This window comes from Bidens hawaiensis, unplaced genomic scaffold, assembly GCF_021521415.1.
Source record: "Bidens hawaiensis isolate Kalapana, Puna unplaced genomic scaffold, B.hawaiensis_p1.1 tig00000369_1, whole genome shotgun sequence".
NCBI lineage: Eukaryota > Viridiplantae > Streptophyta > Magnoliopsida > Asterales > Asteraceae > Bidens > Bidens hawaiensis.
Window position 1 is genome coordinate 2,796,903 of NW_027491028.1, and position 72,089 is coordinate 2,868,991.

The 72,089-nt window shown below is 35.0% G+C and overlaps 2 protein-coding genes, 1 non-coding gene and 1 pseudogene across 4 annotated transcripts; all 4 read right to left on the reverse strand.

Moving 5' to 3' along the window:
- Positions 1-11,332: 11,332 nt before the first annotated feature.
- On the reverse strand, positions 11,333-12,042 carry LOC143622832 (putative mitochondrial protein AtMg00820). The gene is made up of 2 exons (XM_077093875.1): positions 11,802-12,042; positions 11,333-11,514 (listed from the first exon to the last, which is right to left on the reverse strand). The coding sequence occupies exons 1-2, from the start codon at positions 12,040-12,042 to the stop codon at positions 11,333-11,335; spliced, it is 423 nt and encodes a 140-aa protein (XP_076949990.1).
- Positions 12,043-21,897: 9,855 nt separating this feature from the next.
- On the reverse strand, positions 21,898-25,639 carry LOC143623728 (plant UBX domain-containing protein 10-like). The gene is made up of 4 exons (XM_077094569.1): positions 24,869-25,639; positions 23,522-23,692; positions 23,232-23,435; positions 21,898-22,282 (listed from the first exon to the last, which is right to left on the reverse strand). Exons 1-4 carry the CDS (start codon positions 25,628-25,630, stop codon positions 22,052-22,054), a joined length of 1,368 nt encoding a protein of 455 aa, XP_076950684.1. The 5' UTR covers positions 25,631-25,639; the 3' UTR covers positions 21,898-22,051.
- A 2,540-nt stretch (positions 25,640-28,179) lies between these two features.
- TRNAV-AAC (transfer RNA valine (anticodon AAC)) lies at positions 28,180-28,253 on the reverse strand. The gene has a single exon. It is a non-coding gene; the product is annotated as a tRNA-Val (tRNA).
- A 2,494-nt stretch (positions 28,254-30,747) lies between these two features.
- On the reverse strand, positions 30,748-35,563 carry LOC143622842 (protein HLB1-like; annotated as a pseudogene). Its single transcript, XR_013151790.1, has 14 exons — positions 35,280-35,563; positions 34,603-34,725; positions 34,384-34,453; positions 34,153-34,266; positions 33,508-33,591; positions 32,930-32,980; positions 32,790-32,819; positions 32,613-32,675; positions 32,442-32,507; positions 32,235-32,363; positions 32,084-32,119; positions 31,861-31,980; positions 31,572-31,730; positions 30,748-31,234 (listed from the first exon to the last, which is right to left on the reverse strand). The product of XR_013151790.1 is annotated as a protein HLB1-like (transcript).
- Between the last annotated feature and the right edge of the window lie 36,526 nt (positions 35,564-72,089).

Sequence of the window (72,089 nt, forward strand, 5' to 3'; positions counted from 1 at the left end):
TAATGTAGGATATGAAGGTAAGTAACTATGAAAGAAAGTATGAAAGTATGAATGTGTTGTAAGTTGTATGATTAACTAGAACTCACTCGGCGTAGCTGACTTTTAGTATGCACGCATGTGAGTAGGATGAGGCAGCTCGCTTGAGGGGAATACTTGGCATTGAATAAGAGGCTGGCATCGGGAGACTCAAGACGTTTTATGTTTAACTACTTAGTTTTGAAAGACAATTTGTTGTTTAAGACAAGTTTTGAATCGTTATGAAATGTTTTATGAAAGTTTTTATATTCCGCGTATGTTTTTATTAACTCTGATGAATAGAGATATGTTAATGAGTAAATCCAACGTCCAAATGTGAGGCACCGGTAACAGGGCCTTACATTACACACATGGACCGCATATTTCTTCCATTCGGTCTTTGAAAGCTTGAAATCGAGGCATTACATCCTCTTCTTTTACTTTATCAAGAGTTTCTCTTTCGCCCACACAAATTAAAGCATCGTTAGAATACTCATCACCCATTCGATTGCGCAAATCCATCTTGATAAGCTTCATTTTAGAAAAATATCTTTCAACGATTGTGGTTGCAACTTGTAAAACCAACGCTAGCTTCAATATACGATAAATCAAAGGAAAAATGGCTTGTTTTCTGGTTTCCACTGTTACACTAGCAAGGTCACACATTCCACCGAATTTTGTAAATTTATCATCTTCATTTAAAGTGTGATAAAAGATCGTAAGATCATCCGAAATACACTCTCTTTCTTCATTACTAAAGTCCTTCGGATACATATTAAAAAGTCACTATCTTCGATATATCAAACTTAGAAAACGAACCATAAGGATTTAAACCGGACATATTTTCTATCAAACTAGTTGAGACATCACTAAATTTACTTTCAAGTTCTTGAATTTGCATATCCAAAACGGTATTAAAAACTTCAATCATAAAAGTTGTCAATTAGTAATGATATTCTTTCGGTTTCGTTGATTACAATAACTTTCCGTCATATCTAACATCTTAATCTTGTTTTTTTCATAAAAAATTGTCACTCTAGCCAACATATTGTCAAACATGTTTTGTCTTAGATGATTCAATGCCCGGTTTGTCCCGCTTATCAGTTTAGACGCTTCTAACAAGTCTTATTATTATTATTAGACAAAATGGAAAAACTCGTCCTTTACGTTTTTACATTTTTTCAGTGGTCGTCCTTTAACAAACTTAATGATAGAAAACATCCTTTATGTTCAAAAAAACTTTGCACGGTTCGTCCTTTTCACTAACGAGGGTTAGTTTTTCTTGTTAAATCCAGTCATGTGCACCTCATGTGAGGGCAATTTAGTCTTTTTACCCCTTCAGGGGTTATTTGTGTAATTAACTTAAATTGTAGTCTTTAAATAAATAAAAGTTTTTCTCTTTTTAACACATCTTCTTCCCCAAATATTCATAACCCACCATCAACACCACAACCAAACACCAACCAGTGCACCACCCACCACCCATCATCACCATCTCAAAAACCCTAGGATCTACCACACTCAAACTACTACTGTTTGTGGTCGCAATTCTAAACCTGCTAATCAGCTCAAAACCGTCGGAAAATCGCCACTAGTTGCCAAAAAACCAAAACCCATTATCAAGTCTTCATCTTCAACTACTATACGCAACTTCTGCATCGACCACATCTGTCTTTTCTCCTCAAACGACTCACCGGCGTTTAGAAAATCACCGTTTCTTGATTTTCCGGAACCGGAGTCGAAAATTAATTATACGACGTCGTTTTCGAAACCCGGGTGCAAATCGAAGCAAATTGGGTTTGGGTTATTTGGGTCTTTGCTCCAGCGGTTGATCCTCAGCCTCCACTTTCCGCCTCCTCAAATGGCGGACAAGAGAAAACGCCGGCGAGCCGATTCCGACTCCGACGACGACTCCGTCCACCTCTCGTTCAAAAACTGCTTGAACCAGACTCCGCCATCCTCTCCACACTCAGATCCTTAACCGAAACCACCAGATCCTCAGCCTCCACTTCCAAAACCCTAACCTAGCCGACCTCTCACTCGCATCCACCTACCGTGAAGTCTCCGATCTCCCCTTATTCTCCGTGCAAAACAAAATCCTAACCATAGCCATTTTGGTTCGAACCCTTCGAGCCCGTTTCGATTCTCGTTGAGATGATGATGATGGTGGGTGGTGGGTGGGGCATTGGTTGGTGTTTGGTTGTGGTGTTGATGGTGGGTTATGAATATTTGGGGAAGATGGGTTAAAAAGAGAAAAACTTTTATTTATTTAAAGACCAAAATTTAAGTCAATTACACAAATAACCCCTGAAGGGGTAAAAAGACTAAATTGCCCACACATGAGGTACACATGACTGGATTTAACGAGAAAAACTAACCCTCGTTAGTGAAAAGGACGAACCGTGCAAGGTCTTTTGAACATAAAGGATGTTTTCTATCATTAAGTTTGCTAAAGGACGACCACTGAAAAAACGTAAAAACGTAAAGGACGAGTTTTGCCATTTTGTCTTATTATTATTTTTTTGTAGATATTTTGATAGAGCATTTGTGATACCTAAAATATCGTCCAACAAGTGTATATATATTATTTTAAGTGTAACATATATTATTTTAAGGGTTAATGAGTTTTATTGGTTTGGGCTTTACACATTTTTTTGAGCTTTAGTTGGTTGAATTTTTAAACTTGTTGGATTTAAAATGCATAGAAGTAACTTTATTTTTTTCATGGGTAACGAAACACAAAATCCGGCCTATAATTATTTTCTTTTACACTACCGACGAGAAGTTGAGGGGTAGCGGAGGCTACCCCTAATAACACACTACATCCGCCACTGCTTTCAACGTCATTTTGAAAGCCTTTTTTAATTAATTTGTATGAATTTAGGTTATATAGCTCCGTTGCTGGTGTATTTGTTTTCTAATGGAATCAAAGTCGTTTTCTATTAACCGTTTATGAATAATTACAATAAAATGAGTACATATTAAATAAGAAGAGCAATGGCTATAGTAAGAAAATACAATAATGAACATGGGCGTACCTACATTTTGAGTAGGGGGTCAGCCGACCCCTATGAGAAAAAAAGTTTTAGTGGTATATATGCGCTAAAATCACGACCGACCCATATAAAATTTTGATACTGACCCACGTGGACTTTCGAGAACGACATAAAGACCCTATGAAAATTCGAGAACGACCTCATGAAATTCGAGACCGACCATACAAAAATAATTTACAAACTTACATGTATAATTATATAAATGTATATAAATAACTAAATTTGACTTTAATTGAAACAAATTTAATGCAAATTTAAGCCACAAATATTCAATCAATCTATTCCTAAGTTTTAAGTCAAAGCTCAAAACTCTCAACTCAATATACATTTAACTTGTTAAAAAATGTTACAGTGACGTGAATTTGTTAGGTGAATTCAACGGATTATAACAGCTTTAATCTTCAAAGAAAATGTTTCGACTTTCTACATATGTTGGCTTGCTCACCAACTTTATTTGTATTTGGCTTATCGTTTATTGAGGCTAGCTTTCGTATTACCCGTCGCAACCGCAAATGTTGAAAATACTTTTACGTGAAGTCTGATTTGCCTAATCAAATGGGTTTTGAGAATTTAAACGGAGTTGGATTTGTTTTATTAAGAAAGGCATGCGTACTATATGATGTTTTTGTTAAGCTTCAAAAAATGATAACCCGTAAAAAACAATTTTAAACATATGACATTTTATTTATGCATTTTCTAATGAATTTTCACGTATTTTTTTTGTTTGATTATCTATTCTCTATATTACTCGAGCCGTCCCGATTCTAGGCGATCGGAGGGGCCCAACCGGACCAAAAAATTATATACCGATTACTTGACACGAACGGCTGAATCGGATCGAAAAATAATTATGTAGCGATGGTCAACTGAATACCGACTAAAAAGTTTTCCGACCCCTGTGAGAAAATTTCCTGCTACATTACACGGGCACCTAACTAGTTATAATAAATGACAAAATGGCAAAACAGGTCCTTTATGTTTTCATGGTTTTTCAATAGCCGTCCTTTAGCAAATTTAATAGCACAAAACATCCTTTATGCTTAAAAACTCTATCACGTCATGTCCTTTCGCAATAACCCAGTTAATATTTTCCGTTAAATCCAGTCATGTGCAAGACACGTGAGGGTATTTTTGTAACTTTACATATTTATTAAATAAATGAAAACGTTATATATAAAAACAAATAAAGTCTTTATTTCTTTTCTCTCTCTCTCTCTCTCTCTCTCTCTCTCACACACACACACACACACATTTTCCCAAATCTCCGGTTGTTGCTCAAATCCGGCCACCGTCAATCACCACCACAACTTCATGGTGACGGTGGTGTTTCAAAACAACCACTAAACATAACCCCCTTTTCATTGACGTTCGTCACCATCGCAACTCTAACTTCTCACTGATCGTCGCCACCGCCATCACGGCCGCCACCGCCAAGACACGATCTTCTCTCCTCTACATATCCAACAAATCTTAGCTCATCATCATAGTCTAGGTAAGATAACGAGTGTTTGTACAGGCTTAATTGAAGTTTCATCCACGGAATTAAACTATATCTGAGTTCTATCAGATTTCAAGATCTAGGGTTCATTACCTTAGATCTGATTGTTTTTATTCATGATATTCAGGTTCTTGAAGGTTGATTGAGGATGCATGCGGAGAAACAGATCACAAACATAAGATCCGGTGGTGTTTGGTCAAACGATTGATAGCTGTCACGGTTGTGGTTGTTATGTGGAATCGATTTTGGGGGGGGGGGGTTTACGGTGAAGACACGATCCATAGTGGTGTGGACAATGGTTATCCTCGTCGGTGGCAAGAAAATTGTCACCGGTGGTGGTGATTTTAGGCTGATGGGAACAAACAAGAGTGGAATGAGGGAAGGGATGAGAGAGAGAGAGAGTATGCATAATATATATACTCGTGGAGGTGGCGTTGGTTGTTGGTCTGGTGTGGTGACGAAGGTTGTGGAGGTGGCTTTGGTTGTTTGGTTGGTGGTGGTTTTGTGGTGTAAAGAGAGAAAGAATAGAGGGCGGACAGTGGTGGTTTGGAAATCAGCAGTTGTAGAGTCCGGCGGCGAGTTTGAGCAGGTGGTCAGGTGGTAGCGGTCCGAAGATATGGTGGTGGTGGCGGTCCGACGATGAATTTCAGATCTGGGTATGTTTAGAGGAGAGGGAGAGAAAGGGAGTAGAGAGAGAAAGAAGAGAGAGAGGGTGTGTCTTGTATATAATTTTTATTTTATTAGTTTTAATAATTAAATAAACTATAAAATTACAATATCACCCTCATGTGCCCAGCACATGACTAGGTTTAACAAGAAAAATTAACTGGGTTAGTACCAAAGGACGTAACATGAAGAGAATTTGAAACATGAAATACGTCCTTGTGTCATTAAGTTTGCTAAAGGACGACTATTGAAAGACCATGAAAACATAAAGGACCTGTTTGCCATTTTGTCTATTATAAAAGGGAAACTAAGAGAATTTTTATAGCAAACAAAAATGAATATGTTAATGTGAAAAAAAAAATCCAACGGAAGCTTAAGGTTTAAATCGGATATTTTGAGAAGGTGCTAGATAAGTAATGCGACACCAGATGTTTAGTTATCTCTACTATACTTTGAACAACAGTGAAGATCCATATATAACATTTAGAGCGTTCACAATCCATAAACAAAATGGATGAGTCTTCTTCTCTCTCCCCTCTCTTCGTCTTTTCTCTCCTCTCTCCTAATCATCTATCACAATCTTTGTTCACCTATATTTAAAAAAACTATGTCATACTTTATCTATCATCTATTTATCTGTTCTCTTTTATTCACATAAGCTTCACCTAGATCTAAATATGAAGTGAACATGTGTATTGGAGATGCTCTTAACTTTGAATGGAAAATGTGGACCCCATTCTCCATTCAATCCTTGCGCTCTCTTCCGGTCTAAGCGATATTAGTGACTTAGCTTTGTGATTAGTCTAATCACCTCTCTTTTCCCTAAATTCCAACTCTTTCGGGTTTGTTGATTTCATTGATGTAATTTGAAATTGACTGTGTTGAACGGAGCTTTTCTGATGTAGTGGGTCCTAATTGCAACAGGAAGAGTAGCATGATTGACGTAATGTTGTTCGTATTCGGTAAATGAGCAAAGCGGGTAACAATTTATCATGTTTTTGTGCAATTCGAGTTGTTGATTATAGAATTTCATATATGTAATTTAGTGTTTGGTTTTGTGCTCATTTAATGTGGTGTTTCAAGACAAAAGAGGAAAAAAACGAAAAGAAGAAATCGGAGGTTATGGAATGTGTTCAAGCTTAACCATGCGGATTGGAAAAGGAACCATGCGATTTGCTATGATTTGTGAGGTTTAGTTTATAGTGTTAACCCTGATTGTACATATGTGGTTTTATCTTTACACTATCAACGTCATTTTGAAAACCTTATTAATTAATTTGTACGAATTTAGGTTATATAGCTCCGTTGGTGGTGTATTTGTTTTCTAATGAAATAAAAGTCGTTTTCTATTAACTATTTATGAATAATTACAATAAAATGAGTACATAACAAATAAATAAGAAATGCAATGGCTATGATAAGGAAATACAATAATGAACATGGGCGTACCTACTCTTTCAGTAGGGGGTCGGCCGACCCCTGTGAGAAAAAAAAATTTAATGGTATATATATGTTAAAATCCCGACCAACCTCTATGAAATTTTGATACCGACCCATGGTGGACTTTCGAGAACGACAAAAAGACCCTATGAAAATTCGAGAACGACCTCATGAAATTTGAGACCGGCCATATAAAAAATAAATTTACAAGCTTGCATTTATAATTATATAAATGTATATAAATAACTAAATTTGACTTTGATTGAAACAAATTTAATGCAAATTTAAGCCCACTTGTCCAAACAATCTATTCCTAAGTTTTAAGTCCAAGCCCAAAACTCTCAACCCAATATACATTTAACTTATTAAAAAATGTTACAATAGCGTAAGTAATTTGTTTGGTGAATTCAACGGATTATAAGAGCTTTAATTTTCAAAGAAAATGTTTCGACTTTCTACATACGTTGGGTTGCTCAACAACTTCATTGATATTTGGTTTATCGTTTACTGAAGCTAGCTTTCGTATTACCCGCCGCAACCGCAAACGTTGAAAATACTTTTACGTGAAGTCTGATTTGCGCAATCAAATGGGTGATGAAAATTTAAACGGAGTTGGATTTGTTTTATTAAAAAAGGCATGCGTACTATATGATGTTTTTGTTAAGCTTCAAAAAATGAAAACTCGTAAAAAACAATTTTAAACATATGACAATTTATTTATGCATTTCTAATGAATTTTCACGTATTTTTTTTGTTTGATTATCTATTCTCTATATTACTCGAGCCGACCCGATTCTAGCTGATCGGAGGGCCCAACGGGACCAAAAAATTATATACCGATTACTTGACACGACAGGCTGAACCGGATCGGAAAATAATTATGTAGTGATGGTCAACTGAATACCGATTAAAAGGTTTTCCGGCCCCTGTGAGAAATTTCCTGGATCCTCCACTGATAATGAAAAGATATTGGATCCCTTGATTATGAGTTGCAACGGTAACTTAGTGACCGGCATGAGTTGTGATATATTCAATATAAAGAAATGATGCAACAGTATTGATTCTTGTTAATCTTTTATTTTTATTTTTATAACAATATTGCAGTGCTCCCAAGATAGAGCGCAGGAAACAACCGTGGTGGATGAATTCTAAAGCTAGATCAAGTTGATTCAGTTCCTTAACACGAAGTCTTGTGCTTTGTGTTAATCTGTGTTTTTGATGTGTTATTTCTTTTTTTTTTTTCCTATTGGCATGCTTTTTATCAATAATTAACAAAATGTTTTTTTTATTAATTTGTTGATGTGTTAATTTGTTTTTTTTTATTCTTTACACAAGCAATACGGTTACACAAACTTGGCTCTACCCGATTCATCATTGACAAAAAAACTCTCCACGGATGCGCTTGAAACAAGCAAAACCAATGCCATCTTTTATATTCGATAGACCGAATGATAAGATAGATATTTCCTCGTCTTCACCATCACTCTGACAAGGCCGACGACACTATTCAAGTTATCAAAATTTATTTCCTTTAGAACACTATAAATCTATAATAATACAAGGCAAAGTTGATGCTCAAACATATTAGCGTAATTGAAGTCATGAGTTGCACTTTCGGTAAATCTTTTAGTAAAAAATATTTTTTTCTTGCCAAGATAAGAATAAGAAAATATACCAACCTTTTTTCCACTTTTGTGTCAGCTGAATTATTATTCAGTAGAACTATAGATCGTGAAAGGAAGAAGCATTGTTCCGATCTTACCCATACAAAAGGCCGGCAGACAGGGAAGGCGATCAACTCAGGCCGGTCTTCCAAGTAGTGACGGAACCAGAACTCTTCAACTGGGGGGTCGTAGTGTAATTTCTTTTTTCATCACCGTAGCTTTGGAATGTAGTAAAGAAAGCAATAGATCTCAAATCAAATAAAATCTAAAAGGTATATAATGCATTACAATTTTGTCATTATTTACATCAAAATAGAAGGCAAACGGCAAACAATCTGCGCACTTGCCCTTTTATATGGCAAAACTAAGTCTTTTATAAACTACATTGATTGATATTGAAATCATGACATTTTGCGTAACCCGTTGGACTCGGTTAAGTAAATATTTTTTAATCTAAATAAATAACCTAAGATAAATTACATAAAAAAATTTAGCTATTACATTACATTAATAATGTGAGATAGTTGAATTAAACATATTAACAATGAAAAATAAACATTCGAACATAGTTCTGTTCATAATTGTTAATTACAAAATATAACTAACTAATAAAACAAAACTAAAACTAAAACCTAAAACCAATAAATGAAACAAAAAACAATGGTGATCGTATGTATAGTTAATTGTAACTAACTTCCCACTAATGATTTTCCAACGACCGTAACTTTTTCTTCGTTAATATATTTTTTTAAAAATTGCTCCATAAAAATGAGCATTTTATTGTCTTTAATTTGGGTATAGTATTGCTATAGGTTTTTTCAATTAAAAAAATTAACATGTTACGTATGGGCGTTCACAATTTGGTTTTAACGGTTTCTAAGTTAAACTGTGAGCCAAACCGTTTGTTTGATTTTTTGTTATTGAAAACCAAAACTGAACCGTCGAAAATTTAAAAATGAATCATTACTTGTGGTTTGTTTTCACGCATTGAGCTTCAATAATAAGTTTACAGTCTGGTCCGGTTTTATATGGTTTATTTTTTGTATAAACCGTAAATCAAATTGTTTGATATGGTTTGAACATTCAAAAACCAGCTAATCAACGTTTTGAAGGTTCCAAACGAACCTTGAACATCCGTAATTGTTACATGATTACTAGAATTATTGTTTTCCTCCGTATTGCGCGGGCACTCGTCTAGTATTAAATATAAATATTTACATTTTTGACTTTTCTTCTTCTTTTTAGTTCTCTCATTTACAGTCCCGAACTATCCCCGGCCGGAAAAACTTAGAGCTTCCTTTTTTTTATTTTAACTTTGCTGCTTTAAAGAAGACAATCAAGATGTTCAACTACACAAAATGAGCTCTTAATACTTTTGGCTGAGTACTCCAGTATACTAAAAATTTGGCCAGCCGGAGGGTTAGCTGACCCCTCTGACCCTACCATAGATCCGCCCCTGCTTCCATGTAACATCATGAAAATAATAGGTCAAAAATACCAAGTTCAAAAGATAAAGGACCAAAATGACAAGTTTTAAACTTAAAAATCAAAAAAAGAAAAATCTGTCACCATGCCTGATCGCGATACGCGACGGTCATAGACCAAACGTCATCATGTATCGCGATGACGTGGTCTGACAGAGTGACACGCGTCCTGCCACGTGACACCATGTGGCATAAAGCCATGACAAGGTGACACGTGTCCTGCCACGTGTCACCACGTGGCACAAAGACCACCTCGTGGCACCGCATCCGCCACGTGACGCCACGTGGCAGACCTACTTGGTGATTCACCAACCTACGTCGCGATACGCGATGGGTTCTTTCAGGCCATCGCGTATCGCGATGGCATGGCGACTCAGCCTATAAATAGGGCTAATGAGCTCTCATTTCTCACACACCAACTTTCACATCTCTCTCTCTCTCTAGAATATACTTTCTCACTCTAAAAATCACCTCAATAAACGTGCCACCGACCTTCTCGTTTTCCATACCAAAAACCCGACATTATACCTCGTAAACCGTGTCGACCCGACGACCTGCCTCGAAGTACGTCCCGACCCGAGACGACCCGACGACCTGCCTCGAAGTACGTGCGTGCCTCGATTTACGAGTTGAAGACCGGCGTGCCTCGATTTACGAGTTGAAGACCCGACGACCCCTCAAGCTAAGCCCGGGAAACGAGTTGCAGCTTCTCCCGTAAGAGCATGAATCGTTCCGAGGATAATGGCTTTGTAAAAATATATGCTATCTAACCATGCGTAGAGATAAATTGAACTGACAGCTTCCCTTGAGCAACTCTTTCTTGTACAATATGGAAATCGAACTCGACATGCTTTGTGTGAGCACGAAAGACTGGATTTGTTAAAAAATATGTGGCCACAAGATTATCACACCATAAGACTGGAACGGACATCACTGGTACACTAAGTTCACAGAGGAGTGCTTCAAGCCAAGTTAACTCGGCCACTGTGTCGCTAAGGCCTTGTATTCAGATTCAGCTGAGGATCAAGATACGGTTCATTGTTTCCGATCTGACCAAGAGACAAGATTGGAACCAAGATAAATGGCCAAACCCCCAATTGGAACCAAGATCGGGACAACCAGCCAGTTTGCATCTGAGTAGGCTGTTAAAGGTCGATCATGTTGATGATGAGCATATGTGTAAGCATGTAATGTAGAACCAGAGGAGCGTTGGATAAATAAACCATGATCTAAACTACCCTGAAGATATCTGAGAATACGTTTGACAGTAGACCAATGATTTTGTGTAGGGGAATGCATAAACTGACAAACTTTGTTGACTACAAAAGCTATATCAGGTCGTGTAAGGGTGAGATATTGTAAGGCGCCAACAATCTGACGATATATAACCGGGTTGTCAAACGGCTGGCTGTCACCAAGAGCCAAGTTAGCCAAAGTTAAGCACGGAGATGAAAGAGACTTAGATGTGGAAAGACCTTCTTTGTTTAAGACTTCCAAGATGTATTTCTTCTAAGAAAGCAATATATTTGGCCCTTTGGAGTTAACTTCAATCCCCAAGAAATAACTGAGAGCACCCATATCTTGTAAGGCAAAAGTAGTACTCAAATGTTGAACAATTCTATCAATGGCAGTTGGACTGTTGGCGGTCAAAATAATATCATCCACATACACAAGCATGTATAACAGAGTACCTGCATGACAGTATATAAAAGTGACGAATCAGTGTTTGATCCCTTAAATCCCAAATTCTGTAAAGCCCTAGATAATCGTTTAAACCATGCGCGCGGGGGGGGGGGGGGGGCTGCTTCAGACCATATAGTGATTTGTGCAACAAGCAAAGATGATTTAGATGTTTAGATCAGTAAAGCCAGGAGATTGTTGTAAGTAAATAGTCTCACGCAAATCACCATTTAAAAATGCGTTCTGAACATCCAACTGTCAAAGAGACCATCCGCGAGTAACCGCTAAAGAAAAGAACCACGCGGCGTTGTGGCTTTAACAACGGGACTAAATGTTTCATTGTAGTCAATACCAGCCTGTTTGTTGAAACCTTTAGCAACGAGACGAGCCTTGTATCTTGTAATGGCCCCATGTTGATCACGTTTGATTCTATAAACCCATTTGCAATCAACAACATTAGCATTCTTAACTGATGGAACTAAAGTCCAAGTACCATCTTTCATTAGTGCATTGTATTCGGCAGCATGGCATCCCTTCATTGAGGATATTTATGTGCAACGGTGAAGGTGGAGAGTTCATGTTGAATGGGATTAGTGGTGGTGGTATAGGCAGATGGTTGATAATGATTAGTTTTAGGAGGATTTTGTTTGAAATTTGCAGGTCGTGAACGGTTTATAGGGGCGGTGGTAGTGGTGGACGGTTGATTGGGTTTTAAGGTAAGGATACCTTGGATATACTATGAAAGTGTGTATATGTGAACATTTAGGATATTGGTGAATTTTAAATAAGTTTATAAATAACATGAGATATGAACAATTAAAATAGAGTAAACACGTATAAGCACACGTATAGGACCCTAAGCATAACAATACTAGGTCGTTACGTCTAACCACCTATCTTATTGCCATGGCTCTGATACCAATCTGTCACACCCCAACCAAAGGCGGCAGAACATTCCGAGGTGTAACGATTTCCCATAAACACATGACACTATTTAAAGCGACAATATTTAATAAACTCATTTCATTTCACAACATCGAAAATGTCACATAGCGAATATTCATAAGACAAATACAACAAAACATAGCAAATCATATATTGTTCATTTTGCTAATATCCTAAAGGTATTTGTGACGTTTTCTCCACAAGCTCCATAATCAACCTAAATGCAAACCTGTAACATTTCATAAAATAAAGTTTATCAACACAAAGGTTGGTGAGCAATTCATAAGTTTTTGAGCATATATGTATATAATAAGAAAAGCCACAATCTTGTATACGAAACAACAAATAAATAGTAATAATTTGGATAATATGATGTCGCTAATAAGAATACATTAGCGACACCATCTAAAAGAGAATACCAAATAGATTCGGATTTCATGAAGTCGTTAATAAGAATACATTAACGGCACCGTGCTATAAGAGAATACCAGATAGTTCACGGATGTATGATTCAACTCTCCAAAAGCGATAAACACATAAGCACATAACCATGTAAACATAGAACACCAAATCGAGCATTTATTTAAGTAAAGTATACAATAACGTTTGCGGTTTAAGACTCAAGTATAAAGCATTAAATTTGAATAAGTATGAAATATCACCCCCGAAACAAAAGATAGAAATCGAGGTATGAAAGTACTCACGTTCAAGTAATAAACTTGAAAGATGATAATTTGGAGATTTGCCGGAATGACGGGTTTAACGAACAAAGCCTAAAATGAAAGAAGTTTCGGATTTAGAAAGGTTGTCTTGAAAGTCTTTAAGTAAAATAAAATGTTGAGAAATGTAAATAGTTAAAGTTTTAAGGTTTAAAATATAACTATTTGCAATTTATAATAATAACCCTTTAAAAATGTAAATTTGCTCGAAACCGGGTTAAAGTATCTAACCTTAATATTTACTCAACCTATGTTAAGTAATAAGGTGGGTAAAATGCAAGAATGCAAGTCCCTTGGGAATAAAGATACTAAAACGGGTTTTAAAGAGTGTTCGGGTTGTTGGTTCGGGTCTTGATAATTGGTCAAACCCAAAGTCAACTTTCCAAAATATTAAATGTTATGAGATAACTCACAAAAATTAAGTAAGACTTAACCAAGTATGTAGATCTATTGTTTTAGAACTAACAACGTACGTTAAGCGGGTGTTCGGTTTTATCGGTCCAAAATTTGTTATGAGATCAAGTTGGATCCAACATTTCCATGTACTTAAGAAAATAATTAAAATCAGTTTGTAAACTATTTTTAAAGAAATATACAAGTCTTAATAGCTAAAAACACACTTGTGTGTCTTAAGCGAGTAAAAATCGGATTGGTTCGATTTCCATCTCACAATAAGCTCATAGATGGTTTCCACATGCCCAAATATCCAAGAACTTGTATAATAATGTACAAATGAAAATACATATGTTTTACAACCCAAAAGTTAACAATAAAGTCTTTAAACAAAAGTTCGGTTTACGGTTTCGGATCTAGTTTTGGGTTAAGACCGAGTTTAGAATCTACCAACCCATAACCATGGAACTCATAAAAATGGTTTTATAAACTGAGATCTAACATTAAACATGTTTTAAACAAGTATTTAACAAAAACTAGTAAGCAAAGTTCGGTTTACAGCTTAGAGCTATTTACGTTTAAACCGAAGCATAGACCCTCAAACTCATAACCATGGAACTTGTAAATAAACTAAAATGAGCAGAAGTTAAGCATGGTTAGTATGCAATAATAAAGTTAGATTGTTAGATGCGGAAAATATATAACAAGGACCACGTAAGTCCTCCACGAAGCCTTGATTTACAAGGTCCGAAACATCACCGACCAGAGCCGGAGAAGCAACTACCAAAGGTAACAGGGGTGTATATTATATATATGTTGTGCCACCATAAACAAGTATTAGTAAGGTTAGATGAACAAATTAGAAAGAAAGATTAAACTCAGTTTGACTTTTGGAAGTCAAACACTCAAGAACACTTAAGAAAATAACCTTGAATCTTTGATGATTGAGAGAAAATTTGGAGTTGTAGCAGGGAATAATGGATGGAAATGGTGGTGTATATATAGGGTAAGTTGAAATGGTCAAGTATAAAGTGTTTTGCATGAAAAAGGGATGGTTTAATCACATGTTTGCATAAAAATAAGCCAACAACGAGTTGCTGCGGGTGTGAGGATCACGCCACGCGAAGATGGAAAGGGTGTCCCCCATCGTGTACCGCGATGGGGTGATGACCAGAAATTCCCAAAGTTTCAAAAATGGTAATTTTAGCCCCCGTGGTTCGTTTTAAGTGATTTTTACGCGTTTTAAAGACCGAAAAGGATGTTTTCAAGACCCAACAAATGTAAAACAATATTGTAACATAAAATCCATCATTTTGATTATATCATAAGCTTCGGTTTACAAAGCGGGTCGGTTTACAAAATAAAAGTTTACAAAACGAATACGAGTCGAGACCCGAAATTGACGAATGTCACTATGTGGGTGGTGGATCAGGTGATGTGTTAGGAGAAATAGGAACATTTGGAGGTATAGGTTAGGAGGAGATATAGGGATCAAGTTGTGGAGAAGATTGTGTGAGAGGATTTGGTTGTGAAAATGGAAAAAGAGATTCATTGAAACGCACATGTCGAGCAATGTAAAGGCGATTAGTTGTGGTATCGATACAACGATAACCATGATGGGAGGAGCTATAACCAAAGAAGACACATGGCAATGAGCGAAAATCCATTTTATGTTTGTTGTGAGGTCGTATATGAGGATAACATTGGCAGCCAAAAACACGTAAAAAGGAGAGGCCCGGTGTTCGTTTGAATATGTGTTCAAATGGAGAAACTTTGGAAGCAGTACGAGATGGCATACGATTGATGAGGAACACTGTCGTGTCAAAGGAAAAATGCCAGAAACGTTGAGGGACACTCTACTGAGCGAGAAGGGTGAGTCTGGTTTCAACCACATGTCTATGTCTGCGTTCAACAAACCCATTCTGCTCATTGGTGTGAGGACAAGATAAACGATGAACGATGCCAAGTGAGGTAAAATAGAGAAAAAGATCGAAATTCGTCACCCCAATTAGTTTGGACCGATTTTAATTTAGTGTTAAATTGTCATTCAATCATATCATGAAACTGCTCAAAAAAGCGTGCAAACATCGGATTTTTGTATTAACGGATAGGACCACATATAACGAGTAGAATGATCAACACAGAGTAAATCACCATTGGGGGATTTAGCGGGTGCTGGCCCCAACAATCACAAAAAATTAAATCCAAACATTATTACTCTAAAAACTGGAAGATAACAAATGCAGTTTTGAGGATTTTCCCATGTGGCACGAATTACGAGATTGTCTCAAACTTTTATTACTGGCAGGAAGTGAAAAATTAAAAAACATGGACTTCAAATTCAAAAGATCTGGATGTGGATGCCCAAGTCTTTTATGCCATGTATCAGCAGAAGCACGAACGATAGTAAAAAGCAACTTTAGGTAGACAACGAAGCACCGAAACTTGAATGGAGTAGAGCATGTTGTCACTTGGATCCATGAGGAGGGTGTTCTGTGTAAACATATCCTTCACATCAAAAAAAGATGCATGAAATTCAAAGAAAGCGTTGTTATCAAGAAAATTTTTTAACAGAAAGAAGATTGCGTTTAATTTGTGGAACGTGAAGAATATCATATATCGAAATGTTTTTGTAGGTGAATGAAATATAGTTGAACCAATATGTAAGATAGGTAAACCCTCACTGTTGCCAACATGAAGAGAATCTGCACTGTAATAGGGGCGGGGTTATCAAAACTGTGAAGATCATATGCAACATGACTGTTGGAACTAGTGTCGGGAAGCCGTGCAGTTGATGCCTGTGAGCGGAAGTCAGCATAGTTGGTTGTTGGTTGTTGTGACCTCAGAGTGTTAGGATCACGGTAGGAGCAGTGAGATGGTATACGTCCGATGCCACATCTATGCAAGTGCCATGAATTGTATTTTGAGTTGTGGACCAACTGAATTGACCCAAGTCGCCGCCACGATTGTTGTTATTATTGGAGTAACGATAATTACCACGTCCACCATGGTTTTTGTTTGAATACCCACGCCCGCGGCCACGAGAAACATACATGGCCGCGCGGCTAGGTGGATGATTGTTGGACCGTAAGACCAAGTTGAGACATAAGTTGTTGAAGGGCGGTTAACGTGTCTATTGGGATGGCAGGAGGTGGTGACGGTGTGGTGGTGGTGGCAGTAAAAGCCTGAGCAGTGACTGGTTCAGGTTTCTTAACCATGTAATCATGGTCTGAGATAAGGCCATTCAAGTCAGAAAAAGTGGTCGGAGATTGACGACCCAATATGGTAGACTTCAAAGTATTATTCTCGTCATGAAGTCCTGTTAACACATGCATAACCAGATCCTTTTCTTTGATCGGTTCTCCTATATTTGCCAAAGCATCAGAGTACTTCTGAGCACGAGTGAGATAGGCAATAACCTAAGAGTAAAATGATGAACCATGGATTGAATAGTTTTAGAGACACAATCGAACGCGCGATGCAGCGGTTAGCCGATTACGTTAAAAACAATAAAACACGATAAATATTTAATTGCCTATCTTTCGAGTAATGATAATACAGTCCGAATGGAGTTGATTTCTTTTAAAAACAATGAACACATACAACTAGATGATTTTAAGTTATTAGGGAAAGCAGCTCGTACCTACGGCACACCCTTATAAAGATCAGCTCCATTCGGACTGTTTATGATCTCGCCTGGTCTCGGATTAAGCGGGTGATTAGCTATGTCATCGTACATGAAAATCACGATGTTCTCGTACAAATAAATTTACATGGTTTGGAAGTTTATAGTAAATAAAAAAACATAAGGGAAAAAAGTTTGGTGTAGAAATAGTTTTCTAGGAAGAGTAAGAATAGATCTAAGTCATTGGATTTAAGGATCGAGTGGTTGAGATTGTTAGTTTTCAAATGTCCAATAGTTTCATAGGATCTAGGATTTAGGCTACATAGTTTCCAAACTTTAAATTTTATGTCATTCTTACCATTCTTATAAAACTATTTTTTTTTATTTTAACCATTTTCTATATATATATATATATATATATATATATATATATGTTTATATAGGATCAGGATCATGAGAGAACCTTTTTAAAATTGAGAACTATGAGAACCATTTTGGACCATAAAAAACTCAAAAATAAAAAAAAATCATAAAATAAAAAAAACATAAAAATCAAAAAAGAAAAAACCAAAATTCTTATTTTATCATCCCGGTTTCACAAAAACAAAAAAAAAAAAAAAACCTCGGTTTAGCTAAATATATACACATATGTATAATATATACATATATGTACATTTACATGATTTTTATACACATGTGTATAATTTAAAATAAATGACACTGTACATATGTGTATATTACGTAACTAAAGATTAAATAAAATTATACATATGTGTATAATACGACGTTTTTTTTATTTTTTTTAATGAAACCGGAATGAAATATAAGAATTTTGGCTTTTTACTTTTTAAAGATTTTTGTTATTTTTTGTTTTTTGATGTTTTTTAAATATTTTTTTCAAATGTGTTTTTAGTGGTCCAAAATGGTTCTCAATTTGCAAAGGGTTCTCTTAGGATCTTTACCCTGTATATATATATATATATATATATATATATATATATATATATATATATATATATATGTAAACTGTCTAATACGTGGTAATGACGTGACACGATAACTAGTTACTCGTTATTCGACAACACGTAGCCTTAACGTCATCATCTGTTTAAAGTATTTAAAGAGTGCTTACTTCTTTTTATGCATCGGAAACGATCATGGTATCTCGATTTATTGGGACGTAAAAACGAAGTAATTATCCTGGTGTATGTGTATCAAAGCAGGGAGGTTTAGATACCTAAACAACATAATAACGTTGGTGATAGATGTTAGTGATATAAAATCAATCGGTAACGAACGAACACGTAAGAAGTAGAAATTGTGATATTTAAGGACGATAGGAAACAACGGCTAGGTTGAGATATAGAGACACCACCAAATAAAGTTGAGCAATCTGAATCCAAGAATCAAGATAAGTCGCACCACACTTCATTGAATATACATAATTCTGAACTACCCCACGTTTAAAGTTTATACACTATACTACCTAATAAACAGAAAGCACAACTAAACGGTGTGGAAACCATTTCGCCGATGAAGGAGTGACGTGGCTGGCGGTGCCAACGGCAAACACCACTCCGATGTCGTTGGGGCCGCCCATCGGCAAAAATGTCGTGGAAAATTCACCGATAAAAACACCGCCCAACTTCACCATTTTTCAAAAAAGAAAATCCATTTTTTCAACATATATATAACTGTTACCCAATGATTGAATTGATGTGTAGTATTCATGCTCTGTTAACTAGGATCAGAATTCAACATCTGTTAATCGGAATTGATGCTGACTTTGAACGATTAATCCGCAGTTGAGTGAACATGTTAATCTATGAATGTTGTGAGGTTTTGATTTTGTGAGTGTTAAGCAATGGAGGGAGGACCGGATGTGACGGACAATGGTGTGATTGTGGTGGGTGAACTGACGGTGAGGTTGCGTTTGTTTTTGGTGAAAATGGTGACTAGGTAGGGGACTTGTGGTGGGCATTCTATACATATGATTAAAATAATAAAAAAACTAGCTTACACATCGGATTAATTATGTTTTTATATAATATTTTAAATGTAGTATAATGTTTTAAAATTTGTTAAATATTATGTTCCTTTTTCTAATTTTAATTATATTCATAACTTTAATAAAAAAAAACTATTACTTTATTTGAAAATAAAGGAAAGTGGTGAATTTGTATATTGTGGTCCATTTTTTTGATATTGTGAAAAAAAGTTGAGTGGATTATAGTATAATGTGACATTAATGTGTCAATGTAAAGTGAGAAGTAAAATGGTGTCCATATCTGATAGCCTAAGATAAACTAAAAAAGACATGATTGAATAAGTTAAAAGCAAGGTGGTGGATGTGGGTTTCCCCTGATTTGCATGAACTTCTCACCTAACATCATGGGCTCCAAATAGCACACTCGTAACCCGTGGATATACCGAGCCACCCGTTCAAGTGACCCGCATATTACTAACCCATTGCTATCAGTTAGTTTCTTGTGAATTAAATATTTGTCTAAACTCATTTGGTTTAACATTTGGCTAGCTTAGACTTCGATTCTCCCTACTTCCTAAACCTTTTTAATTTCATATAACAGTTTTTATTAAATGAAAATCTTTTCAATAGCATTTTAAGAGAGTAATAGTAAGGCTATTAAACAAGTCGTGTTTGCAGGTTGATGGATGGAACATGACACAAACTTGACCTGACTGACCGCAGCATAAACCTTTAAATTGTGTTACACATAACCTGAAACACATCATATTTTGTCGCAGACTAACACGAAAACATTGGCCTATTATTTTAATTTTTTAAGCAATTATCTTTATACCAATCAAATTTCTTCTTAATATACAGATTTTTTTACAAAAAGAATACCCAGATAGTTTTAAGCAAACATATTTTAAAAAACTAAATATTTAAACAAATGACTTGAACAAGTTAACCAGCAAACCATTTAGGTTGACAAGAACACAACTGCTTTAGCTAAACATGTTTGCTGATTCACAAACCCATTTGGACTAAACCCAAACCCTGAATTTCGTATTAGTTCCGTCGTGTTTCTATGTCACATCAGAAGTTCACACCACTAAGTAATAGTGCTTGGTTCTATCAACATTAACGAGTTGTATATGAAGTATGTGTCCCGTTCATTTTAAAAACCGGATTGTTTTAAGTTATGGCTTCAGGTAGCAGCCAAGTCATACTAAATTTTTAATCGGACTTCCTCACATATTCCGTATTATGAAAACCTTTTTAACCGGGTTATATTGGTTTTTTTCTTAACAAGGTTATTTAAACTTGCATGCATGATAAAACTGCGGAGGATTCGATGTTACTTAACGGATAACAAAAGAAGATAATTTCGTGTCTTAATGTGTTTAGCAGGTTTGAGACGACACGATTAACACAAGTATCAAACATGAAAATGACTCGTTTAACAATTGACTTTGATGGTTTAAGCATGACAGTTATACGTTTTATGTACCAAGAAAGAGAATTGGTGTACTCTAGTATCTTAAATTTAATTATTTTTAAAAAAATACAAAATTGCATAACGCACTTTTTTGTTAAACAAGTCTTATCGTGTCTGCATAGGTGCCCATTATGACGACCCTATGTGGAACTTGTGTCTTTAGATGTTTGCGTTTACAATATATATTATGTTTTGTTGATATTTTTATATTGAAACCAAGTAGTCGATGCATGTCTGCATCAACTTTGCTATAAGTTATAAATCATCGAAATAATGAAATCAAATGTTAAGGGACAAAACAATGAGCTTTGGAACAAACGTTATTAATACAGAATGCTGAGACAGATTCCCATTATTTACATGATATTAAATCATGAATTAAAACCAAATATGCCACATCATCTCCTACCACGAGAATATATGATATTCCTCATAAATCATAATGTTCCAGATTTTCGTGATTTGCTAACAAAACAACCATCAAACTTAGACGGTAACTGAACCAAACATTCAGTTGATCATTTGTGAACCATTAGTTGGAAAGTTCATTTTTGATCGTTTATTTAATTAACAAACAAACATGAACAAAAATTCCTTGATGAAGAAAAATTTCTATATTGGGATTTAGCTAATCATCTTATATGGTTAAAGGTTACATGTTAAAATTTTAGTTTATGATCTTAGACTACTCGTTAAGAATTTCATAATCCAAAACCCAATCTCAAACTCAGTCCGATAATCTGACTTAAAATATCAAAACCTCCAAAAGTACAAAACTCAAAAATTTTAATAACTTCAAGTTCTAAAAAAACTCATATTATTATTTGTTAGAATTATATAAATATAATATATTAATTTTATGAGAATTTCATATATGTCCTTACAAACTTCTGAACTATTATATGTACCCCAACCCAAATAAAAAATATCACATACGTCCTTAATATCCGTTCAAATATCAAATTTACTGATTTCATTACAACAATTAAAAGCATGACCATTTTACACTTATTTTTCTTAAAATTTCAGTATTCTAATTTACCCATTTTTAACCTCGATTTTATAATTATCCATTAATAATATTTGTCTAAAAATTATGACACTTATTCATTACTAATGCAAGTAAACGGGTGAAATGGGTTTCAGGAAACCGGTTTCGTATGAGATTTTTTTATCCCAAATGATTAGGAGGAACACACATGGTCCCACATAGAGAAGCTCTTGCAGATATATTGAAACTGCAGATAATATGTAAAAGTTTATAAAAAGGTTCCAAACAAGTCACCTAACCATAAAACTGTCAAAAGAATGCCAGCAAACTTTCAATTTGGTGTCAATCATAATTAGACATATGAATGAAACAGAAATGGTCTTGCAGTAGAAAGGATTATTCAACGTTTCATGAATTCAATTCAACAAAAAGACTGACCTGAGGGTGTAGCCCGGTCTCTTTAAGAGTTAAAGATAGTTTGTCGGGACCGTATAAAACACGAGGGAAGTTGGTGGCAAGAGTGTAATTTCCAATTTCTAAGGAACTTGAAGAATCAACAAAGTCATATAGAGACTGTATTGTAGCAGTGCAATTAAACCTCCGACCCTTGCGATCCCCATTTGGTAATCTCACCAATACCTGAGTTCATCCCATAACAAAGTTACCTTATATACATCAAGTCATTCTATAAAATCTTAATCATGTAAAATAAAAAACCTTTTTAAAAAATGAGTTAATTTTTACACGCTTGAAGACAAACGGGTCATTTTTTTGTTTTCAATAATGGGTTAGTCACTACACGACATAAACCTAAAACGATTTTATGGGTTTGGCTTTGGCTTTGGGTTTGGGATAGAAAGGTTCGGGTCATTTTCAAGTCAAACCCGCGAACCCATTTAGCTAAACGGGTCACATTCATGTCAGCCCGTTTGGTTCGTGGGTTGACCAGTTTAACTCATTTATGAAATGGGTTTTATGTAATAAATTAAATTGGTTGGGTACTTTATGCCAAAAGTTCAAAAGAAAATTGGCATAAGATGTTACAACTAAAACGTATTTGTTTTATAAACACTTGATTTTTTGTTGTAAAATGATAATTTTAAAGTATAAATATGTGAATAAATAAAAGTAAAAAATAAAAGTATAAATATTCGGGTTAAATGGGTTGAATTCATGTCAACTCGCGAGCATTTATGTCGCGTCCAGATTCATACATCTGACACGATTTTCGGGTTTGTTTCGTGTTCGATTCTGGTCCGATTCTCAGATTCGGGGTTGAACCTGTTATATATTAATAGGCGAAAAAAATAGGCATATTCGAGTTAAACGAATTGATTTCATATCAACTCGCGAGTGTTAATGTTGTGTTTAGTTTCATATGTCTGACACGACTTTTGTTGTCTTTATCTGTTCGGGTTCTTGTCATACTTTCGGGTTCATGTCAGGTTGAACCCACCAACCCGAGCACCCCTTATAGAATTCTGCCTTGGAGTTCACAAATCTTAAGATATCAAACATTTGTCATTAAGCCTTTTGAAAATAACCCACTTTTAAAAACAAGAAAAATAGACGAGGGAAAATGGAATACCTGTGTAACATCAGGCCCTTTATCAGGTTCTGGGCCCAAAGACAAACCTTTCTCCTCACGTAATTTAGCTAATGCAGCTTCTCTCTCAGCAGCTTCACGGGCTGCTTTAACACGGGCCTCTTCTTCTTCTTTCTGCTTCCTCTCAGCTTCAGCAGCTTCTCTTGCTAATCTTTCTTCTTCTTCCTTCCTCTCTCGTTCCCGAGCCTGATGTGTCATTGTTAAAAGTAATAATAATGTTAAAAACATAATACAAATGACTGCATTAATTAAATGATTGGATTAAAATATACTTGATCAGCTTCAAGTGCAGCTTGATATGCAGCATCTTGTTCTTCTCTCAAACGGATGTTGTTTAATCGTTCTTCGGCTTCAAGTCTTGCAGCAACAAGGACTGTGGAGCTTTCTTCTAGAACTCTCTGTAATAACGTTAGCATTTCTTCAGGCGATTTGGGCTCCTCAACCTACGATAAAGTATAGATCAATGATATATCTATAAAACAAACAAAAAGATAAGATAGACTTTTATGATGGATACGAAAAATAAATCCAAGACACCAAATATTTGGGCTATAGTTGAGGGCAGCCACTGTTCCTCAACTTGACATGCGGTTATTTAATGACAGACCTTCAAAGAACTGTATAAGCATTTATTATGAAGGGGATTCCTAATATATATTGGATACACACTTCAAAGTGATTACACTTTTCAAGTAAAAGTTATGGTTTCCTAATGATTAGTAAGAGGTTGTACTTAAAAGGTTTAACTAACCTATCATATAGTGTTAAGCTGTACTAAGTTGATTTGTAAATAATCACAATTTAAACTTGAAGAAATACAATACATAGTCACATTGATACACATAGCAAAGTTCATTCTATCACCTCTCTATGAGGAAATGAGCATACCAATTCTTGAAGTTCTTAAGATATACAAAGTACAACATCTTAGATAATTGGTGGATAAAAACACACACGTATTTGGTTTCTGGCTATAAAGTACATCAATAATTAGGCGTGAGCTCCTTAAAATGCAATAATTGTCACTATGAGTCTGAAAAGCCTAAACTACAGTGTTGCACACTTAAACAAGATATGTTATACTCCATTAGTCCATCAACAACCAGTCTAAGAAAGATTAATAGTTCAACAATTAACATAAGCTCAACCACAGCATACTGCATGAGTAAACCTCCCTTCTGACTCGGAGCATATATAATATGCCCAAGGGCCAAGACATGTATACAATAAATTTTATTAAAAAACTCAAGGTCCCAAGCTTAATACTGTGACATCTAACCCTCAATCCTCATGTTTGTTCGATAAACAGGGTACTTTTCATTCATAATCAACTAATAAGTAATTAGTCCATTCGCTAAGTTGCAATATACAGATACCATTTGTCAACTTTACCATGCATATTTCAAACTTACCTGAGAAGCATATAACCAAATTGACAACCATACATTTTAGTAATACCATGAATAGGTTAAATCCACTATCTGATCCAAATGCGCCTTGAAACTTAATTAGTTGTATTTTGTGCTTGATTTTAGCATAGGCATATAATTAGCATGGTAACAATGTAGCTTAACCTTAAACCTTCAAATATACTGAAATCACAAAGTTTGACTGCAAACCTGCTGTAGCAAAGCAATCCTCTGATTAGTAGCTGCCATAACCACCGCACAGAAAGGAAACCTAGAAGCTTTCAAACTATTACTCATCTTAAACCCTTCAGTAGTCCTGATACTCCCACCCCAAGCAACAAAATTCTCATTAATAAAACCCGACAAAACCTCCGAACACAAACTCTCTCCACAGAACAACGGTGTATCCGGATGATCCGGCGAGTGCAAGTACACAAACATCAGCTTAAACTCGCGCCTCGACCGCTGCAACGCGTCCATAAAACTCTCGGGAACAAAATTCGGATGCCTATCCCCATACTCCCTCTCAAACATCGATATAAACTTCACCGCTTCGGACGCAGCAGCCGACGAGGATTCGCCAGTACGTCCCGGACCACCAAACCCTAAGACACCTAGCGAATAGGATAAGACACCACCGGCTATCCAAAAACCTAGGCCGATTGCACTGGAAACTAACCCTAGGCTACCTGAAATGATCGTAATCGGAAGAGTAATGATCTTCCATATTAAACCTGGCTCAACGTTGTTGACTGTTTCCGATCGGCCAACTCTCTCGATTGCATCGTTACTTGTTTCGGTAACGGTGGTGGCCGGAGTATTATTATTGATTGGGTTTGATGATGAAGTGAAGGTTCGGATGGCTAATTCGAGGTCCCAGCCATGGGCGGAGAGGATCTCAGTGCACAAATCGACGTCTTCTACGCCTGTGATTGCTTGGAAGTAGGATAATTTGTCTTCCACGTCACTCATTTTGGTTCGATCAGTGGGTGAAATTAGGGTTTGGGAATGGTGTGTGTGATGAAGAAGAAGAAGATGGATGAACTTGTTCGTGTTTTGAGATTATTAGGCTTATCGAAAGAGCAGGTGAATGTGAATGTGAATCATTGCGAGTAGTGAATAAGGGTGTTATGGTAATTTAATGGCTTTGTTTTGCTAGTAAAATGACGGAAGTGCCCTTTTTGAGTTTTTGATATTATGGTATAAAAAGACAAAATATCAAAATGGCAAAAGATGTATGTCCTTTATGTTTGCACAGTTTTTTAATGAACGTCTTTTTGGCAAACTTAATGACAGAAGATATCATTTACGCTTAAAAACCTTATCATGTTACGTACTTTGACACTAACCCTGTTAATTTTTCTGGTTAAATTTGGTCATGTGTCTTGCAGTGGTGGGTTAAAGATTGGATCTTGATGCGATTTTTTTGATGGGTTGAGGGTGTGGTGGTCTAGTGGGTTGTGTGGTGTAGAGAGGGAAAGGAGTAGAGAGAGAGATTGATACTTATCTTTCTTATATTATAGATAATAAAATTACAAAAGTACCCTCATGTATAAGGTACATGATCGGATTTAACCATAAAAATTAACAGGGTTAGTGTCAAAGGACGTAACGTGATAAGGTTTTTAAGCATAAATGATGTTTTATGTCATTAAGTTTGTCAAATGACGTCCTTTGAAAAACCGTGCAAACATAAAGGACGTCTTTTGTCATTTTGTCTTTTTATTATAAGCTCGATTGTTTAAAAGCTGGTGGTGACTGGCGGCGGTATGGGGTAAAATGGTATGTTAGACATGGGGCAAGGGAATGGATGTGAGAAAGGAATAAACGAAATAAAAGAATGAACAAAAAAGTGAAACGCATCATTTTTTATTATTATTATGTTTTGTTATAATGTGAAAATGAAATAATTATTACTTCACATTATTTGAAAGGCGGAAAAGGACAAATGAATAAAATAAAACTGGTTGTGAGAGGAGGTGGCAATGGTGGGTGAGGTAGTGGTGGGTCGTGGGTGTTGGTGACGATAGTGGTGGATGATGGTGGTGGGTGGGCGGCGCAGTCAGTGATGGTGGTTGGTGGTGGCATGTTGTGTGGCGGGTGGTGGTGGTTGACAGTAAGGGCATGGGTGTTGGCGATGGTGGGAAGTGTTGGTTGGCGATGCTGGTGGTGGTGGTGGTGGTCAGTGGAGGCGGCGTTGGTGGTTATGGTAATGGTGGGTGGCGGGGCGGTGATGATTGGTGGTGGTTGTGGTGGTGGCGGGGGTGGTGATGGTCGTTGGTGGTGGTTGGAGGGTGATATAGGTGATGTTGAGTGAAAAAGTGGATAAAAATTAAAAAAATATAAATTTGATCGTCAAGGGATGATTTTTAAAATTACCACCGATTATGTGTTTTAATTTGAATAATACAACATAAATATAGTGTAACAACATTCATTCATGTCACAACGCGTTTTAAAATACCAGCGATTATGTGTTTTAATTTGAATAATACAACATAAATCTAGTGTAACAACATTCATGTTAATGCCACAAGGTGGTCTAATAATAATAGTCGGCTATACAATAAAACACCGATGCAGTTTTGACTACACCCACGAGGCTCTAAACGAAGCTTTTAGGCAATGTTTTCAAACCTGGCCCGGACGTCGACCCGGACGCCTTACCAGGTCAAAGGTCGGATGGTTGCTAAGCATGAGGCAGCGTGTTTGGAGAATCAGCACGTGTTCATGCCATTTGCCTTCGACACATTTGGATCCCTAGCTCCCGAGGCGGTTCGCTTTTTGGAGTGGGTGCAGACGGTTGTCCACAGTGACTTGCAGAGTCCGAGGAACCAAGGATTGATGTTTAGTATAATAGGCTTTGCGATTCAAAAGGGGATAGCGTGGCAGCTTGTTGCTCGCTTACACATTATCTAGATGTAGTTTGGTTTGTGCTAAATGTTAATAAAAAAAATTGTTGCTACAACCATTTTATACATTGTTTTTTAAGTATATATAACTTATGTTTGATCAATTGAGACATTAACGAAGCTTGTTTGGTTAGCTCATTGGGTAATTGTTAAAGCTTATATCTTCAGAATGAACCAAATTCGAATCTCGGCATGCACATTTCATTACCAGTTTACCCGCCGGATCAACCGGTCCGGGCCGACCGCCACCCGCAAAACCCGGTCAGTATTAAGTTTTAAGAAACGGCCCAAGTAAACTGACCCGACCCGGTATAGAGACCTGGTCCCGGTCAAACCTGTCCGGGTTTAAAAACATTGCTTTTAGCTTTTTAGCCGTTAATACATCGGGGGTCGAAAGTCAAAACATGCATCCTTGTTGCTGCATCGTAGTTGATCGAGGGCACTTCTTAGGCAACACAAAGATTATTATAGTTTAAATGGTGTAATCAGCTGAGAAAACCAGCCATAAGCACTTTTAAGAAGCAATCCCAAACATGCTCTAAGTAATTAAACCAAAAGAAGCTGTCCAAGTTACCAATTTGGTTAGAAAAAAGGTTTGAAAAAACGCATTGGCTTCGCCGGGGTTCGAACCGGAGACCTTCAATGTGTTAAACTGACGTGATAACCAACTACACCACGAAACCATTTGTGTCTAAAACTTTACGAATATCATAAAATTCGTTACAAATTGTTTTGCTGTTATTAACAGCTATAGTTTTCTTAGAAGATGTCATTCTTCTATTTGAAACTCAAATTCTAAACTGGAAAGGTTGGGAAATGGTTGTTACGCTTTTACGTACCAATAGCTTAGGATTCGACATTGATTGTGAAGAATATGTTTGTATTGAAGACTATGATTTCCTTTTCAATACATTGTAACATGCGGTCCTTTAAATTCAAATTCAATCTTAATGTTTGTAATTAAGAGGTTTGAGAAAGATAATGTCAGATATTTGGATTTTGTTGTTAATTATGCACATGTACAGCTCTTTGTTTTTCTCTAAGAGAAACGCGTGATTACTTTTTGAATCCGATAACCATGCAGAAAGATCACGGCTAAAGTTAGGAGTTATGTGGCACAATTCTAACGTGTCAAATGTAACTCATGCTTCACACGTCATTAATGAAACTCCTAATTAATTTTGGAAAATTGGATTACAATAATCCAAACTATCAACTATTGGCTGATATTAATCCTAACTAACAATGTAACTATTGACAATCCCAACTTTTAACTTTGTTACCACTAGCAATCCCGCACTAACGAAATGTTAACTCCATTTGTTTTTAATTACATTAGGGTCCTTGTAGTTTACACACATTACAAATTTGATAAAATAGACCATTGAACATTGAACCTATAACGAGACTACTCAATCCTTATGTATTTCCGGTGACCACAACCACCGGTCGCCGCCACCATCGGTCAACAACCGTCTGAATCACTGTACACCACCATCTTCCTTTTCTAACTTCTTTCTCTTTTTAACCAATGTGTACCACCGCCATTGATTCCTAGCTTCTAGTAACCATAATTCACCATGGTATCACAACACAGTCACAAAAATAACATAAGAATGTGATTAACAGAACAAATTCAATCAATCAATCAATCATACCCAGTGAAGTCCCACCAATAGTATAGCTATGAGTAGGGTCTGGGGAGGGTGAGATGTACGCACACCGTACCTCTATCCACATGGATAGAGAGGTGGCCTCCAGAGAGACCCTCAGCTCTAAAATACATATGTATGAAGCAATATAAAGGAGATCAGAGTTCAACAGTAGTAGTAGTAATAATAATAATAATAATAATAATGATGATGATGATGATGATGATGACAATAATAATAATATTAATACTATTTATGTAGAGAGAATATTATTATGGTGTGTGCTTAAAATAAGGTAAATAGAGGCCCTAGGGTATTCTTTTCTTCATAAAAATCCTTAACTTTAATTCTACTTCTCCAAGAATTCCTATCCTCAACCATGTCTTCGGAGAGGTTTAGGTATATCAAATCCTGCTTAATCCTTTCATCCCAAGTCAATTTAGGTCGTCCTCTACCCCCTTCTCCCCCGATTAACAGAACAAATTACATAGATTAATCATTATATAATCCATAAAAAAAGCTTATCAGAATTAACGGAAACGAAAAAAACTTGATAGTTAACAAGACATTTCTCCCCGGCGTGCGCCGCTTTCGTTGCCGCCTCCAATAGTTGCTTTGGTTCCGTCTCCATGGGGAAGTAATGATTCCCGTTACGTATTATAAAACCAATGATTTCGGCCATCCTTTTCATCTTCATCGGGATTAGTGTTTCACATATATGAATCGCCATTTTACAGATCTGAAAATCGTCTCCTTTGCCTGAAAAGTCGTTTCACCGGTGGTTGATTTCATCGATTGGGGGTGGTGCACGGTGTTTCAGGCAAAATAAAGAAAACAAATATGGCGGCGGCATCCGGTTATGGTTGCAGCCGTTGCTGTGGTCTCCGGTAATACAGAGTAAGCAATTGAGTACGGTTTAAGCGGTTTTTGACTTTTTGTATCAAATTTGTAAAGTGTGTAAAGTAGATGGACCATTTGTGTAATTAAAAGTAAACGGAGTTAACATTCTGTTAGTGTGGGATTGTTATCGGTAACAAAAATGAAAGTTGGGATTGCCACTGGTTACATAGTTTGGATTATTAAAATCCAATTTTCCATTAATTTTTAACCTATGTGTAACACCTCTCGCATATCACCTTTTCATATCAACAAACAAAACATTTTGAATCGCGAGACGGCAAAAATCGGCCGATGAGGCTGTAACCATTTAGAGGGGGAAAGTGATAACTCCAACTTCTCCAAACTAAGATGTCACCACGAGCTTCACAAAGTAGAAACCATACGCAAATAAGCTCCGCTCATGTTCCGTTACTTTCTCCTATCTAGTTACTACTTAAAGCATGTAAGTTAGACAAATCTGAATACTAATTTTCTTGCAATTTAAACATGTAATACCAAAAGAAATCTTCATCATGGTCTTTTCCTTTATTTACAACGGCCATCCAAAGTGATTTTTCGTGATCTGTCATTAGATGGCATTACCAGCCTATCAAAAGAAGAGGGTAGCGTGACTTGTCGTGACACCTGAGAAAATGGCGGTATCTACATGACCAGTATGGCTCCAATTCATTATTTTCACATAAACCCTTCCTCGATTCGGTGAGTCTTATCAGTCTAACTCACCCATATATGTTAAATGTTGTAGTGGGATCCTTTAGTGTGTAAATTCGTTGTTACTCCTCCAATTAACCCATATATGCTTTGTTGCCAAATGAATGTTGTGCAAATACTTTATTTTGTAAATATTATCATTAGTAACAATACATTTTAGAAAAAGCAAAAACTACTCTAAACATGAAAAAGAGAAATCAGAAATATACAAGAATCTTACACCACCTAGCAAGTCATTTCCACACTCAAAAAATTTTCGGCTCTCAATAAAACAAATTATAACACAAAAACTATCCGGTAATTACGCCTGCTAAAACATCCGTCTTACCCCTTGCAAAAATTGTGTAAACCAGCCGAATAGCATCAAGCCATGTATCTAGATATTCCCACGAGTCTGCAATCTGTGAAATATATATATAAAAAATAAAAAATAAAAAACACAAAAATGATCACTTTCAGAGTATAATTATATAAGGTATCATAGTAACCTAGAAATATACAAATTTAACCTACTTTCGAATAGTTGGTAGAAGAAAAACAGACTCCACAATGTAAATTTCATGTATAAGGTAAATAGGTCGTAAGTTTTGTACATTTCAAAGCATTTATGATATAGAAATAAAGACTAGTGAACACTCAAGTATAAATAAAACAAAATGATTAATTGATTATTCTTATGAATCTCATAAATGAATCAAAATGACACATTATGAAAAATGGGTAGAAGATGTAAAATACCAAGAAAGTGGGCCCAAGTATCGTGTCGATGCATATAGAAGGACCGGGAGGCAAAGTCAAATCTGCACATGCTGATACCGACACAATATCCGGAATATCAATCTTAATTACCGGTCTGCCATTACTTGTTTTATCGTGGCGTTGCTCACCATTGTGTAACTGTAACATATTATTATTAAATCCAAGTACATGAAGCATGACTTAGGACAACCAAATCACACACACACACACGTACATACATTAATAATAAAAAACAAAAAGAAACAAGATTTAAGAAAACCGAACATACCTGTTGAAGCCCTTCATGGTTCAAAACAAACTCGGACCGCTTCCATTCACCATGTGGAGCAATTGGATTTCCCACTGGCGGAGCAGTAAGATATCCAACCTTTAAATAAGGCAGCGGAAGCTAAAATATATATATAAATAAAAGAATTTAGAAAAGATACTCAGAATACAATAATACAAAAGTGCAATTATAAATTTCTATATATATTGTAAAATATACTGACCATGGATCACACAAGCTTCAAGGCACTTGTGTAAACCTGTAAATATAAGTACTCAAGTTACATTCATAGGATGCACTGATTAATATGTTTATAGTTACCCAACAGAAATACAAACGTGCATAAAAATAATTAAGAATAAAAAGATAATTACCGAGTAATTTGGCTTTAACGCATGAGCAGCAGCAATGTAGATAGCAGATTGACTGTATAACTCGTTTAGGGAAACATCATGTCCACCCATTGTGCCACCTGTTCTTGATGTATCTTCTGCTAATCCATACTACATAAAATATGCCAGATTAATATTATCCCAATTAGAAAAAAAGATATATAAATAAATAAAATGTGGGTAACTAACCAAAACAGTGCCAAGATTGTAGATGGCCCTATGAAAATCAAATTGCAACTGTATCGCCGCACGAAACTGAGTTGAAGAAAATATATGTTATTAGGAAACAAATACATATCATTAAGAATACACATAAATCTATCTGTGAGCCATGTGGTTAAAATTGTTGATGTATTGTACCTTACTTATTGCACTTTTGACTATTGTCTGTTTTTCACGTGCAGGAACGATTGCACTCAGTTCCTGCAATACCAAATGACGATATATTGATATTAAATATCAATCTACAATTATCTATATAGAAATAAGATCACTGTGTATTTTCAAGTTAATGCAACTAGAAAGTTTTAGAAGAACCTGTAAAGCAAGACCCCAGTTGTTAAGAGCCTGAAATAATCATGTCAAGAAGTCTAAAACTCATAATCGACGAACAAAAAAGGCACTACTTTTACATAAAAAAAATAAAATAGATAATGAATAAGGGTATTCAAAGTTACCTGAGGACTGTTCCAATTTAGTTTAACAGCTTTTTCATAATTATTTGTTGCCTGCAATATCAAAAAGACAAAATTTAAAATGCATGCATTTCACAATCTTCATAAATTGTTAGCACGGGGAAAAACAATTTATGTGTGTCAAATAGTCAATCATGCCAGGTTGGTGGGTTGACGGGTTACAGGTTGGCGGGTTGAATACTTCAACCAAAATATGACCCATTTTGTATGAGTGTCAAAAACATCAACCCTAAGCCACACACACTTAAAAGTTAAAATCATGTAGTTTAACCCATTATTTATAACCATGTCAAACAGGTTGGCATGCTAGTCGTAAACATGTTAACTAGGTTGGTGGGTTATTAAGAAAAGGCAACCAGTTAAACTAAACGCGTTAAACCTGTCAACCATAACACAACCCATTTAATCAAAAAAACAAAAATTGATTAAAGTTACCCAGAACACGACCCGTTTCTCAAACAGGTTAGATACGCCAACCCAAAACTTTATTATTTCCGTGTCGTTTACGAGTTGTGTCAAGAATTGCCACCCCTAAAAATATCATAATTTAAAGGCCTAACCTGCTTCCATAACTCTTCAGCTTCCTTCGTACGCCCCCGCATTTTGGCGCGATCAGATATAGCAATAGCCCAGTTATAAAAAGCCTGCAATTAGAGAACATGAATATAGTGACATGTGGAATATTTTAAATTCAATTACCTTATCAGAGTACAAACATCATCATCATCATCATCGTACTCAGTATATCCCACCAATAGCAATGCTATGGTAGGGTCTGAGGAGGGTAAGATGTAGACAGCCTTACCTCTATCCCATAGGGATAGAGAGGCTGCTTCCGGTGAGACCCCCGGCTCGATAGTAGTTTTGCATCAAGCCTTGGACATAAGGCACATAGCACTCAATCATCGGGACACCGGCTGATCGGTGCATGTGCCCTTGTCTTTCGGCTATCAACGCCACCACATGATGCCTGATTAACCTTCCGCCACTTTTAACGTTATTTTCACGAGATTAGTAAAATAACGTCAAAATTAGTGCAATTTTACTTTTGCCCACCCGAGGGTTCACACATATATACATTATATGCGCGCACCGCAAGCAGGGCGTGTATCAGAGTACAAACATCATGTAACTAAATTAAGATGTCATATTTTATGATGAGTCTTATACTCTTTAGTTTATACTACAGAGATTTAGCTACATACATCGTGAAGTGTAGGGTTTAAACTCGTAGCTTCATCATACTTTTTGCAAGCTTCTTCAAGCAAAGCATCTTTGGAGGGTGAACTTGTATCAGAGTTAACATTATCTGCACTTTCCTGAAATGCATCAAAAGTTATACATACTTTTGTCAGAAGTATTACATGAATACAGGCAACGGCACATCTATCCATATATCTATTAATATAACTTGGTTGCATTGGTACACCAATTACCTGAAGAACCAGTGCCCAGTTATAAAGTGCATCATAATCATCTGGATTTCTCTCTATTGCACTTGCATACCTAAAACCAAAAACAAACCACATAAGATCCAAAAGTAATAAACCTAATTATGATTGGTTCAAGATTGAATATAACTATGTCTAGGGAATGTATATAGTACTAAGAAATAATATTATTATATAAGCATATATTATGAAAAATAAGGCTACCTTCTAGCCGCATATGTAAGAATCCGTTTCCTTGACCGACCATCCTCATCAGATCCCGTGACACTATTAATCAACTCCATTGCATCACTATTTTTTTCTGTGTGCTGTTGTGTGCTTTCTTGACTACATAAGTTCAAACACATGACCAACCACCAGCAAATGTATCAATATATGGTAAAATCCTCAAAATGACCAACTTTAGGAGAGAGAGTCCAAAAATGCCCGTCGCTTTTGCTAACTTCACGAATAACCCGTCCCAACTTCATCGCCACGCTTAAATTCCGAAGTCAACGATTAGTTTCTAAGCAATAAAAAAACTGACACGTAGGCATCCAAACTCATCTTCATGACGAGTTTTGAGCTCAAACTCTTTGTCGATGAGTTTGGACGCCACGTGTCATCCCGTCATTGGCAGATGAATCGTCCGACACACAAATCGCATCGCCACGATTGGATTGGGACGAGCTATTTCTGGAATTAAGCAAAACAACGGTTCAATATGACGGCGGGTCATTTTGAGAAAATTCCGTCAATATTTTTACTAAAACAGAACCAACTAATAATCAGTAAAAAAAATCATGTATTTTCCTGATCAATTGCTCTAATAATATCTAATTACAGCCTCAACTTAATCACAAGTATCAATAATAATATCCAAATTACGGCAAAAGGCTAACCTATGACGATCAGCAGATTCAGAGTGTTGATCATCAGCGTCTCCATTCTTCAATTCATTCAGCAACTCTCTCATAGTGAACGCTCGATTGCCTTGGTCTTTCTGGACCGGTGCATTGTCGTTTGCAGGTTTCGGATCTGCATCTTCCACAGCAATATTATTATTATTATTATTATTATTATTATCTGATTGGATCGGTGGCTGGGTATTGGAAGAATGACCGTTGGATGTATCAGGTGGCTGGATCGCGAGATCGGAATGTTCGGCATCGCCGTTGGTAGACATGGTTGAATTGAATTCATGTGTAGATCTAGTGGACTCAGTCTCCCTGAAATCTAGATAGATAGACGGCAACTTCTCAAACTCAGGGGGTGTTTGGCCTGGCTTTTATTTTTTTAGCTTATGTTTATATTTTTAACGGAGCTTATGGTTTATTTTCTATTATTTGATAAGCTTTTTTTAAGTGTTTGAATTAGCTTATATTTTACAAGTTGATTATACTTCTTAATAAGTTGTTAAATTCAATATTCTTTAATTTGTTTTAGTAATAAATTGCTTCAATATTATTAATCCATCATCATTTGAAGACAAATGAGTAATTTACCCCCTTAAACAAATAAGCTTCTTCAAATAAGCTAAAAAACCATCTTCAAATAAGCTTATTCAAATTAGCTTATATAAGCTAAAAAAGCTCAACCAAACACCAAGTTAAACTTATTTTATAAAGAAAAGCTATAAGTTTTGCTAAAAAAGCTAGGCCAAACACCCCCTCAAATGCTTCTTTAGGACATGACTTTCAAGATAAAATTGAATCCAGGGTAACTTAATAATAATAAAAAGGCAACTTCATATGTATGTAATCGTACGTAACTTTTATTGGACCAAGCTCGTCACCTCTTGTTCTGAGAAAAACCCACCGTTCGAAAGCCCACTACAATTAAATCCGACTGGGATTAAATTCGAATTTAAGACCTTACGGTGCTTCATTTTATTTTTCCATTGAGGCCAAACCTAAACATGTGCTCAAGAGATAGTTTTACCTAGTTTTACATAACAGAATCGAATAATTGGATTGTCGATCTTCAGTCCAAATCTTCACTATAAAACTCATTCGCAAGATAAAATTGTGTACTAACACTTTACTTTTTAAATTTTTAGCTTCAATAACAAAAAAAGAAACTAATCAATAAATGTTACTCACTTTGATATCATATAAATGATTTATAGATTCTTACGTTTAAAGGATAATTCAATTTAGTAATTGTAAGCTATATTTACGTCGACTTTTTTCTTTTTGAGAAATAAGCACCCAGTTAGGACATCCAAAATTTTTAGGACTCGTATTTTCCCGAGCTCTACTTGGCTTAGATACTCCAATTAAAGTTCTATTGTTCCATGATGGCAAAATCTAGATTTCTGGACACAAGAAGTGAGTATCTGATTAACAGTCATGTGTTCTAGAAAGGATGAATTTAATCAACTTCCATAACATGTTCCCAGATTTCGTTTATTTGGTATCTAGATTCTAGGGTTGTTGCTCGACGACCCCGTTGTAGATTCACAATTGAGAGTTGAGCGGAGCTGAAATTTGTTGTGTTGTATGTACTTGATATGGAAAAAATTGCCAACACAAAATATGTCAACTACATGACTTTGCATAGATTAAGAAGCGAGTTGCTACTTTAATTGCCTTCACAATATGGTTGTGAATTGGTTGGTACAATGTATTTCATGGTAATAAAGTGTTTCTTGCCTTTTAAATTATTTGTATGGTTGGTATGAGTGATTCATCTACATACAATCTATAAGGGTGTGCTTTAGGGCCGGTTTTAGAGGGTGGCAGGGTAGTCGACGGTCATAGGCCCGACACCCCGCTAAGCCCGAATATTTTTCTTTTAAATTATATGTATTTTTATGAAGAAAAAAAAATATGTATAATTAATGTTTCAACACAATTACATAACCACTAGTTTGGTTTAGTGACAGAGGGGTAGGCATCTAACCAAAAGGTTGTGAGTTCTAGTTTTATTTGAGACATTTTTAAGCTTATTGTTATACAAAAGTTTTTTACATAACTCAAATTATAATCAAGTAATGGGTCGTGGTAGCCTCTTAATAGTTAAGAGGTAGCCTCTTAATTATTCAGACTTAAGGTTACCCCTTAATCATTAAAAGGTTATGAACCATCAGGGCTGGCCCAAGTGTGTTGTTGGGCCAAACAAGGGGTTAAGCACCCACAAATATAAAGGCCTCTAATTTTTATATAAAATAAGTTTAATATATTAGGTTTTTCAATCAGCTATGTTGGGCCATTTTGAAAGGGCGGGGGGAGCGAAATTTAAGTGGACTCAGTTACTGATTCAACTGTATCGACCTTTGAGTTGGTAATAACTAATATTATGCTATTTGCCAATTTTAACATCAAAACTTGCCCTAATTAGGAATTACTAGATCAAATTATAATATGTTATTTTGTTATTTGTTTCTTAAAATCTTAGTTGTACACATCTTAGTTGAATACTTAAATATTATTACAAACGGTTAAATGCCAAATCGAAAAAAAATATAAATTTTGTGTAAACATCATTCACACACACAAGATATAATTTTTTTTAAAACTAGGCCTTTTTTGAAACTTTTGATCTTATGGGCGGTTTAGTTTTCTTTTTTATCACAAGAGGGGTTGTTGACATTAGTAGTCGGTAATTGCCCCAAGAGGAGTTGCCATCGTCCTTACACACCTACATGCTAACTTAATCGTCACTACTAATGGCGATAACCCCTCTTTTGATTAGAAGAAAACTAAACCCCACATGTGATCAAAAGTTTCAAAAAGGCCCTAGTTTTGTAAAATCAAAAAACCACATTTGTCAACTATAACGTGTTAGGTAGTCTTACTGTAAGATTAAGATACTTTGAAGATTTCTACTTTAGTTCACTGTTAGTCTGAGGTAGTGTTCTACATCGCATGTTCACATTAGGTAGTCTTACTGTAAGACTCTTACATGTAGATTTCTTGGCAATTAAGCATCTTCACTTCTTGTTAAGTTGTTTGGATCATAGCACTTTGGGAGCCCCCCAATACAACTTTGTTTAAAATTTACTAGCTTTAGACCCGTGTAATACACGGGATTTATCAATATTAAAATTAATATAAAGAATAACTTGAAAAAAATTAAAGATAAAAAATAAGAACACATGCAAATATATATACTCAAATATATATTGAGATATTTTACTCTCTTTGAGATGTATATTTGCATGAAAACCAAATAAATGATTAATTTTTAAATATTATTTCTGGTTTTCCTTTTTTAAATATAGAAAGTTGGTTCTTTTTTCCTCAATCAATGGGTTATCATAATAACTAATAATAAATAAAATCCTAGAATCAAGTTTAATGGGTCATAACAACTAAACCAATGACCCATGGATACCATGGATTAATGAGAATGAATATTAAAAATAAAAATGAATATGATTATGATACATCATCTCTAATATTTTTGTTTATTAGTTAAGTAAGATATGCTATTGTTAGTTCAAATATACTCGTATAAACTTTGTTATAGGAAAAAGTTATATGTTGGAAAGAGAAGTAGATTACTTACTCATGAATATTTCCAAGTTATCCACCAAGTTTGAACTTTAATATCATTACTATTTTTGTCACTTATAGTACTGACAGTTGTCACACCTCGATTAAAGGCGGCGGAACATGTCGGGGTGTGACCAATTGCCAAAATACACAAGACACTATTTAAAGTGACAATATTTAATCAACTCATTTTATTTCATAAATCAATAAACAACACATCTCGTTCATACAAACAAATTTGAAAACAAGTAGCAATTATATTGTTCGTTTTACTAATACCTTAATAGTCTTGGTAACGTTTTTCGTCAAGTCCTCGAGTTAACAAAAGTCAAACCTGTAACATTTCAAAAAATAAAGTTTGTCAACACAAAGGTTGGTGAGCAATTCATAAGTTTGAGCATATAAGTACATAGTAATAAAAAGCCACAAAACTTGTATACGAAACAATAAATAAAAGCTATAAACTTAGATAAATAGTTATCGCTAAACAAGTTAGCGACACCTAGCTATAAGGGCATGCCAAATAGTCTAGGATTTTATAGTTATCGTTAATTGCATTACGTTAACGACACCTTGCCATAAGGGGTTGCCAAATGGTCTAGGTTTTATAGTTCCACCATCCAAAAGCGATAAACCCATAGACATTTAAGCATAGAACACCAAATCAAGCAATTATTCAAGTAAAGTATACAATCACGTTTGTGGGTTTAAGATTCAAGTAAATAAAACATTTAGTTTGATAAGTATGAAATGTCACCCCAAAACGAAAGATGGAAAAAGGGGTATGAAAGTACTCACCCCGATTGACGAATTGAGAAACTAATAAGTGATCGACATATAGAAAGCTTGTAAACGAAACGAACGAATCCGACTTGAAAGCAAATTGAAAACGAATAAATAAAATATATTAATGAACTTGAACTTTAGTTGAAATTACATTTGAAACATTGAACGAGAATATTCGATTTTTACTCGGGTTACCGGTTAATTTGTTAACGGTTAGGGACTCACACTTAATTGGTAATTTAAAGTAAAATAATATTATTTTATTGGACTTTTAAATAACTAAACCAATATTAAATAGAAACAAGACGGGTTTTAAATCAAGGGTTCGGTTTTTATAAAAAATAAATTGATAATAAAGCTTATAATAATATTATCAAAGATAAAGATAGTAAGGATAATAATGACTTTAAAAAATATGTTATATATATATATATATGGATATATAAGATAATAATAATAAGAATACCTATTTCTAATAATACTAATATAGTATAGTAATTATAACAATAATTATTATTAATAATACTAATAATAATAGTTGAAGAATAACGATCTTAGTATTAACTAAAATGTTGTTGATAAAAATAATAATAATAGTAAATAATATTGATAGTAAATAATGATACCATACTCGAGTGACAATGACGTTAAATGGTAACTAGGCCCGACATGGGTTTCAGTTTAATAAAACAAGTAGATAATATTTGTATAATAGAATTTATAGTATCACTTAATAATCATACTAATAATGATAATAATATTCGTAGTAATAATAATCTATAAATTATGAAAATAATGATAATAATAATAATAATTTGTTTTGTTAAAGAAAATAATAACAATAATAATACTAATAATAATAATAATCATAGTAATAATAAGTTTTATAATAAGTTATGAGATAGATAAAAAAAATGATACCAAAACAGTCTCCAAAGTCGGTTTAAGGGGGAACCGGACTCGTGACTCGATTACCGGTTATGAGTTATATATAAAGACGATTAAAACTCTAAATCCCTTACCATATGATGTTTAACTGAGAGCATTTGTCGAAGCCGAGCAGGGTCGTCGGAGATATAGGCTGCCGGAGAAACAAAGGTTGCCGGAGGCGCGCCGGAAAAACGCATCAGAGAGAGAGAGGGACGAAGAGAGAGATAGAGAGAGAGACGGAGAGAGATAGAGAGGTAGGGAGAGCCGAGAGAGAGAGAGACGGAGAGAGATAGAGAGAGCCGAGAGTTAGAGAGATAGAGAGAGCCGAGAGTGAGAGAAAGGGAGAGGGTACGGCGGTACACTGGTGGCCGGTTTTCCGGTCACCGGATAAAAACGAGTAGAGAGGGAAAAGGGGCTACGGGCTGCCGGAAAGCCGAGAGGGAAATTAGGGGGTTCGGCTGGAGGTGATGGACTTACCGGAGAAGGAGAGTGGTGGTGTCGGAGGTGTTCGCCGGAGGTGTCGCCGGTCACCGGAAAACGAAGCTGGATAAAGAGAGGAAGAAGATGGGGGGGGGGGGGCTAGTATGTTTAAGTTAGGGTTAAGGTTTTATTTATTATATATATATCTATATTACATATTTACATAAAGGATCCTTAAAGTTCTAATTATTATACTAAAGGGTATTAAACTTAGGAAAAGTTAATATAGGTTTGAAAAATGGCAAGAATTACCCTTTACAATATATAACTAATTTTTTATGTTAAATGAACAACTATTAGTACACGCCTACATGACGGGTTGTGATGAACTAAGTACGTGGAAAATTCAAGGATCGACTTAAATGATTAATAAAATTACGAGGCCGGGTTTACAATACAATACGGGTATGAAGTATAATTTATATAAAATAAAACGCGAAAGAAAATCCAAAACCCGAATTGGACGAATGTCACAGTATCCTCAACTTTTTGGAAATTCGTCCCAAAATTAAAATAAATTTAAAGAAAAAGTGATTGTTAACGAATATCGTTTTTAGTAAGATAATTGTATGAACAGATTTTTTTTGCAAAAGAATAACGTCAAATCCTGGCATGACTCGAGAAAACGCTAAAAATGAGAAACATAGTAAAGGCACTTATATATAGGATGTACCGGTGGCGTATCCACCTTGCCCTTATCATGATTCGCATTTCTATCGTTTTTCTACCATCATTCTCGGGTCTAAGTTATCGCACACAACCACACTTACTATGTATTTCATACGGAGATTTCGATAATTAAGTGTTCACCCATAATCATTTAGATCGTCGTATGGTCCACATGATTAGTCCCATTGTGTGGTTTAAAAGACATATTTATTTTTGAAATCTTAAACTTTGGAAACGTGCACAAATCTGTTGAATTTTACACATATTGATAAAATGATGCCCTCGGTTGGAAATTTTGGGGTTGACCTTTTAAATAAATAGGAAAATGGTATCAATAATTGAAAAAATTAGAATCTTATAATATAGCCAAGGTGAAAATAACTATTTTGGTTTAAATAAGTAAAGACGATCGAATAAATACAAAAAAATCAGAGTAAACAATTACGAAATAGGATTTAAAGTCAAATGTCATCAATGTGAAAAGAATAAACAAATCCTTAAACTCCATGGTTGTACGCCGGGACACTAATTTTTAGTATAAAATTCGATGAGTGAAGAATGAGAAAAATCCAATAAGTGAGTACATGAGGTCGGAATAAACAAAGATACAATTATTAATCGCATCGTACGATGAGTTTCACACGTGAACAAACTTGAGGTTATAAGTATTTGAGGATATGATTACATGAAATGTAACAACATGAGAAATGAGGTGAGTTTCTTTGGGGTGACGCATACGTGTATCAACATAAATAACATAGTATTTGATTAACAACCAACAATCAATGAAATGTGATAAAACGTGTATACGGCCACTATTGTGAAACCATTTATATAATCGTCATTATAATAACGGTTTCTAATAGCGCCAAAAATTGTAGACAGCCACGCATGGGCCGTTAATAGATTAGATGAAATGATATAGAGTAATGTATAGGATCGTGCTTACAGAAATGCTCAAATATAAATAACATGGTTATGAAAATATCGTTTAAAATATAAATGAGATTGTTATTGAATAGTTTGGATTTGGTCATGAATAAACAAGACACAAATGAAAATCTCATGTGCATAATATTGTCATCGAAACATCTAATTAAATGAAAAGAAAATCGCAATAATTGTGAGACTCGAATTAATGTTGAAATATGTAAATCGCGTAGCGTATAATAGAATAAAATTGCAAATGAGGTCTTAAGTAAGGCCGTTTTATTGCTTCTAAGAAATCTACATAATAACAAAGCATCGCGGTAACGCATTGCTAGGGAAAATATTTAAATCATTATTGAATGTAAATCTTGTAATACAAATTGTTAAAGGAGTTTGTATACATAAAGTTATCGTAATGAAAATAAATTATATAAAGTGATGATGCTTGTGATAATAAGAGGTAATAGTCGCGTAGATCGTTATTGAACAAAATTCAGGTCACAATATGAAGCATAAAGTATTTATAAATGCGTCCCAAAAAATTTCGTAAAGCCAAGGTCATTGAGTTTATGCAAAATGATGAAAGTTGTAATTTGTTAATGAATAAAACTTACATTCAACATTCAAAATGAAACCTCGAATTTATGAAGTTTTTATGAGATTTATCACCTTAAGTGACAATATTTATGATTTTCTGAAATCACCCATATAATCGTTTAATAATCTTTGAAAGCAAATACTCATAATCAATTTTTTTTTATTTTTTTTTATTTATTTATTTATTTATTTATTTTTGTTGTTGTTGTCATGACAATACCCCCCCCCCCCCACATATATATATATATATATATAGTTTATAATTTAGAAGTGATTATTTGAACACATGAGGTTGTTATAAACACACTAGTTGTATATATATAATAAGAAAAAATTTAGGGGAAAAACGAAGCTTGCATGTGTAGGGAGGGGTTTTAGGCTTCGTACGGTGAATGGTTTGGAAATTTAGTGGTAAGTGAGAGTGTTTAGGTCGGCTTGGGTAGTTGAGTTTTCTTGAGGTTTGTAGTGGTTGGGCTAATAAGTGAGGTTTGGCTTATTTGAGCTCGGGTTAAGTTGATGAGTTGGATAATTTAATCTTGACTAGTTTGGGTTGAGATTCGATTTATACATGTATTTAGTAAGGAGTGTTTGGGTTGCTATTTTGATATCAAACTCTATGGTTGGATGTGAACGGTGTGGCGATATGGTTTGTGATTTGACATTGCAAGGATCGAACGATCGAGTCATAGTTGGGTAAACTTTGGTTTGTATATGTCCAAGGCATTTGTGAGTGTGTTTGTCGGTGTCTTTGAAGTATTAGGATGGTGAGTTTGATAGGTTTTTGTGGCGTAGGAGTGTCGGCAGTTAGGGCCTTTTTGTTGAGTTGATTTTTGTATAACTTGGACTTGCATGGGGTTTGAGTAGGTGAGGATATAACTTGATGTGTTAGGTTTCGTTCATATTGAGGAAAGATGTGAGTGCTCGGGAAACTTTAAAAGTTGAAGGGTGGTTTGATTTAAGGCGGTAGTTTGAGATGGGATACGGGTGTTTGGGAACTTGTGGTTGTGTTTAGGGAGATTGTTTTTTTTACTAATAACAAGTATTAAATTGAAAATATCATAATTTATAAATAATGTTTGAAGCATACATGAAAATTTTGATAATAAAAATTACAAGTTAATATATATATAGATATATATATTATATAAACAAAATTTTTTTTAAGGTCCGAGCGTGTGAATCACACAATTTTTTTTATAAAGATTATAATAGATTTTTTTGCTTATGAGGAAATTTAAAATACGTAAACTGAATGTTAAAATTTGTTACGAGGTCTCAATATTGAATGATGAATGTCGTTTTGGAAATACAAAGATGCGCAATGAAAGTTTATTTATTTATTTATTTATTTTTACCAAGTTCGGTATTTAATATCGTATAACGAAGATATCGTGGTAAGTTAAAATGACTGGCATTGTAAATCGAGATATCACGAGCAAACGATTTTGTCTTTAAAGTAAAATTTCTATGAAGTTTTGCATGAGGGTTTCAAGAAGATTACAAGCTATAAGTTTGTGACTTTCTTGAGAAATCATGGCAAAACTATCATAAGAATTTTAAAAGGCGGAAAATCGTATGATGTAAATTTTTTTTATTTGCGAAAATTTATAACAAACCAAAGATTGCATGATGAAAGTTGTTATAAAAATAAATTTGGGTAGCGAAAATTTTTTTTTTACCACGTGTATTATATAATGTAGTATAATTAAAAATGTCGTGAGAAGTTTAAATAATTAAAATTTGAAGTGATCGTCCAATATAAACGGAATAGTTACAAAAATAATTTTTTTTAAAGATTTTTTTGTACAAGGACTTTAAAAACAATTTAAATTTACATAATAGGAATTTTACTTGAAAAGTTGAGGTGAAATTTATCATAAAACCTTCTTAATATGATAAAAGTTATATAATAAGATTGTTGTTTGTAAATCGTCTTAATGAAAATAAATGGCATATTAAAAATCATTATGAATAGATCAAACTATATATATACATATATTTATTTGTTTTTTTATTATTTTTTTATTTTTTATTTTTTATAACGAAGAGATTTTAATGAACGATATTTGCAATAAAAATCCTTGTGAAATCAAAATGAGGAAACTGGTGTAAAACTTTACCTTACAAAATCGAGATATAAAAGAATTATTAACAATATAAAAAAATATAACATTTATAAATGAAATCTAGTGATAAGAATTTATAACAAAATAAAGGGAAAATGATTTAAATTCTTGAAATGTAATAATAATGTTTTAAGATTTTAAGGCGGAAAATCGTGCATGAACTACCATGACTTGATATTCCGACACTAAAAACCTTTATTACAAAAATACCATGTTGGAGTCTAAACGTGTGCACATCCCACCGCGTATTTTTCATGTCTTCGACTCAAATAACGATTGTAACAAAATAATAAATCAGATTACAACGTCATGTCAAAACGCTAGTCCACGTACCACCGCAGTTCTATTGTTTTAACACCGAAAATTAGGATGACGTGCGGAACGCTCGCATTCGACTACTTCAAGTGGTCATCTCATATGAGACAATCTTTAAGGAGATTTGAAAAAACGGGACCCAAGTTAAGCTCGTGATCCATAACACACAATAAAAACTAATGTTTTTGCGTTTTAAGGAAAAGATACCTTGGAGTACTATGAAAGTGTGTGTATGTGTATATTTATGATTTGATAAAATAAATAAGTATATAAATAAACATGTGTATTGAACAATCAAGTAGGGTAAACACGTATAGGCAACACGTATAAGGACTCTAAAGTAAAGACTATACTAGGTCGTTACGTCTAACCACATACCCTATAGTCTTGTGGCTCTGATACCAATCTGTCACACCCCGACCAAAGGCGGTGGAACATGCCGGGGTGCGACCGATTGCCCAAATACACAAGACACTATTTAAAGTGACAATATTTAATCAACTCATTTTATTTCATAAATCAATAAACAACACATCTCATTCATACAAACAAATTTAAAAACAAGTAGCAATTATATTGTTCGTTGTAAGGCCCCGTTACAGGTGCCCTACTTTGGACGTTGGATTTACTCATAAATGCGGTTCAAATATCAGAGTTTATAAAAACTTTCGCGGAATAATATAAAAGTCGACCATTCATTACAAACATCCATAACTTGTCTTTCAAAAACATAACATAAAACATAGTATTTCAAACATCACGACAAATCTCCAGATGCCAGCCTCTTCGGATCCTGCCATGTGTCTTCCTCAAGCCAACTGTCTCAGTCGATTAGCCTGCGTGCCTACTAAAAGTCAGCTACGCTGAGTGAGTTCTAGTTAATCATACACTATTCAATACAATCATAACTACGTACTTCATACTTTCATAATTCGTTCATAATATACATATTTACCTTCATACTCTATTCTAAATTTTACTTTACATTATTCTATTCTGCCTCGGATATTATTAGGGTCCGGTCCCTTTTTCTGCCTCGGATATTATTAGGGTCCGGTCCCTTTTCTGCCTTGAGTATTATTAGGGCTCAGTCCCTTTCTGCCTCGAGATTTATAAAGGGCTCGGTCCCTTTTCTACCTTGAGTATTATTAGGGCTCAGTCCCTTTCTTCTGTACATGACTATCTCTTACATTCCTTCATAACATACATACATATCATTCATACATTATACATAGCATTCATATTCATAATTAGAACTTGACAGTACGTGCAATATTCGATGATCGTTTACGTACCGACAATCAATCATTCACACATTATACATAGCACTCATATTCATAACTATAGCTTGACAGTACGTGCAATATCCGAAGATCGTTCATGTACCGACAAGCAATCATTCACACATTATAGATGGGGCATACACTTATCACTTAGGATAAGTGTATTAACAAATCACATCGAGTATGCACACATCCCCGAAAAACATAACAAGGAATGGGGCTAGAAATCACCTGAACTCGATTACGTTCACCGTTAATTGTTATTCCTTTCCTTAGCTGTGCTCGACTAACTATATAACAATTACACGTATCAATTTAACTATCACTACTCACATCGCATTTCTAGTCTAGTTATAACCCTCAACGAACGAGGGTCCGGGGGCAGCGCCCCTGGCAGCGGGGTCTAGGGGCGGCAGCCCCTTGTAGGGTCCAAGGGGCAGAGCCCCTGGCTGGGGTCGAGCTGCCAGGTCAGCTTGGAAAAATTTTATTTCTGTTAACTGTCTTATCACATTTTCCATTAGCATTTTGAATCATTAATTAATTTGCTACTTAAAAGTTCAAGGGCTTCTTTGTAATTAAGTCATTCTTTACTAAGTCCAGGGACTGATCTTGTCATTCCGTTAAACTTCTAATTCGTTACTGGTTCATAACGAATTGGCTTATCCTAGCAAATTGGTCCTTGCAGCGAATTGAACCCTTTAACGAACTGGACCTTAACGAATCAGTCCATATAGCGAACCGGTCCAAGTAGCGAACTGGACCTTCTAATTCATTATTTCTTTTAACGAATGATCAATGCGAATTGGTAGCTAGTTCATTAACTTATCTTCAACGAATTTGAACACGAATTAAGTCTAGTTCATTAGATTTCCTTTAACGAATCGCTTGACGAATTGCTTCCAATTCGTTAACTCCTCGTTAACGAATTACCTCTAATTCGTCAACTTTTCGTTAACGAATTAGGGTTAGGTCAGGGAATGTCAGAACATTCCCTGACATCCCTTAACCTCGTATACACTTTTCCGGCGCCGCCGCCGGAAAACCGCGGATTCACCGGAAAACGAGTTTTAACACGTTTATCACCGTTTTTCATCCCATTCGATCCAGATCTGAGCTAGGGTGATCCCTAAGCTCATCTTAGGTTCGGTTTATACCCGATTCCATCCGGATCTCGTGACTTAAACGGTTTAACGGTGTCGGCTCGTCGTTTCGTGACCATATCTATCGGGTTTAAGCTCATATACGACTGCGAAATTCGTTATCATCCTGGTAAAGCGAATGTTGTAGCCGACGCCCTTAGTCGAAAGAATTATGTGAAATCAATTCTGCTTCATTGTGTGACCGTTCAAACTGATCTCCAACTTCGTATCTTTGAAGCCCAACATGTCTCTGTCACCGAGAGTAATATGTATGATGAAATGTCATGCGGTGTTGAAAATCAACTTGAAACTAAGCACGGTGGTTTGTTGTATTACCTCAATCATTTGTGGGTTCCTAATTGTGACGATCTTCGCACCTTCATCATGGACGAAGCTCATAAGTCTCGATATTCCATTCATCCCGGTGCGGATAAAATGTATTTTGATCTACGGACCACATTTTGGTGGCCTGGTATGAAGAAAGACATCGCGTTATATGTGGGAAAATGCCTTACTTACGCTAAAGTTAAGGCCGAGCACCAACGACCATCTGGTTTGCTCGTTCAACCACACATCCCTGTTTGGAAACGGGAAGATATCTCTATGGATTTTGTGTTCAAGCTTCCGACTACTCGAAACCGACATGACGGTATTTGGGTTATTGTTGACCGTTTGACTAAATTTGCGCACTTCATTCCGATCAACGAAAAATTTTCGGTTGATCAACTCGCTCATATCTATGTTCAGCGTATTGTTTGTCGTCATGGTATACCTTTGCGTATCATTTCCGATCGTGATAGTCGTTTTACTTCTCATTCTGGTCATCACTTCAAACGCGTTGGGAAATCGATTGGATCTTAGCACCGCCTATCATCCTCAAACCGATGGAAATCCGAGCTCACGATCCAAACGCTCGAAGACATTCTTAGGTCATGTGTCATGGATTTCGGTGGAAACTGGGATTCTCATCTTCACTTGATTGAGTTCTCGTATAATAATAGTTATCATTCGAGTATCCGTATGGCTCCGTTCCAAGCACTCTATGGTCGTAAATGTCGATCACCTATCTGTTGGAATGAAATTGGTGAAACCCAAATCATCGGTCCGGAACTTGTTCAAGAGACTACTGATTTAATTGCTCAAATCCGACAAAACCTCTTAACCGCTTGTAGTCGTCAAAAGAGTTACGCCGATAACCGACAAAGACCCCTTGAGTTTAATGTTGGTGATCATATCCTTCTCAAGGTATCTCCTTGGAAAGGTGTTGTTCGTTTTGGCAAGAAAGGCAAGCTATCTCCTTGATTTGTTGGACCTTTCAAGATTCTTGCTAGTGTTGGTAGTGTTGCTTACACACTTGAACTTCCTCAAGAGCTTTCTAACGTTCATCAGACATTTCATGTCTCAAATTTGAAGAAATGTCTTGCTGATGGAAATCTCCATGTACCACTCGACGAAGTGCGTATCGATGAAACAATGCACTTTGTCGAGAAACCGGTGGAAATCATGGATCGCAAAGACAAGGAAACTAAACGCAGCCATATACATTTGGTAAAGGTTCGTTGGGAATCCAAGTGTGGCGATGAATTCACTTGGGAACGAGAAGATCAAATGCGAACAAAGTATCCTCATCTGTTTGTTATGGATTCTTCTACTTAATTTCGGGACGAAATTCTCAAAAGCAGGGAATGTTGTGACATTTGTCAATTTTTATTCGTATTCGTATTTGTATTCGTTAAACCGACCTGTTGTGTCGTTTCAATAAATTGGTTTTGTCATTTATCATTTAATATTAATTACGACGATTTATAGTTATTTCTCATTCATTGTTTATCTGTTTAGTTCAAATAACGAATCTCCGAGCTATACAACTTTAAAAATAATCAATCTCCAAACTCTACGGGTATAAAACGTAAACAATCCCAAGATAATAAAATATACCAAGTTTCGATCAAGTTACATATAGTTATAAAGTTCAAGGGTTAAACATTAATAAAGTAAAAACAGTTTATATACATATTTAAGAAGTTGAGGGGCTTAAAGTGAAAACTGGAATTTAAATTATAATATTATATTAATAAAAAAACCCCAACTGGCCCTCTCTTCCCCCTCCCTCACGTTTTTCCGGCGAGGCCAAATTCCAGCGAGGGCAGGAACATTCCGACGACCCTCAAAACATCCATTAAAACCCCGTTTTGATCCATTAATCCCACCAAACGACTCCTATACTAATTATAAACATTATTGCATGATTAATTCCATCATTTAACAAACATTTAACTCATATTAATTAACGACTCGCCGAATTATATTAAAAAGTCCATTAACTCGAATTAAACATCAATTGATGCAATTGACACTATAAATAGGACCCAAATCAACATCTAAACTCGCACCAATATTCAATATCCTCTCTAACACTCTCTGTAACTCTGATTTGTTCATCAAAGTTACTTTTCCGGTGAGTCTTGTTCTCCATCATTCGTGCACCAAATCAGGTAAGCAAGATATGAAATCGTGTTAGTTTCAAGTGAATAACAAAACCCTTAACATAAATTGAACAAACACTGAACAGATTTGGGGAATTGAATCTAGGGTTTTATGAGGAAGAAGATGAACTTGAATTTGTGTATATAAGTTATTATGTTTAATCTGTTTACAACAAATCTGTTTGGTCTAGTGGTTATGTATGTTGACTGTGGTTTTGAAGACCCGGGTTCGAACCTGGGTCACTGCACATTTTTTTTAATATATTTTTAAACCATGTTTACTAATTTTAATAGATTATATATATGTTTATAAATCAATATAAATTAAATAAAATCACTATTAAGTTAAATACAAATTTTTTAGATTGTTTTAACCAAAAACTAAACTTTACCAAACCCGAATCATTCGTTAAAACTCGTAAAAAAATAAATATATAAATATGAATATATATACCTATATCATCGTCGTAAACTTTATAGATTCTTAAAAGACAACAATTATACTAAAATAAAATATACCGGTAACATTGGAATCCTATAACATTTTTATATACAAATTTAATATAAAACTCATAAGTAATATTATAATAACAAGTAATAAAAACATGTTAACATAAATATTAATACACTTAAAAATGTGTAACTAAATACTTATAAACAACAATATACGAACCTTAAAACCAACCTTTTATTTCCATTGTTTAGTTAGTAATTATTGTGTTTATTATTTTAGCTCGCGAGATTCGATCGTTTGGTTTCATATAACGCGCTTTCGTTTCATTTTCATGTTTGTTATCCCAACTCAAAGGTGAGTTTCTCACACCCCCTACTCTTTTTATTGTTTTGGGGGTAGCATATGTATCCTACAAAAAAACCCAATTGTTTATGATTTTGCTTACAAACTACAATTCATACATGGACTCGTGTGCTTACTTGTTACTTTCTCAATATTATTTGCTCATGGATTACTTCATTATAGTATGATCATACGCCCCCCTTTGCACTCAAGACCTTGTTGTTATGAGTGGAAAAGGGCCTCAATAACCAAGTACATTGGTGCACAATCCCAATTAGAAAGAACCTTATTTACTTTCACGAGTTTCATGGAATTGTATGGTTTTTATGTATTATATAAAAAATGTGTGAACTCACCAACTATTAAGTTAGTTGACATTATGTTATACATATGTTACAAGTATGCTTATTAAAGGATGAAACAAGCAAAGACACTAGACATAGGTTTATCAAAAATAAGGTGTTTGACTTGTTTATTTCCTTGTATTTTTCTTATTTGCAAAAGTACTTGTTATTTGAGTCATCAATGAAATAAGGATAATATTGTCGCTTAATAGTGTCACATGTGTTTTGGGAAATATGTACGTCGCACACGGGCGTATTCAACTTTAGCCGGGGTGTTACAGAGGATTTGGTGGTAGGTATGTTGGAACTCCAGTTGGGTAATACTGTGGTATCTCGGATGGTTGATATGTTGGTATCTTGGAAGGGTGATACATTGGAACTTCAGATGGGTGATACATGGGTATTGTTGGCGGATGGTAGCTTGAATGCCTCGGTGCTTGATATCCTTGCCATGGTGTATCGTCTGAAAGATTGATCGGACTTTGTTCAGTACCGGGGAATTGAAATGGTTTGGTTAGGTCATGCTCCACGTTTTGATCGAAAAATGCTTCATAATAGTCTTCACTCGTATTATCTTTGGGTAGAGGTTCGGCCATTCCAGCCTCCTTTGCTTTTCGTACAAAGTTATCCATCATGCTCTTGAACGACATCTAATTCATTTTGGGTGGTTTAGAGTGAGGAGGGAAAGAAAAGGTTTACCTGCCTATCTTATCCCTATTTCAAATAAACAAGTAATGAAAATATTTTCCTATACTTGGATCGAAGCTTAGGTACTATCTTGTAATACCTAATTCGCTAAGATCGATGGCTCTGATACCAACACTTGTCACACCCCAGACTACGGCCTAGACATGTGACACCTATGTTGGTACCACATTTGTAATTAAATCAGAGTTACGTTCGAAAGTGGAATTCTTTATAAACATGTGGATTTATATTATAATATTTTCATACAAAAGTGGGGCTTAAAAAATTTCCCGTTTAATGTTAAAAGACTACTTGTTTTATAATTACAAAACCACCTTTCATTTTAATAATAAGTTAAAAAAAAAGATCCGAGCCATCGGATATCTTGAGCACTTCGTTTCTCCAAGCTCTAACCTTTTTCACCTGCAAGATGTAAGAAAATATGTCAGCAACGAATGCTGGTGAATATGCTGACGCTAAAATATTTACTTTACTTAATCACCCCTTGAGACTACGTAGGTCTCGGCCCAACGTGACTTAGGAATAATCAAGTTAAAACAACACAATTCATAAACTCAAGTCTCTACACTCGGTTCCCCCCAGCAAACACCGCAACGTTCGACTAGTTGAGTGCTTATACGTATACACAAGGTCATACTCCCCGCAGGCGAGCGTAATTGTGACCAAGTGTGATGTGCCCATCACAAATGTAAGGATCTAGACAAACATACACGATAACCTGAGACCGGTGTTTATACCCTTGTTTATAAATATTTTAGAGACACTTAGTCACATGTAAAGTTTTTCATATAACATGTTTGACTCGTTTTGAAAACAAGTTTGTAAAAGTTGGGGCGTATTCACCATTTTCAATTTGGATCGGCTTCAAACAACGTCCGAGGGTCTTTCCCGTTGCTATCTTGCACCTATAGTACGAGTATAACCAATTGTTAGCCGGATATACAATCCGGCTTAAGACCTTAAGTCCTATTTTATAAACTTTACCACGATGAACCTTTAGTTCAAAATCTCTTTTACTTTAAAACCTTTAGTTTAAAAGTAATTTATAAACCTTTAGTTTATTTATAAAACCCTACGTTTCTACTTCTCTAAGAAACGTATTCTTTTCTTTTCTTTATTATTTAAGAATAGTTATTTATTCCTTAAATAATATTTATAACAAAGAGAATATATATATACTTACACACACATATACATATTTATAATTATTCATAATTTTTTCTTTTATTCTTTCTTTGTTATATTTTCTTTTCTTTTATCGAGGTATCGAGTATAACCTCGACTTAAGGTTTAAGCCTTTATAATATTTTATTATTATTTTCTTCGGGCATTATGCCTACCTTTTCTCGGCTTATAAACCCTAATACTTGAGCAGGACCTCAACACCGTTTCACATTCTTTATTCTCTTGCTCGATCCTTCTTCTTTTGTCACTCTTTTCCTTTGGCACGCAACACGATGAACACCAAGACTTCACCAATCTTCGGCACGCATTTCGAGACTAATCACCATGGTGTCGAGGAATGACAAACTCCTTTTTGGTGGGTACGTCGGTGGAAAGTGGCACGAACTTCGAGGAAACGACACTATAATCGAGGAATCGGGGCACGGTTTTCGAGGTGGATCGAGGGAATGATTGTGGGATTCTAGTGAGATGTTAGAAAGAGAGAGATAACTGATTTTGGGATGAAAAATGTGAGATCCCGGACTTGCTATTTATAGACAAAGTCCAGAGGCCCATTGCGATATGCGATGGCTTCCTTGGCTAGCCCGTCGCGTATCACGACGTAGGTCTGGCCATTCACCATGTAGAACTGCCATGTGGCGACACATGGCATCCGTTGCGCCACGGGGCGGACGTGCTGCCACGTGGTGACACGTGGCGGAGGTTGTGCCACTTGTTGACACGTGGCACGACACGTGCCCATCGCGATACGCGATGGGTCTCTCTTCTGATCCATCGCGTGTCGCGATGGGTCAGGAAAACAGATTTTTCATTTTAAACCCTTAGGTTTGGAATTTGACGTTTTTGGTCCTTAAACTTTGGAATTTTGATATTTTGAATTCGAAATTTTCACGATGTTACATTGGGGACAATGTATCCCAAGTGTGGGGATGTGGAGAAATTTTTCAAAAATTTCAAAAATAAAAATTTTCCAAGTTTGGTGTGTGGTTCAAAAGATGTGTTGAGATAAAGATCCCTTTTCATGGTCATAATTCCCGTGTGTAAGTATTGCCAAGTTTTAAAGGAAATGGTAATAGATTTTCAGCCAAGAGTGACATGTTTTTGGTTATTTATTTCGCGTAACATGCTGGTAACAAATTTTGGGTTGGAACTTTATACCAAGGGTTTTCATGGTTGGCATTATTAGAAGGTAAGTAGTGTGATCCTTCGTGTTTGAACTTGTGTAATGAATGCGTTCCGAAACCTTAGCTTGGCATTAGCGCAAAAATGATAGAGGCATTTAGGTATAACCTCATCTGGATGAGTGAGAGTGCGGGTTTGGGGGTTGGGCCTCATACATTATACATATGAGCGTGGTTAACAAGAGGGGCGGGGTTCGGTTTCCTTCGAAAACATTTTTGGACTTATTCTTTTTACTCAATCAACCCCGATGTTAAATTGCGAGACGATCCAGCTTAGTAGGCTTCTCTTTGTATTTGTAATTGTTTTAGTACTCACCAATAGGAAGTAGAAAGTATCATGTTTATTTGCGTTATCGGAAAAAAAATATTGTTAGAGATTCATTGTTCAAGGTATTATGTATTCATTATAGGAAAAAAATGAAGAAAAAGAAAAAGAAAAAAATTAGTCGTGTATTAGTTGTTATTTTATCTCTTAGGTTTGTTTAGAATTTATGTAATAAGCCGGATCAAATCGTCGAGCTACTTTCAATATTTCCATTCCGTACCCAAACACTTGGCCCCGTTACAACCCATAATAAGCCCTTTTCATTTGTGCGAGTGTCTATGCATTCATTAGGCGGAGGTTCGATAATTACACAAGCTTACTATAGTAGATTGGCACACGTGCATTTGGGTGGACTAGCACATCATGCTAGCTTTGAGAAAAGTAATCAGTGGAAAGTTCAAGAGGAGCGTGTTGCGTGAAATAAAAACAGGAAACTTGTTAAATTTGGTTGAATTTCTAGATTTGATAAAAAATGCGTTAATAGTACAATTACGAAACATGTGGGAATAGGGTATGACTTGGGACCTTAATCGAAATGCATTTTGTTGAATAAGTTAATGTTTAACTTTGAATGATTGAGTTGCTTGAGGGCAAGCAACAGATACGTGTGGGAATGTGACGGGTGGTCCATTTGACAACCCTTAAGTGATTTAAGACCGTTAATAATCATGCATTTAATCGGTTTATCTTATAGAATTAGATGACAACGTTTACTCATATAATTGCAGGTAGAAGAAGATAGAAGATGGAATTACGAGAACATGGGCAAAAACGGTGAAGAAAATGGACGTAGAACGAGGAAATTATGAAGAAAACAAGAAGGAAAAAATGGAACTCACCGTAGGTTTATTTATGAATTTTGGAACTCGGCTAAATCTCTTTGTGTTTTCCCTCGGATTGTAAGGTTTATTTATGAATTTTGGGTTGAATGTTTATGCAATTTCTGAGATAATAGTTTGATCTTGTTGATTTCATTATTATGTTGTTTATGCATTGATTGATAGATTGTTAGTTTATTGAATTCATGTTCTAAACCGTCAGTTCTTGGTGCTTTAAACAATCGAGATTAATCGGTAGGGATTCGGGGATGGATAAACTAATTGGTGTTTGAGTGACTACCTTGCGTTGTATAATCCAAGTACTTAATCTCAATTATCGCAATCGTTTACATAAACACGAACTTTATTAATTGTTCATCTCAGTTTAAACGTTAACTTTGACATTCATAGAAACCTGAAACCGAGGGAAGGCATATTTTCTCTTATTGTTTTAAAACTCGTTAAATTGCTTTAAGTTCTTTTCGTTAATCAAATCAACCAACAACATACTTGAGTGTATTTCTGCATTTAGTTTAATATAGATTAATTACAAAGCTACTTAGTGACACATTTTCCACAAACTCTCTGTGTTCGACACCCGTTTACCTCTATCTAATTAGTTGTATTCAGTTTATTTTTGAGTGAGTCTTCGACCTCACATCACCGATTGATAACGTTGACGGGCTGCTTGTCGCTTCAACTCAAGGTCAATTTGCGTTAGCGCTTCATCCCAAGTGGGCGCATACTCGTTGATAATGGCAGCAATAACCTCGTATTCACGAGGTAACCCTATAGCTAGTTGCATAATGAGACGAGGTTCACTTACCGGTTAGTCGACATCACCAAGTTGATCGGCCAGGTCCTTCAACTTTTGGCAATAATCCTCCGTAGAGGTGCAGTTGGTCAACTAGAGATTGGTAAACTGTTGTTCAAGAGCCGCCACCCGTGCATGCTTGTTATTCAGGTATATGGTTTCTAGTTTGACCCAGGCAGCCCGAGCTGTGTAGTATTGGTCTCTATGATCCTAGCCAAGATTTATTCATTGATTGAATTGCAGATCTATTGGAGAACCAATGAATTAAGTTCAGACCATTCGGCATACTCATCTGATGTGGGTTCAGGGAAGGCATCGTCTTCAACATGAGTCAAGACTTTGTATGCTTTTGCATGTAGCTTGAATAGTTTAGTCCATGAGGGGTAGGTGATAGTGGTTTTTGATTTTGGTTTGAATAATAGTGACGGAGTAAGACGGGTGTAGGACTTTAGGTTTGGTGTTTTCTGATTATTCCCCATCTATTTTGGGGTTTTTATCACCCATGATCGAACGAAACCGATGAACATGTAAGAAGAAAAAAAACGAATGGAGGAGGCCCTAGGTTTGGCTCTATACCATGAAAGTTTGTATATTGCTTTATGATCTATACAAACTAATTCCCAATATATAATGGAAAAATCTCAAAACTAGTCATGAAAATAATTATAAACATATTACAAATCATTTATTCTTTTAATAAATCTCTATCTATATATTCTTCCAACAATAATGTCATACTTGGTAATACTATCAAATAAGCTGCACGTATCAATTAGGTAGTTTAAGCACTAACAAATATGAGAAATAAATTTGAATTGGTTTTAATCAACTTTATACATGTTTTGTTTAGAATGAATTTAGTCTCCTGAAGTTCAGTTTTGTTAATCAAAGTTTTACATTATCAATTCAATGCATAATTTTGAATTTTGATAGCCGTTCCAACCATTTTTAAATTAGCCCGACCGGTTCTTCTTGTCAAGCTTATATATAACAATGAAATTCGAAAAAGGGTTCGGAAAGTTCATTCCTTTTTGGGCCTCCACAATGGATTTGGGCCGACGCTATACTCTTTCAATGGCCCATTTTTACCAGATCTTTTTTTTTGCCCCTCCCCCCTCCCACGTAGAGAAAATTTCTGGATTCGTCTCTACTTGTGGCACCATATTAGTCCATGAATTTTGTGTTTTGTTTTTTTATGTAGTTCAGTTACTATATAAAGAACATACTGGAAACTGACCAAATTAAAGTCAATTTTTTTACTTTTTGTACCATAACGAACGTAACGGAAACCGACTGTATTCGCGTAGGCTCTCTTCCTCAATGTCAGTGACCAACAACATTAAGGCTCTTCCAACGTGCAAGTTTATAGAACGACACCCCCCCCCCCAATTGGCCATTGGTCCACTTCAGTTTTTATATTCCTTTTTTCTGTTTTTAGCTCTGTTTCCGTAATGAACATAATTGAAACGACTGAATTAGTATCGAGCTACCGCCTTAATGCCTAAGACCGACAATGCTTAGATTTTACCACCACCCGGCTTTGCCAACTGATCGATTTCGAAATGTCAATCAAAAACATTTATAAAACTACCTCTACTAGCTAGGTCAAGTAGGGTGTCGAATTCACAAGAAATCAGTGGAAAGTGCTAATTAAACTCTTGGCTTATTAATTATATATCAAACTAAGAGGACACTATGTCAAGCCATTTGAATGAGTTTATTATGAGAACACAATTACCTTAGTTGTAAAATAGTTTAAAGAAAAGTAACAAAACTATAGCTTTCACGTTGTGAAGCAACAAGACCAATTGATTAAACCTTTTGGAAAACTCATTTAATTAAACCTATAATCAAAAGACTAGACATTTGACCTTATTGATCGTCAGAATTTCATCCAAACAATTGGCTTTCATCCAAACAATTGGCTTGGCTGAATATTGACCTAATTGATCACTAGTTTATTGGTTTGATAAATGCAAGTGATTTAATGGCCAAATATAAATGGGTTAATGACTTTAAGAACCTAATCCTAAAAGTTGATGATCCCAAATCAATTAGATGATAAAATCACAAAACATTCAATTACAAAAAATTGTTGAACGCACAAACAAACGTAAAAGATTAATCAACCGAATGATTAATCAACTCTAGTACCAATGTAAAGATTCAAACTACAAAAAGTCTTGCTTACAAACCCTACCATGCTGCCGGAGATGGTCACGAACGATTAAGCCTTGCATCTTAATCATGGATGTCTTGATTCTTGGTAGGAAAGATAATAACATAGCTGATTATGGTGATTAGGAGGTGTTATGATGGAGAAGAATTGTCCCAAAATCGTCCTAGGTGGCTAAGGTATGAAGGATGCTCGAGATTAGGGTTTTCGTGGCTTAAATATGGAATAAAATAGCAATTTTCATATAATCCCGTTAGGCCCTACCATAAGGTACGACCAAGCCACCATAGCATACGACAGGCCAGTAGCTTAATCAGTCTTTGCCTTACGGCTCTTGTAACAATTCGGGTTTTCTCATTTTTATTTTGAAACCATTACCCGGCCCATTTCTATGTTCGGGTTATCCTATCAATAAAATACCACAATATCAAGTTGTTTAATTATTATAATATTATTGTTTAATTATTTATTTAAAATATATAAAATAACTTTCAAGATTATTCAATTTCAACCCAAAACTAAACTTTAACCTTAAATTGATCCCACCTCTAATCTTCAAGGACCAAAGTCCAATTTCGGGTTATTATAACATCTTAACCCGTTAACCCATCGTGTATATCCAATCCCGTGACCCAAATCATTTATCTGAGACCCGCTTGTTTAGCTTGGACCTCAATTCTCGTCCTTAACTTGGAAATTGAATCAATGGTTATGTTAATCATTCCTTATTTGGCACACTAACACCTCTAATTAGGTATAAACGATCAAATTGATTCGTACTGTTTATTATATCCAGCCGACACAACTCATTAACCATTATACATGATAACGAACTTCATAATACAATTAAACATACATACACAATCTTTAAACCCTCGCCGTCATAACCCCTCTATTTAATTATATTAACATCGTTGTTTGGATCGTATTCTTGAGTTCGTATAGCCGGCCACTGTAATCGTTAATTAACCCGTCATATATCATCGTATAAGGTAATTGATTAGTGTTTCGTGTTCGTAATTGATCAGTAAGCATAAACCCCCAGGTTAATTGGATTAACAATAACAGATTTAGCCAATTGATTTCTTTAGGGTTTATGTGAATTGGGTTTTACAACTGTTAGTATATCAATTTCTATTTCTGGATTATAACACAGTTAGCCACCAACCCAGATGGCTGGTGCACCCTTGGTTAAGCGTTTGGAGACGGCTGGGACGCGGGTTCAAGTCCCCTAACCCGTATTTTTAGTTATTTTTTTTGTATTTTTGGATTTTAATTATTAATTAATATTAATAATAGTAAATCATAAATAAACAATATTTTATTAAAACCTATAAGTTTAATATGTTGTTTTCCGAATCTTTACTAAAAAACCTATGTACATACATACATACATATATATATATATATATAATAAAGATTAATTTAAATCTAAATATTAAAGGTTTTTATATAAATAAAAATAGTTATAAATATACTAATAATATTTAAATTAAATGGTTAAACCATTATTTTTATATATATTATGAATATATATTTTATATAAGTATTTTATTTATGATTATAAATATTTTGTAATTTAAATATATATAATATGTTAAAAGATTTACAAATATAGAAAAGTAATAAAATTGATGATATGCCTAAGTAATATTTAATTCTCGTAATAATATACCCGATCATCAAAATTCTTAAATCTTTATAAAACCGTCATTCATTTATATTTATTTTCCGCAACTATTTTCTATTAGGCTATCTCATCGGTATCTCCTGAAAAGCTTGATCTACCTTTATTTTTCTTATTAAATCATTACCTCCTTGCTCATTTGATAGGTGAGTATTTCACTCCCCGTTATTTTAATCTTTTGGGGACATATGCGTAACTTAAATATTTAACTATTATATAGTAATCAGTTGCAATTGTTTAATCCTTGTGTGTATATCAGTTTAATGCTTAACTTGCTATTTGCTTAATTGATCGCATTCGGAGAGGTCCATCATAATCACGTTAATAGTATGATCATACGACCGTCGTAGTAGCCAATGCCCACTTTGCAAGGCAACAGATTTACTGACATTTATTATTTGCTCATTGGTTAAATTGTTTATCTCACAAGAACAGTTTGTGTCTTCTTTATATATTAAATTATATCTCATTTAACTGGTGTTTTACTCACTCAACCTCATGTTGACAAAATTATTTGTAGTTTATACGCATATGCAGGTAATCATGTGAACTGATTATCAAGATTTATTGAAGGACTTATGATTTTCTATGTTAGAGAAGAGATTATCAAGGCTTAATTAAATTTGAACTATTTATTATATTGTTGCTTTACTTATGAATAATGTACTTTGTATTATTTGGATTTGTTAAATATTTACATTAGATAATTAGATATTATCATTTTTAATAATTGCATGATAGTACATTGACATCTGTGAGCAATCAGCTCACACCCCGGCTGTAACAGCCCAGCTACCACCGCACCATAATATTGTCCGCTTTGGCTGGGATGTACCACCATCGCCTCATGGATTTGCTTTTGGTTGCCAAGGTGGTCACCTATCCTCATACTACTCCCACCTGAGCACCTAAACTATGGAATTCTCCGCTCACTCACTATCATTAAGCACCCAAAACGCGTTATGATGGGGAATGTATCCACCTCATTATAAAGAAGGCTTAGTTCTCCTTCCCAATCGATGTGGGATGTCACACCGGCATTTCCGCCTTAGTTTGAGGTGTGACAGCTCTTCTGTGTAAATCCTCCAGCGTAGCTTACGGTCTAGCCAACGTAGCTTACGGTGGCCTTGAACCAAAATCTTCGTTTTCTCATTTTCTTGATATTATGTTACTTACCTTAATCCATATCTTACGGCCCTTCTGTGTAAATCCTCCCCGGTTGTTTCCCTTCATCCATAACTTGATTTCTTGCTGTCCTAAGTGCTCCAAATTAGTTATCTTAAGCTCTGAGCACCTGCAATCATAAAAATACTCAAAGTACCCGTATTCGACAATATAAACAACTAAGACACGCAATATTAAACATTTAAAATGCATTCTTTGACCCACTTATCACCAACCAAATAAACATTTTTTTCAAATATTTTGTTCTTTCTTATATGTTAATTTGATGAATTAATTTTTTGGGTTGTAACACTCAAATTTTATGAACGATATATATAATGTAATGAAAACAACTGATACCGACCAAATTCGTGTCAACTCATCATCATAGCGTTCGAGTTACAACGTTGGGATTTTACCAACTTAAAAAAAACTAATTAAAGAGAATTTACATTGTATACACAAACAAACTAAATAATTTTTTGGCATCTTCATTTTACAAAGATGAACTCATATAGGGTGGATTTTGACTCTAGTTAGTTGAGTTTTTTTTTTTTTTGAATGATTAAACTTTTACACTATACATGGTTTAAACCTCTGACCTTTTCTTATGCATTAACCGTCTTACCACCCCATCAAAGTTAAAATGACTTTCAATACATATACATAACGATGTACGCATGCATATGCATGAATACATCTACCATATTAACCTACCAATTTTTAATTCAACTTACAAATTCAACATTAAACCTAAACAATCTAACAAAATCAACAAACAATTCAACTCTTTAATAATATAAAGTTAGGGTGTTTTACCTTTCATGACGATAAGGAAGTGGTGCTGGTGTGGTATTAGTATCTCTAAGGTGTAGTTTGTTTTTTAAGAGGTAAAATGTATGCAGTTTGCGAACCACATTTACAGACCTTTGTAGAAAAGGAGGTGGACTAAAGGTCTGCATTCTACAATAAGAAGACTATTTGTTTTTTAACTTATGCACACTGTTAACATAAACTGAAGTTTAAATGAATCGATTTTTTTAACTTAAAGGAGTTTTTCAACATTGAAATTTAACAAACCTAATGTCTACTTTCAATTTCATCATGAGAAAACTTTAATGGATAAAAAATTAGAATGCTGTTAATTTCGCTTATAGTCACCTCAAAGTTCGTAAATGGCGGCAGGCAGCAGCGAGAGTAGCGGGAATGAGAGGTATCGAAGTAGGGTACAATAGCTTTATGCCTCGAGTGTTGGATTTCAATCGGTGGAGTAGAGGCTGTGAAGGGGCGACGACCGGCGGAGAAGCGAGGAGTGGTGGCTAGGTTGAGAATCTGTGAAGGAAAACGATGGTTTATAAGGTTAGAAAATGTATGGTGTATACAAAAATATACATCTTTTAGGCATCAAATAATCTTCAAAATACTCTCTTTTATTAAAATCTTTAGTTCAAATAACTATTTATTATGTTGTTTTCTTTGTTTTAGGTTTATCCTGACCTTACATAAATAAACGAATGGATACACGAAGAAAATCTAAATAATTGTGTATTAGAAGACAAAGCACGCCACCATGGTCACGTTTTCAAGTAAGACAAAATCTGATAAAGAAAACATGGGGTCGTGCTTGACCAAACAAGCCCCATGGTCACCTTTTCAAGTAAAGACAAATCTGATGAAGAAACATGGGGTCGTGGTTGACCAAAAACGCCCCCGTAGTCACCTTTCTCATATAAAAACAAATGTAAGAAATAGGCACTCAAAATACACCCTCCATGGCCCACCAAACACACCCATATGTTCAAACCTTGCATGTACGATCTGACACGCATTAATTATGCATAGCAGCAAAGCACGGGGCCGCGCCTATCCTCCTTGACAGCCTATAAATAGTAGTATGTCTTATTTTTGGAGGTGCCTAGAGAGTCTTTTGGAGTTTCTGTAACATCGTGAAGTTTCGGGTTCAAAACGTAAAGTTTTCTAAGTTAAGGGACCAAAACTGTCAAATTTCAAACCTTAGGGTTTAAAATAAAAATTTTGATCCCCTAACCCATCGCGATACGCGATGGATCAGAAGAAAGACCCATCGCGTATCGCGATGGGTTGTCTGACACTGAGGGCACGTGTCGTGCCAAGTGGCACAACCTCTGCCACGTGTCACCACGTGGCAGCACGTCCGCCACGTGGCGCAATGCCTGCGACGTGTCGCCACGTGGCAGGTCTACGTAGTGACTCAGAGAGCCTACGTCGCGATACGCGACGGGCTCAGCCAAAGGGCCATCGCGTATCACGATGGGGCCCTGTTTTTGCCTATAAATAAAGGGCTACGGGTTCATCCATTCCACACAGCAAAATCTGAATTCATTTCTCTCACTAACATCTCTCTAAACACCAAGATCCATATTATCGATCTACCACGAATTTCGTGCCCTGATTCTTTGATTTTCGTGCTCGTTACCTCGTTTTTCGTATCACTTTCCACCAACGTACCTACCAAGAAGAAGATTGCCGTTTTCCCAACATCATGATGATTAGACTCATAAAGCGTGTGTACGAGTGGTGAAGTATTGGTGTTCATCAATTTGTGTGCCAAGGGAAGAGTGACGATAAAAAGAGTTAAGCAAGAAGATAAAGAAAGTGAAACGGTATTGAGGTGCTGCTCGAGTATTTGGGGTTATTGTAAGCCAAGCGAATGTAGGCATAATGTCCGAATAAAATAATAATAAAATATTATAAAAGGCTTAATACGCTAAGTCGAGGTTATACTCGATACCTCGATAAAATAAAAGAAAATATAACAAAGAAAATAAAAGAAAGAAATGATGAATATATATATGTGTGTGTGTGTGTGTAATTATATATATGTGTAATTCTTTGTTATAAACATTATTTAAGTAATAAATAACTGTTCTTAAATAATAAAGAAAAGAAAAGAATACGTTTCTTAGAGAAGAAGAAACATAGGGTTTTATAAATAAACTAAAGGTTTATAATATAAATTAAAAGAAAGACTTTTAATTTATAAAGAGAAAAGATTACTTTTTAACTAAAGGTTTTAAAGTAAAAGAGATTTTGAACTAAAGGTTCACGAAAAGAAAATAATCGAGGTAAAGATTATAAAAGACTAAGGTCTTAAGCCGGATTATATATCCGACTAACAAAAGGTTATACTCGTACTATAGGTGCGGGATAGCAACGGGAAAGACCCTCTGACGGTGTTTGAAGCCGATCCAAATCGAAAAAGGTGAATACGCCCCAAACTTTACAAACTTGTTTTAAAAAGAGTCAAATGTGTTATGTGAAAAGATTTACATGAGATTACGTGTCTCTAAAAACCTTTATAAACAAAAGTAAAAACCTAGCCTTCAGGCTATACTATACGTTTGTCTGGATCCTTACATATGTGGTAAAATGCGGTGGGCACATCGCACCACACTTGGTTATAGTACGCTCACCTGTGGGGAATAATGACCATGTGTATACCTATGGTACCTAAGTAATGTCGAACGTTGCGGTGTTTGCTGAGGTGCTATGAGTAGAGACTTGAGTTTATAAATTGTATTGTTTTAAAGCTTGATTATTCCTAAGCCACGATGGGCCGGACCTAAATTATGTCTCGAGGGGTAATCTAGTAAAAGAAAATATTTTAGCGTCAGCATATTCACCAGCATTCGTTGCTGACGTATTTTCTTAACATTTTGCAGGTGATCAAGGTTAGGGCTTGGAGTAACGAAGTGCTCAAGATATCGGATGGCTCGGATATTTTTGATGAAACTTAATAATATTAATGGTGGTTTTGTAAACTTAAACAAGTAATCTTTCAAACATTGAACGAGAACTTTTAAACCCCATCTTTTGTAATGTAAATATTATATTTTTAAATCCACAAGTTTCTAAGACTTCCGCTAATAACACGTAACTCTGATTTATTTACAAATGTGGTACCAATATATGTGTCATACACCTAGGCCGTGGTTTGGGGTGTGATAGTTTCTCACATAAAAACATACACTTTACTCTCAATTTGAAGATCAAAGAAGCTATTTAAAGGGTTGGAAGCATCCATCATCATAGAAGAGAATATATATCACTAATTGTGGTTAGATTGTCATAATTTAATAATGTATCTTTCATCTTCTTCTTTTTTTGTATGTGTTACTATGCTCTTCATGAGCTAAGTTTTTATTTACCACATTAATTTATGATGAAGCTTAAATTAATTTGATTAATTAGTTGAATATGTGGTTATGGCTCTTGAAGTAATGGTTATTGTATAATTATCTGTTGACGATATGTGTTTAATATCTTATTAAATTAACTAGATCCAAGTTGATGTTTGACATCTTCATTATAAGCTTTTCAATTATATCAATCATCCATGTATCATTCATGTTCTTTAATAACTAAGTTGGTTGAAAGAAAACTCGGTTCATCTTTATAAACCACATATCCTTGCATGAATTAGGAAAATGGAACACTTGCTACAATTAATCATTCTTTTTATAATTCTCAAAAATATTATTGAAAGTTCAATTGATTAGGTTATTATTCTAGTCTAAGAAATTGTACGTTGAATGAATGTATACAAATAACCTACACTAAACCAACAATTGGCGGATTATATGCGTAATCTTTTCCATTTGTTGCTAGACTTGATTTTTAAAGTTTTAAAACAGAGTCTAATCCTTTTTATATTTCATGAACTAGCTCGTTTACATTTAAATGACATTTTGGTGGTTAGTTTAAAGTTGCGCATACTACTTTCTAAAATGTCATGAGAATAGTTTAGCCTAAAATTAAGGAATTATTCAATCTTTTTTTACAAGCGAGTTTCACCACATATTCACACAAATAGTCGTCAACAAGAATTAAGTGAATTCTAAATTAAGGTGTTAGCCTTTATATATTGATATTCTCATCCAAAGTTCATATCTTGTTATACTCTACTTTGAAAACACATTTTAGTTTATAAACAACCTTCAAATGGTTATTACTCTCGGTTAATTTAATTACAAATAATTAGTATTAAAAATACCTAATGTCCTTAGATCGATATTCGGTTCTTACCAATACTATTTTACATATGTGATAGGTACACTTGCCTATTTACGTGTGGTTTAACTTTAGTAAAAATCATTTTATTAAATTTAAAACCTGATATTGTGTGAAAAACGATCAATATTTTATATACCATCCACACGGCATCAAGGTAAAAAGAAGTTGGGCCAGAGATGCACCAAGGAGAGCCCGTGTAGATGTTTTTTTTAATAAAACGTCTGCGAGAAAACAAACACTCTGTAGAAGCACATGTCTGTAGAAGCTCATGTCTGTGTGGCACAGACAGAAGAGCTCTGGTAGAGCTTTTTTCTGAAAATAAACAACACTTAAGTCTCGAGATACCAAGTCCACCCCTATCTTTAGGGAGCGAAACCCGGTCCCAAACCACCCATGGAGATTTGCACGTTCATATCCAAAGAAACCTTCTCATAATACTTTCAAGAGAATCCACCACTTTAATCGGAACTTTTAAAAGGGAGAAGTAATACATTGGGAGATTTTCAAGCAATGACTTTATTAACGTAATGCGAACACCAAAAGACAAAGAACGGGCTTTCCAAAGAGAAAGCCGTTTCTCAAAGGTATTGATCACCATGTTCCAGTTGTTAATATTATTCATGTTTGCCCCGACCAAAATACCGAGATGAGTAAGGGAATGAAAGGACATGGTTTACACCCTAGAACCTTAGCCATGTTTTCTATGTCTAAGTCAAAACATTCTTTCCAAAAAGGAAAGATTTTTGAAAGTTAATCTTTAGGCCTGTGCTATAAAAAAGAAAAACCTTAAGACACATATAATGTTTTTGAAGTTATGAAAAGACCATTCACCTAAAAGCATTGCATCGTCTGCGTAAAGAATGTGAGATATAATCGGACCCCATTAGGTAAAACAATCCTCTTGAGAAACCCCAAATCATTATCTTTTACTAGCATACCCGAGAGGGCTTCCGTTACAATAAGAAATAAAAAAGGCGACACCGGATCTCCTTGTCTCATCCCTTTCTAGCATTGGAATTCGAAAGTAAGGGGCCTGTTGACCAAAATCGAAGATCTAGCTCGCCGACGAAATAATACCTTTAATCCAAAAGCACCGCTGATCCGAAAACCTATTTGAGACATTACAAAAATCAAGAAATCCCAATTTACGTTGTCGTAGGCCATTTCGAAGTCAATCTTGAAGAAAATCGAATTAATATTTTTTTATTAACCCACAAAAAGATTTCATTCACAATTAAGGGACCGTCCAAATTGAATTATTCTTTAAGAAACGGTTGAGAGTCTGAAATGATCGAATCAAGAACCAATTTCGACCGGTTTGTGATCACCTTGGAGATTACCTTATTTATCATTCCAACCAACGTAATCGGCCTAAAATCACTTAGACCTACCGGTTCTTTTTTCTTGGGAATTAGAGAAATAAAAGATGTCCCGCAACTGTGAGTAATAGAACCTTCTTTATGGAAATTAGTCAAAATATTCTCGAATTAGATCCCAAAAATGATGAACTTGAAATTGAAGCCATCCGACCCAGGCCCCGGTTACTATCGCAATAAAAAACCGTAGCTTTAACTTCTTCACAAGAGAAATCCACGATGAGAAACTCTAGCTTCATTAACATGTAGTACTATACTGTATAATAAAGCATAACATTTTCAGAAATTTCATTTTCTTTCAATGGAAACTAGTAATAAATGTTTCTGAAAAATAATAGCCTTTGATTTACAGTCAAATAAATGATAAATAGACAAGTGATGACATGATTGTGTCATGATGAGTCCCAATCGATGAATAAAGCGAATTAAATTAACTATGGAAAGTAATCCAAGACATATATTTCCTTTAATATTTAAATGTACTTTTAACTAGTTTTATAATTTAGTCTTTTTCCTTAATAATCCAATAATTGATGCATTTGAAATTTATAAATCACACATTACATATCATTATGTCAATTATTAATACCAGCGTGCTTAAGTCTGGTCAATCTTTACGAAACTGCATTGTGCCATTTTTTTTATCAAACATATCATTTTTCTAAGGTGAAAATCACACGTAAACTCTAATACATTCAAGAATTTTTGTTATTTCTTGGGTCAAATCGAGTGGGATAAATAGAAATGTCGATTAGAAGCTAGATTGTATATAAACAATTTAATTTAGGTAAACACGATGATATATTATAAACAAGTTCAGATTAAATGTCCTTTGTAATATATATGGTTTTCATGATTGGCCGATCAATGGGAACCTGGAATGAGACCAATCTCGTTAGGGGTGAACCACTTTTTAGTATTTATTTTTATCTTAAAATTTCATTTACGGATTCATTTACTGCTACAAGCGCCATATTTTTCTTTATTTAAGTATTTATATATTTTATTAAAATTACAAACATATACCAAAACATAAGTTAAATGACAAATCTATACAAAAAATGTAAATATTTGATTTGCTAAATTATTATTCGGTTTCTTATATCCAGTTTGACTAGTGAAACGACAATATGGTTGGTTCGCTATCTGGTCCGATATTAAAAACATTACTTATAAGCCTTGTCATATGTCAGGTTAGTTCCTGCTCTTGCAGACGTTTCACTTGTCAAATTAAATTAAATGTTTATTATTTAAAAAAAAGCATGAAAACACCAAACACACAATCAAATTATTTCACAATTTCTTAAAATTAAGGGGCATTCCGATAACTACTTAATGGCCGAGTACCGTGTTTAGGGTTTGTCGTTTGCCCGGTAAAGATGAAAATTGATGGCACAGTTCGTTTAGGGCTGGCTTTGTGGTTCACGGATTAGCTTTGTGAAGATGAAGACGATGGCGGGCGTTTGATAGATTTTGGGGTTTTGGGTGAAGTTTGAAAGATTTGGGGAAAGAGTGGTGGGTGGGTTAGAAGACACGGCGGGAAATCAAATTAGATGATATTATTATTATTATTATTATTATTATTATTATTATTATTATTATATCTTAAATCTAATTTTAATCTTAAATATATATAAACAAAATAAAGCTATCGGGTTGTTGTCCACCTCTTCTTAAATCTCATATTGCGTTATTTGTAATTTGAGATTTCTCGTGCATTTAACTCGAATGCATGGATATGGGTATTGCCATACTCAAATTACTCTTAAACTGGTTATGTTGGCTTAGGAATCTACTCATGGAACTCTGTCGCCATTTACACCACACAAAGCTTGTCTACCGTGACAACATGAGTGTTATTTATCTATTAAGGAACCCGGACAATCATCAATGTATAATATTTCGGGGTTATGGGTCAAATTAGTATGATTAGATGGAAACTTGAACAATTGACCGAAAAGAGTAAAATTAATGGCACAAATTAGTATGATTAGATGGATACTTGAAGAACAAACTACTTGTTTGTTTAATTATAAAAAAATGACCGGTTGCGTTTTGAGAGCTTATTTGCAAGTAACGAACATTTTTAGGGAAAAATAAATTTAGTTTGATATCGACCTGCATATTAGTTTGATATGGGTTAACGGTTGAATTATATTGATATGGATGGATACTTAATGAATCAATTGATGAATTAGATCGTAAAATTAGATTTAGGTTATTTACGATTATGCCACCGCTTGAAATTGAAATCGGCGTTCTAAAAGCTCGCGTACCTAATGTACGATAATTGATTATTATACAACACCCCTCCCCCCCCACACACATATATATATATATAATAGTAATAATAATAAAAACAAGTTAATGTAGTAAAATGACTAGACTGTCCTCATGTGCAAAGCACATGACCAGACCTAACCATAAACCCAACCCGAGAAAATACGAACCCAAACTCAAACTAACCCGACCCGAAAAACCCTAACCCGATAAAAGGCCAACTCGCACCGAAGTAATTTGGGTTGGTTTTTGGGTTCGATTTCTAGGTTTCGGGTCAACCCAAAAAACCCGAATAAACTATTTGTTTAACAACATAATATTATTATTAGATATGTACATTATATACAGAACACTCTAAACATTCTACTTGTTCCTATTCCACCTATTATGGTTGATCGATTGTTTGTTGTTTATATATTTTTCTATTTGTGGCTAATAACAATGCAATAGAAGAAAATATGTTGGTTTACTAGGTTATATTTATTTATTATCTGGTTATTTACGTATCGAGTAAAGAAAAATATGTTGCTTTAGTTTCCGTATAGTAGTTTTTGTTTACTTTTTTTTACTTCCTTTGTTTTATTAGAAACTCGAAACCCGATTAACCCAACCCGAACCCAAATAACCCGAACCCAAAAAAACCGTGAGATTTGGGTTGGGTTTCGGGTCTAAAATAAAAACTCAGAAACCCAAAGAACCCGAAACTCGAAAAAAAACCCGAAAAACACCGCAATATACATGAAAGAAACCAAAATTTCTATAACTCATGGTTGTATGAATGCATGATAAGAGCTTAAAAATAAAGAAAACAATGAAGACGTGGAATATATACATAAAACTCATATTTTTTAATTTGAGGGTGAGGTTTGCAGCGGTTTCAGAATAACTAGAACCTTTTGCTTTTTTAATTAACTAGCCTGGTGCCCGCGTGATGCAGCGGTGGACGCACAAACGTAACCGATATTAGTACATTTGTAACCTCGCAAAGATATGTGTGTAACTCGACGGTGGTATCCAACTATCCATTTAACATGGTGGCGACAATCAAGAAACAAAGATGAAATGTACAATAATTTCAAATAAACTACTTTTTAACCCAATTCGTTTTGACGGACTTGTTCCGACTCAAAAATGTTTTAACCCGAAACCCGTTTTGACATGACCCCTTTCTATCTAAACTCATCCCGACAAGAACTAAATTAACCTTTTTTTGTATTTAACTTGTTCCAACCTTAACCTGTTCTGACACCATTAGCCGAACTTGCCCCAACCCGTTGTAATCACGTAACATGTTGGTTTTTTTTAAATTTAATATAACAATATCATACTCAAATTAAAGAGAATAAAATGCTCTTTTTTATGGTGAACTTTTTTTATAAAAAATATTAACGTGTGAAAAAAGTTATGGCCGTTAAAAAGTCATAGGGGTAGTTGGTTTATAAAGAGGGGAAAATGTGTAACTATTTAATAAATTAACTAAATTTGATTAAAGTTGAAGTACCATCATTGTAAATTATTCTTGAATGAGCAAAGACTATATTACCCCTACATTCTTAATTTTCTATG

Coding starts and splice junctions, on each gene's coding strand:
- LOC143622832 (XM_077093875.1), bottom strand. CDS start 12,042: ATGAAGGGATGCCATGCTGCCGAATACAATGCACTAATGAAAGATGGT. Junction 11,515..11,801: donor TAAAGCCACAACGCCGCGTG/GTTCTTTTCTTT, acceptor ACTGTCATGCAG/GTACTCTGTTATACATGCTT.
- LOC143623728 (XM_077094569.1), bottom strand. CDS start 25,630: ATGAGTGACGTGGAAGACAAATTATCCTACTTCCAAGCAATCACAGGC. Junction 23,436..23,521: donor CTGCACTTGAAGCTGATCAA/GTATATTTTAAT, acceptor ATGACACATCAG/GCTCGGGAACGAGAGAGGAA. Junction 22,283..23,231: donor AAGGGCCTGATGTTACACAG/GTATTCCATTTT, acceptor GGATGAACTCAG/GTATTGGTGAGATTACCAAA.